Source organism: Calonectris borealis, chromosome 1, assembly GCF_964195595.1.
Source record: "Calonectris borealis chromosome 1, bCalBor7.hap1.2, whole genome shotgun sequence".
In the NCBI taxonomy this organism is placed as follows: domain Eukaryota; kingdom Metazoa; phylum Chordata; class Aves; order Procellariiformes; family Procellariidae; genus Calonectris; species Calonectris borealis.
In genome coordinates, this window is record NC_134312.1 from 220093942 (window position 1) to 220161974 (window position 68033).

A 68033-nucleotide genomic window follows, 5' to 3' on the forward strand; every position below is an offset into this window, starting at 1 on the left:
ACGGCTGCATATGGCCAGGTACAAGGACTCAGGCACAGGACCAGAGAGAAAGAGCCCCGTGGAGCTGGGCAGGAGCAGCCCCATGGAGCCCAACAGAAGCAGCTCCAGGGGCCAGGCTGGAGCAGCCCCATGGAGATGGACAGTAGCATCTCCCTGGGGCTCAAAAGGAGCAGCCCCATGTAGTCGGACAGGAGGAGCCCAGTGGGGCAGGCAGGAGCATGCCCACACGACGGGACAGGAGCATCCCCGCTGCTCCAGGCCGGAGCACCCCGGCTGCCCACGGGCAGGGCGCGTGGCCGGGCGGCCCCGGGGCCGTGCAGGGCAGGACGAGCTGACCCTCTCGGGCTGGACTGATGGCAAGAATTTCAGTGCTGGAGGTCACAAAGCTGGGCTGGGATTTGAGCTGGAAGGCAGCTTTAAGTAAAACGACAGGTGGTGCTGTGGAAGATGAAGGAAAAGTGTAGCCAGTGTGTTTCGGCCTTAATATTACTCTGAAATTCCAAGCGGCGTGAACTTTCTACTCTTCCAAAGAATCATTTGCTTCCTGTGCCAGCATCTTCTGCCAGGGGCAGGGAAAGGGCCGTGAGCACCGCGGCCAGTGGCCACCAACAGCTCTTCCCATCTGCTCGGGGCATCCACGGTGACCAGGGCCCAGAGGCCACTGGGCTTGCCAGGGGTGCTCCTGGGAGTCACCATGGGCCTTGGGGGGACCAGCCCTCGCCCCAGCCAGCTCTGCCCGGCTCTGGCGCTGCCTGAAGGCCTGGTGGAGACGCCACTGCCGGCCCCACTACTTTGAGACCGAGGAATGATCGGGCATGGAGGGCAAGGAGGCCCCGCGGCAAGAAGGGCTTAAACTGCCTGGAGGACTTCTTTCGGGGTCAGCAGAAGAAAGTAGCTTCTGCATCTCTCTTTCCTCCTGCGTCTCTGCTTCTTCCTGCTGTGTGATCCCCCAGCCCGAAGCAGTCTGGAGCATCCTGTTATGAGAGGATCCAGTCCCGAAAGCAAAATCCGTGTGTCACCTTCCTCCATGTCTTGTTGACTGCAGGGAGTTGGACTTCTTCCTCAAGGTCTGCCTCACCTTGAGATCGGTCTTCTCGCACCCCTTAGCCCGCCTGCCCCACCAAGTAGGACATGCACTGGTACAAGGCACAGCTGCTCTCCTGCGATGCAGTGGCGTGGCCAAAGGATGCCCTCTTCTCTCCCCCTTTCATCTTGCCCCTTTGGCAATGGGATCAGCGCATCCTCTGACAGGAGGATGTCCTCTCCTTCAGTGTCCTTGGCCTCACTCCAGGCAGAGGTCCAAGCCCAACGGGTACTCCTGACTCAAGAGTCCTTTTTTTCACCTTCACCTCCTCCTGCCTCAAGGAGCTGTCAGAGACTATTTTCTTCTCCGTCCCAGGATGAAGTCTCTCCAGGAAGTCTCATTGTCAGACAATTCTAGGGCTTCTGCCAGGCTCTGCCAGGAAGTGGTGAACGAGCTCCAAGTGCCACCGCAGTCTGTGCCAAGTCCTCCTCTTGGTGACAGACTCGGCAACTGCCTCTCCATCTTCACTTGCCTCTCTTCAGGCCTTTTGTCTGCTAAGAAGGCTGGTTAACGTGCAAACGCCTTGGAAATGCCAGCGGGCTGGGAAGTGAGCTTTGTATCAGCGGCTTTATGTTCAGGTGGAGGCTGACACTGCCCATATGGTCCTCTACAGCAACAAAGCCCACGGGCGGTGTAACCTAGGGCAGGTCCGTTTGCTGCCTGCTTGCATTGCAAAAGTATTAAATGCCTTAGCAGAGGAAAAGCAAAGAGAGGGGTAGAGCGGCAGAGGGAGGGGGGGACTTGGAGAACGAGAGAGGGAGAGGTACAGGGAAGAGAAAAAACGACAGCAGTGAGAGAAAGAGAAGGGTGGGGCAGGAAGGGACCGGGATGCAGAAGAAGGGCGTCACGGCCCCAGGAGTCCAGGACTCGCCGCAGTTCCCGCTCTTGGAGCTGCTGGGAGCATTTGGCAGTTGGGACACGTCTTTCTCTGTCTCCCTCTCTCCTCCGCCCCTTCCTCCTGTGTAGCTCTGGTCACTGGACTGTCATCCCCCTCAGGGAACAGACTGGTGGCTCACAGCTCTTACAGGATGAGGCTTCCCAGCGACAGAGCCTCACACGCGCACACCCCTCATGGCCGCACCGCGCTTTTGGTTACACACACAGACCCTGCGGTGCACGCTGGGGATCGGATCTGCCGAGGACCACGCTAAGAGAGATCCTTCCCCACCCGTGGAGGCAGGCTGCCTCCTCTCTGCAGCTGGAGGCAGCTGCCGGCCGGACCCCCTTTATTTGACTCTCCAGCTGCTTTACCTTCTTCTGGCCTCTCCAGCTTCAGCTGCGGCAGCTCCTGCCCACAGCCAGTACGCGTCCAGCTGTCCCTTTTCGCCCACGCTGCGAGGAGAATGAGGCCAAAGGCGACCCACACAACCCGGAGGCAGATGCAGTCAACAGCGTCCCTAGAGAGGAACCAACAACCGCGTCTTCAGCGCTGCCTCTGGGAGAGGGAAAGAACAAGCAGCCGTTACCCACAGTGACGACTGCAGCTCTCCTCAGGCAGGAACCCCTCCTTCTGCAGGCGCTGCTGGAGACACCGCTCCTTCCCCGAGCTGATGCTCGCGGCACCTGCATTTAGGGAGAACACGGCACGTCCAAGGGCCAGCTTGCTGCCGTGAGGACAGGGTTTGGGGGCAGTCTGTGGCTACGGGACAGGCTTCAGGGGAGGTGCTGGAGCTGGGGGCAGCTGCAGGGGGTGAGCAGGGCTGCAGGAGTTTCGCCGAGCCGGGGAGGCACCCGGCGCCTTCTCCAGGGGGTGGGAAGGCCTGCAGGTGCCCGCAGGGGTAGAGGCAGCCATCTCCTGCGCCTCTTCCTGCTTCCTCTCCACCAGCACCCAGAAAAAGGCCAGGGAGCAGGACAGAGGGGAATAACGGGAGAGCGAGCCGGGCAGGGGGATGTAGCGAGAAACAACGGGCCAGGCAGTGGTATGGAGACAGAGGGACAAGAAGTTAGGGGGAGGACGGAGGGCAGAGAGAATGAGAGAAAAGGGACAGGGAGCAGGGCAGAGATGGAGAAAGAAACATCAGCGACAGAGAGAGGAGGAGAGTGACAGGACCGAGGCAGAGAGATGGAGAAAGAAAGCAAAAACCCGTGATGGGTAGCAGGCCAGAGGGACAAGGGAAGAGAGGAGGAAGGACAGAGGGATACAGAAAACAGCTGAGGGACAGGGAGCCGGAGAGCGGGATACTGCGAAAGAGAGAGGACCGGGGAGCAGGACGCTGGGATTGAGAGCCAACGAGAGCAACAGAGAGGACGACAGAGAGGTGGAGCACAAGAGAAAACAGGGACGGAGAGCGGGACAGAGACGTGAAGCAATAAATAACAGGGCCAGGGAGCAGGACAGAGGAAGAGAGAGAGAGGGGGCCGGGTAAGAGAACTGATAATTGGAGAAAGAAAAGGAAGGGAACAGCACGGAGGGTCACAGGGGAAAAGAGGGATGGCAGAATGAGAAAAATGAGACGAGGGAGAAGGACTGAGGAGCAGAGAGAAAACGGTACAGGGAAAAGGACAGAGATGGAGAAAACAAAGAAAGCCTGGAGGCAGAACAAAGGGAGAGGTTGACAAGGACCGGGAGCAGGACAAAGGGATGGAGGGGGAGTGACAGACAGCAGGATAGAAGGAGAGAGAGAAAAAGCAAGAAGAGCAAGAGAAGGAGAATGACAGAAGGATGTCGGAAGACCGGGGCACGTAAAAGGCGGGGCTGGGGGACACACACATCAGAAGGGTAGAAAGAAAAAGAGAGGGATGGGGAGCAAGATGTGATAGAGAGAGGAGGGAGAGAGGGAGCGGGGTGCAAGGATACAGAAAAGCAGAGGTACAGGGACGAGGACAGAATGACAGAGAGAGAAAAGGGAGGATGGGGAGCAGGAGAGAAAGATAGAGAACAAAAACTAGCGATGGGCAGAAGAACAGAAGTCCAGAGAATTCAAAAATACTTCTAGGGAGCAGGAGTGAGGACAGAGCCAGACGAAAAAATCAACAGTGAGAAGGACGGGTAACACACAGCGGGGCACTGGGGGGGCGAGAGGGAGGGAACACAGAGCAGGACAGAGGGGGAGAGAGAGAAGGGAAAAAAGAGAGACAGGAAGAAAAGCAGAGTAACCAGGAGAGCAAAAATAGCAGAAAGGGAACTGGACAGAGATGGGCAGCAGGACGGAGAGATGGAAAAAGAAAAAACGGGGACGAGGACAGGGACAGAGGGATAGAGAGGCAAAGAGAAAGACGGGAACCAGGACAGTGGGATATAAACAGAGAGGCACAGGGAGCGGGACACAAGATTACAGAGAGGTTGGTCCAGGGAAGTGGGAAGAATGACAGAGAGAAAAAGAGGGGGTGGGGGAGCAGGTTAGAGACCTGGAGAAAGCAAAAATGCTGCTGGGGAGCAGGACAGGAGGATAGAGCCGAAAGGGATGAAGGGGAAGCAGGGCAGTGGGATGCAGACAGCAAAAATAATGATAGGCAACAGGACAGAGGGACTGACAGAGAAGTAAGGGACGGGGAGCAGGACAGAGGAATGGAAGGAAAAAAAATAGCGAGGAGCAACAGGACCAAGGGATGCAGAGAAAAAGACGGAGGGAAAAGGAAGGAGGGAAAGAGAGAAAAGGATGGGGATAGAGCACGGGACACAGAGAGCAAAAGCAGGACAAGGCACAGGACAGAGGGACTGGGGACGGCGGGACCAGATGCAGATGAAGACAAAGGGACGGAAAATGAAAAAAACCAATGACGGGCTGCTGGAGAGAGACGGAGCAAGAAAAAGTAGGGCCAGAGGAGGGAAGAGAGAAAGGAGAAAAGGGACGGCTGGCTGGGCAGGGGGATGTAACTAGAAACACGGAGACGGGCAGCGGGACAGAGGGATAAAGGCAGAATAACCAGGGAGAGGAGGCAGGACAGATGGACAGTGAGACCAAAAAAGGGGCAGGGAGCAGGACTGAAAGATGGAGAAAGAAGCATTAGGGGCAGGGGGATAGAAAGAGGAAAACACAGGTTGGAGGAAGGACAGAGGGACAGAGAGAGAAAGAGAGTGACAGAACCCAGACAGAGTGGAAGCAAGAAAAAACCAGCGACAAGCAGCAAGCCAGAGGCGGGGGGGCGGGGGGACAGGAGGAAGGAGAGAGGGACAGAGAAAACAAGCGAGGCACAGGGAGCAGGGAAACGGGATACGGAGAAAAGGAGAGGGATGGGGAGAACGACACTGGGACAGAGAGCAAGCAGGAGCAACAGGGAGAATGACAGGGAGATGGAGCCAGAGGAAAAACAGGGACCAAAAGCAGGACAGAGAAATGGAAAAGGAAAATGAGGGACGGGGAGCAGGACAGAGGGGTGGAGAGACAACGAGGGACGCAAGGATAACAACAGAGAAAGAGGGAGGGAGAGAGGGAGGGAGGGAAGGGGAGCAGCGCAGCGGGATGGAGAAAGAAAGAGAGGGATGGGTAGCGGGGCAGAGAGCTGGAGAAAGAAAAGACAGTGACGGGGAGCAGGACAGAGGGCTCGAAAGAGAAAACTAAGGCAAGGGAGAAGACCGAGGAGCAGGGAGAGAGAGAAAGGTCAAAAGAAAAGGTCAGAGAGGTAGAGAAATCAAGAAGAATAGGGACGAGGAGCCCTGCAGAGAGATGGAGCAAGAAAACGTAGGGTCAGTGAGCAGGACAGAGGGATAGAGAGATGGCGGCGGGGGGAGGAGAGGAAGAAACAGAGGGACAAAGACGGTGACAGGGCGCAGGACATACAAACAGAGAGGAAAAAAGGACAGGGAACGGGACAAAGGGATTGAGAAAGAAAGAAAGAAAGGGTCAGATCTGTACAAAGAGACCAAGAAGGAAAAGAAAACCAGCAGTGGGCTAGAGGACAGAGACAGAGGACGGGAAAAAAGGGCCAGGGAGCAGGACAGAATAGGAGAGAAAGGAAAAAAGGGAGAGCCGGCTGGACAGGGAGGTACAGCAAGAAGCGACTGGACAGGCAGCAGGACAGAGAAATAAAGACAGAAAAAACGGGGACAGGAAGCAGGACAGAGGGACAGTGAGAGCAAACAAGGGGCAGGGAGCTGGGCAGAGGTGGAGAAAGAAGCAGGAGGCAGACGGGGCAGAAGGACAGGAAGAGAAAAAAGAAAGGCAGGAAGAAGGGTGGGGGAGAGAGGGGAAAAAGGAGGACAAGGAGCAGGACACAGATTGTCAGAGAAAGACAGGGACAGGGAGCAAGACAAGGTGATACAGAGAGAGAAAAGAGGGAGAGGGAGGCAGGACAAAGTGGAAGGCAGGCAAAAATAAGAGACAGGGAGCGGGACAGAGACGGAGGGGAAAAAGCCTACGATGGGCAGCAGGAGAGAGAGATGGAGAAGGACAAAACAGCAGCGGGCTGCAGGACAGAAATGGAGTGAGAAAAAAACAGTGACAGGGAGCAGGACAGAGTGACAGAGAAGAAAAAAACCAAAGAGGGAACAGGGCAGAGAAACGGGGGGAAAGGCAAGGAGAAGGACAGAAAAACAGCGTGGGGGGGATAGAAAGCAGGACAGAGAGATGGAACAAGAAAGGAAAAAAGGATGGGAGGCAGAGCAAGGGGAAACAGAAACAAGGACAGGGAGCAGGACAAAGGGATGGAAGAGGGAAACATAGTGATGGGCTGCAGGACAGAGGTGGGGAATTAAAAAATAGACACAGGGAGCACGACGGAATGACAGAGAGAGAAAAAAGGGACAGAGAGCAGGACAGCACTAGAGGGAAAAACCAACCGTGATGAGCAGTGGGAGAGAGATGGAGAAGGAAAAAAATACTGAGGAAGAGAGGAAGGCAAAAAAGGGACAGCTAGCTGGACAGGGGGATACAGTTAGAAAGGATGGGAGAAGGAATGGGACAGAGACAGAAAGACAGAAAAGAGAGCGAGAGGAAGCAGGGCGGAGGGACAGCAAGTAAAAAACGGGGCAGGGATCTGCACAGAGATGGAGAAAAAAGCAGCAGGGACAGAGGAGAAGAGACGGAAAGAGCAACAGGGAGCAGGGCAGAAAAAGAAAAATCAGGGCAGCAGCATGATGGAGATGGAGAAGAAAATCTGGGATGGTCACCAGGACAGAGAGGAATATGAATACGGGCAGGGAGCGTGACAAAGGGATATAGCAAGAAACAAGAGGACAGACAGCAAGACAGAGAGACAGACAAGAAGAAGAATAATGAGAGAGAGAGAAAGAGACCGTGAGAAGCACAGGGGGGCGGAGGAAAAAAGAGAGGTATTAGGAGCCCTGCAGAGAGACGGAGAACGAAAAAAGCAGGAAAAAGGGGGCAGGGAGCAGCACAGAGGGTCAGAGAGAGCAAGAGATGAACGGGAAGAAGGACGGGACGGTGAGACACAGAATGAAAAAACCAGCAACAGCGAGCGAAGCAAAGGCAGAGAGAGAGAAAGAGACGGGGGGAGAGAGGGGAAGGCAGGGGCACGGCGCGGCACGTGCAGGCGCAGGGGGGCAGAGAACGTGAGGGAAGGAGCCAGAGAAATTGAGGGGGGAAAAGACGGGTGCAGCTCAGGACAAGAGATGGAACAGGGAGACACGGCGATGGGCTGCAGGACAGAGACCGAGAAGGGAAAAGAAGAGGGGGAGGGAGCCGGGCACAAGAGTCGAGAGGAGCGGTACGGGGGCGGGAAATACAAAATCCCGCAAGGGCCTGGAAAAGAGAGGGGGACGGCGGAGGGGCAGGGAGGGCCCAGGACGCACCAGCGGGCAGACGGGACCCGCGGGCCCGGGACTCGCCCCCACCGCAGCTCCCGCTCCCGGCGCTGCCAGCAGGCTTCGACAGCCTTTGACTCCAGCCGCTTCTTTCTCCCCCTCTCCCCCTTTCCGCCGCGGTAACTCCAGCCGCTCGGCCGCCTCCACCGGAGCACACACGGGGCGGTCGCACAGCTCTGCCGAGACGAGGCTTCCCGGAGCAGGAGCCTCGCTCGCTCCTGCACTGCGCGGCCGCACCGCGCTGCCGGGGGCGCGCACAGGCCCTGCGGTCCGTGCTGGCAGCCTGGCCCGCTGCGGGCTACGAAGAGGGAGCCTTCCTCGCCCGGGGAGGCAGGCTGGCTCTGCCTGCAGCAGGAGGCAGCTGCCGGCCGGAGGGCGTTGCATCGCCTCTCCTTTACCCTTCGCTCCAGCTGCAGCCGCGGCAGCTCCTGCCCACAGCAGCACCACCGCTGCTCAAGGAGCAGCTGGAAGCCCGCAGGAAACCACACGACACCGGCCACAAAACTACGCGGGCGCCGCGGCGGCAGCAAGGACTCCGCCGCGCCGGGCGCGCCCGAGAGCCATGCGGCTGCCCGGCAGCCGAGTCCGCAACAACGACACCTCCCGCCAGGCCCGGGCCAACGCAGCCGGGCCGCCCGGCAGCCGGGTGCCGGAAGACTGCACTTCCCGGCGTGCTCCGGGGAGCCAGCATGGCGACCGGCGGCTCGGCTACACCTCCCGCCAGGCACGGGCCGCCACGGCGCGGCCCCTCCGCCCGGCTCCCGGCGGCCCGCGGCGCCCCTGTGCGGGGCCGGCGCTGCAGCTCCGCGCTTTGCGCGCCCAGCGCCCGCCGGCGCCGCGCGCGGGAGGGGGCCGCGGCGTTTCCTTACCGGGAGGCAGCGACGGGCGCGGCGGAACCAGCGCGCAGGCACCGCGGGGCGGCGCTGCGGCTACGGGCGGGCGGCGGCGCGGAGCGGGGCGGCGCCACCGCGCATGCGCGGCTCCCGAGCCGCAGTCCCGGGCGGAGGCCGCCGCGCGGCGGAGCGGTTTTTTAACCGTTGGGCGGTTGGGGGCTGCGCGGCGCTCAGAGCTCGGCCCTGACGGGCCCGGGCAGCTGCTCTGAGTGCGAGCGCCCTCCCCCGCACGGCCTCCGCTCTCTCGCCACCCCCGACGGCTCTTTTGTCCGGGGGGAAAGGGGCGGTGTTCCGGCCCCGGCTGGAGCGCACCCTTCCTGGAGGTGGCCGCCAGAGGCAGGTGGAGGCCTGCACACCTCCGGCACCGTCCTACGGGGCTTCTGCTGGGCCAGAGCCACGGGCGTGTGTGCGAGGCCCAGCGTGGGCAGGGGCTGGCTTCTGCTGCTTTCCCCCGAGAGGGAGAGCTCTGCCCCGTGCGGGTTTCACGCTGAGAGGTGACTGCTTGTCCCTTGCTGCAGGGCAACAAGCCGTGGATCTCCCTGCCCCATGGAAAGGGCATCCGCCCCACCATGGCTGAAGAGAGAGACAAGGGACCGGCGGCCAAGCAGAGCAGCGGGTGAACTCCGGCTCGGGCCGGCAGTGGCCCTTTCAGTACAGGAACTGAACGGTTGCGTCACTGCTGGGGAGCATCCCAGGCTGGGGGGAGCCGTGCCGGGCCAGTGCGAAGCCACGCTCTGCTCTCCGGAAGGGCCTGCTGACCTGGGGAGACTGCTGGCCATCTGCGCAACTGCCAGAGCCATCCTCCAGAAGGGCTTCCTCTGCGCCGCTGGGCCCAGGGGAGGCCGTGCCTGGGCACCCGGTGCGGGCTGGGGCTGCCGGGGCGCAGGCAGACACGGGCAGGATGGAGGCGCCGGCTGGTCGGGAGCTGGAGCGCCGGAGGCTCGGGCAGAGGCCGAGGGCGCGGGCTGTGCTCGGCCCGGAGAAGAGGGAGCACAGGGGCTCTGCAGCTCTGCCTGCCGTAATGGGCTTTGCCTGCACCCGTCTTTCTGCTGAGATGGACCAGACACAGACGAACACTGGGGGAAACGCGTCCTCTTTTATTGGCCTCAGGAAGCGTCCACGGCCGAGTCGGGGCTGGCAGCACGATGTCGTCAGGGCAGCTGAACGCCTGGGACTCCGTCCATGAACCATCCCTCGCGTGCCTCCACGTGCCGCTCCCTCTGGACGCTGCGGAGGCTGAGGGGCAGCTGCTGTCTGCGGGGACGCGCCTGGCGCTGGCAGCGGGGCGCTGCTACTCTTGCTGTCCCGCGATGCAGGTACAGCGGAAAGCCCTGCGCAGAGCCCTGAGGGCCCTCCTGAAGAGGGAGGGCCGTCGCCGTTGAGCCGGGAGGTGCGGGAGGGCGGCGATGCCTGTGGGGGAAGGAGAGCTGTAGGCGAGGGGCTGGGTAGGTGACGGGCACGCTCCTGCCTGCCCCCCACCACCGAGGGCTTTCCCCAGGGAGGGGTGGCCGGGGCACAGCCAGCCCCCGTGCGTGCAGTGCTGCCGGCCTGGCCTGGGTGTCGCTCACCGGGATGGCCGGGCCAGGCCTGCGCTTGCCGGGGCGGTGCTTGTCTCGGGGACGTACCTGGGTCATCCTCGGGCATGTCCCTGCAGCCGGAGGAGGGCTGTGCGTCTCCTCTGTGCTCGGGGGCCACCTGCATGGGGAGAGCAAGAGCACAGGCATGGGATGGAGGGGATGTCAGCGCGATGACACGGAGAGCACCAGGCATCTCCCTGCCGCACACACCCTGGGCGCTGCGCCTGCCCCCGGCGCCTCGGGACGCCCGGTGCTGGCCATGCGCGCCTGGCTCACCTGGTGCTGAAGGTCCCGAGCCAAGGGAGAAGCCGCTGCGTCTCCTTCGCTGTCCGCTGCTGGGGCACGGTGGGGTGTGCCAGCGTCTGCCGGAGGGTTTTCAAGCACTGGAGAAGCCCCTTCTTCCTCGTGCACTGCCGAGGAGACGGTGGCTGCGCTGGCCTCTCCTCGACGGTCTCCAGACATGGGAGAAGCCATGCTTTCTCCATCCTCGCCTGCCGCTGGGACGAGAGGGGCTGGGCTGGCCTCTCCCTGAGGCTCTCCAGCCAAGGGAGACTGGGTGTCCTGAGGTGCTGCAGGTGTTCCTGCTGCTGTCGCCGCATGCGTGCTTTGGGTCAGGTCCTGTTCTGCCAGCTGCTGGCGGGGTCCCTGGGTCACAGCCACAGCCCTGCGCACGACCTCTCTCACAATGCACCAGGCTGCGTCCTCCAGAGCCGCGGCGCTGGCTGTGGGGCTGTGCGGGGCAGGTGCCTGGCTCTCCGCCTGCGCCGCTGTGGCCTGCTCGGCGAAGGCAGGAGAAGCCGGTGCCTTTGCCTCCTCTTGTGCCGCGGGAGCCAGAGGCGCGCGGTGCCCCTCTTCCTCAGGGGCTCCGGCCAGGCCAGAAGCTGCCGGCCCGGCGTCCAGGAGCCCCGCCGGGGCAGGAGACGCGCTCTGCAGGCCGCCGGCTGCCTCTCCTGCTGCCTCTGGGCCCGCGCTGCTGGGCCAGCCGGGCCCCTCCTGGGCACCAGCGTGAGGGTCCTGGAAGAGCTCCGGGACCGAGGCGTTGACCCAGATGTCAGAGATGGTGACGTCTTCCCCTTGGGACAGCTCTTTGTCGCTGTCTTCTTCCAACTCTTCCTCCTTGGCCAAGGCCCCTGGGTCCTCCTATAAAACATTAACAACAAAAGGAGAGCTAAAGAGAATCTCCGTCCTGTATGGGACACGGGGGGAAAGGTAGTGACAAAGGAGGAGGAAAAGGCTGAGGTACTTAATGCCGTCTTTGCCTCGGTCTTTAATAGTAAGACCAACTGCTCTCGGGGTACCCAGCCCGCTGAGCTGGAAGACAGGGACGCAGAGCAGAACGAAGCCCCCATAATCCAAGGGGAAATGGTTGGTGACCTGCTACACCACTTGGACACACACAAGTCTATGGGGCAGGATGGGATCCACCCAAGGGTACTGAGGGAGCTGGCGGGAGTGCTCACCGAGCCACTTGCCGTCATTTCTCGGCAGTCCTGGCTAAGCGGGGAGGTCCCGCTTGACTGGAGGTTACCAAATGTGACACCCATCTACCAGAAGGGCCGGAAGGAGGATCGGGGAACTACAGCCCTCTCAGTCTGGCCTCGGGGTGCCGGGGAAGGTTGTGGAGCAGATCATCTTGAGTGCCATCACGCGGCACGTACGGGACAAGCAGGGGATCAGGCCCAGTCAGCATGGTGGTGCTTGGGGCCATGGTTTAGTGGTGGACTTGGCAGTGCTAGGTTAACAGTTGGACTTGATGGTCTTAAAGGTCTTTCCCAACCTAAGCGATTCTCTGATTCTATGGTTCTATCTGAGAGGAGAGAGGGGGATTTGTCAAGGTAGCCGGGCTCCCACCGGCAAATGCCTGCCGGGGACCTGCCAGCAGCGGCTGCTGGGACAGGGATGCAGGAGGAGATGGGGCTGCAGCTGTGCGGCGCAGGGGCTGGCCCCAGGCAGAGGGAGGCTCATCCCCCGGTCCCGTCCCGTCCCTCGCCATCCCATTCCGTCCTTGGCACTCACCTGCCTGGCTCCAACGTTGAGCCGCCATGACCGCGTCAGGTAGAAACGCTGCTCCTTGCCCTCCTCCCGGCCGTCCTGCTGCTGCTGCAGGGTGGCTTTCCTGGGCTGGGCCAGGCTGCGCCCGGTGCGGGCCAGGCAGCTGCTCTCCAGCTCCTCCAGAGACTCCATCTGGACGGACAGTGCCACGTCCCGCTGTGCCACCGGCCGCTGGCTGGCTGCCCGGCTCCCAGTGGAAACCCTGCCCAGGGCCTCAGCCACAATGCACCGGGCTGCGTCCTCCAGAGCCGCGGCGCTGGCTGTGGGGCTGTGCGGGGCAGGTGCCTGGCTCTCCGCCTGCGCCGCTGTGGCCTGCTCGGCGAAGGCAGGAGAAGCCGGTGCCTTTGCCTCCTCTTGTGCCGCGGGAGCCAGAGGCGCGCGGTGCCCCTCTTCCTCAGGGGCTCCGGCCAGGCCAGAAGCTGCCGGCCCGGCGTCCAGGAGCCCCGCCGGGGCAGGAGACGCGCTCTGCAGGCCGCCGGCTGCCTCTCCTGCTGCCTCTGGGCCCGCGCTGCTGGGCCAGCTGGGCCCCTCCTGGGCACCAGCGTGAGGGTCCTGGAAGAGCTCCGGGACCGAGGCGTTGACCCAGATGTCGGAGATGGTGACGTCTTCCCCTTGGGACAGCTCTTTGTCGCTGTCTTCTTCCAACTCTTCCTCCTTGGCCAAGGCCCCTGGCTCCTCCTATAAAACATTAACAACAAAAGGAGAGCTAAAGAGAATCTCCGTCCTGTATGGGACACGGGGGGAAAGGTAGTGACAAAGGAGGAGGAAAAGGCTGAGGTACTTAATGCCGTCTTTGCCTCGGTCTTTAATAGTAAGACCAACTGCTCTCGGGGTACCCAGCCCGCTGAGCTGGAAGACAGGGACGTGGAGCAGAATGAAGCCCCCATAATCCAAGGGGAAATGGTTGGTGACCTGCTACACCACTTGGACACACACAAGTCTATGGGGCAGGATGGGATCCACCCAAGGGTACTGAGGGAGCTGGCGGGAGTGCTCACCGAGCCACTTGCCGTCATTTCTCGGCAGTCCTGGCTAAGCGGGGAGGTCCCGCTTGACTGGAGGTTACCAAATGTGACACCCATCTACCAGAAGGGCCGGAAGGAGGATCCGGGGAACTACAGGCCTCTCAGTCTGGCCTCGGGGTGCCGGGGAAGGTTGTGGAGCAGATCATCTTGAGTGCCATCACGCGGCACGTACGGGGCAACCAGGGGATCAGGCCCAGTCAGCATGGTGGTGCTTGGGGCCATGGTTTAGTGGTGGACTTGGCAGTGCTAGGTTAACAGTTGGACTTGATGGTCTTAAAGGTCTTTCCCAACCTAAGCGATTCTCTGATTCTATGGTTCTATCTGAGAGGAGAGAGGGGGATTTGTCAAGGTAGCCGGGCTCCCACCGGCAAATGCCTGCCGGGGACCTGCCAGCAGCGGCTGCTGGGACAGGGATGCGGGAGGAGATGGGGCTGCAGCTGTGCGGCGCAGGGGCTGGCCCCAGGCAGAGGGAGGCTCATCCCCCGGTCCCGTCCCGTCCCTCGCCACCCCATTCCGTCCTTGGCACTCACCTGCCTGGCTCCAACGTTGAGCCGCCATGACCGCGTCAGGGAGAAACGCTGCTCCTTGCCCTCCTCCCGGCCCTCCTGCTGCTGCTGCAGGGTGGCTTTCCTGGGCTGGGCCAGGCTGCGCCCGGTGCGGGCCAGGCAGCTGCTCTCCAGCTCCTCCACAGGCTCCAACTGGACGGACAGTGCCACGTCCCGCTGTGCCACCGGCCGCTGGCTGGCTGCCCGGCTCCCGGTGGAAACCCTGCCCAGGGCCTCAGCCACAATGCACCGGGCTGCGTCCTCCAGAGCCGCGGCGCTGGCTGTGGGGCTGTGCGGGGCAGGAGCGTGGCGCTCTGCCCGCGTTGCTGTGGCCTGCTCGGCGAAGGCAGGAGAAGCCGGTGCCTTTGCCTCATTTATTCTTGCCCTCATCACCACAGCCTTGCCCTGTGCCCGGTCCCGCTGTGCCGTCGGCTGCTGGCCGGGTCCCCGGCTCCCAGTCAAAACCTTGTCCAGGGCCTCACTCACGAGGCATCGGGCTGTGTCCTTCACAGCTGCAGCACAGGCTGCAGGCTTGTGCGGGGCCGGCGTCCATCTTTTCACCCTCAGGGCTGTGCCCTGGTCACCGCGGATGCCCCCAGCAGACGGCACAAGCTGTCGGTGGCCGCTGGCTGCGGTGCTGATGGTCCTTTCCCTGCCCCTGGCAGAAGATGCGGGGGGTGGTGCTGGCACAAAAACCAGCTTGCCGCAGGTTCTGGCAGCTCCTGGTGGCCAAGCTGCGGGTGCGTGCGCGGGTGCCGCTGCCTGCCTGGGGAGAGGCGGCAAGGCTGGCAGACGGGCCGTCTCCTCCCGCGTCGTCACCCTGCTGCAGGGCAGTGCCACCCTGTGCGCCAGGCTGTCCGTCTGCAAGAGAGGCCGAGGAGAGAGGCGGCGTGACTGTGGCCCAGCACCCCGGCTGGAGGAGCTCCTGCGGCCGGGCTGCCCTGCCAGCCCCAGGGCAGCGCTCGGCCCCGCAGGCGGCTGCCAGCCCGCTCCCAGAGCCGGCTGGGAAGAGGGCTGGTCCCCCCGCGGCCCACGGCGACTCCCGGGAGCACTCCCGGCACGCCCGGGCTGCCTGCCGGGCACAGCACGGGGGGCTCAGCTTGCCACGGGGGCCGTGCACGCCTGTCCCCTCCTGCACCTCCCGCCTGCCCGTCGGCAGCTCCTGGGCTCGGGAAGATGTTCAGCCCCGTCTCCCTCGGGCTCCCTACCTGTGCGCGGCGGCTCCCGGCGGTCTGCGAGCTCTCCGGGCAGGGGAGCCGTGGCAGCCTGTCCCCATGGAGGGACGAGGCCCGGCTCTGGCTGCCCTGCGGCGCTGCCTGTAGCTGCCTGCGGCCCACCTGCAGGCAGGAGGAGGAGGAGGAGGCGCGGGATGGAGGCGGCTGCCCTGGCACCGCGGCCCCCACAGTGCCGGCAAGCCCGGCCCCGGCACCAAGGCAGCTCCGTGCGGCCCCGTCCCACCCCCGGCCTCTCCGTCCTGCCCCGTCCCTCACCTGGCGCCTCTTCTGCAGGCTCGGCAGCCCGTGGGCGGGCTGGGCGTGCTCCTTCGCCTCCTCATCCATGGGCATCTTCGGCATTACCTGCCGCCGACCTGCCATGGGCACCCAGGGGAGATGCTGCCTCCTGAGGGAGGTGCTCTCCTGGGAGTGGGCACCCCAGGGCTCTCGCGCCTTAAATACCCCCACTGGCACCGCGGGGACCCCCGTCACAATGGCCTCTGGGCACGGTGAGGGCCCCCATCACAAAGCCCTGGCGGTCGCTGTGGAGATGCCCACGCCAGAGTTTTTGGTCCGTTGTTTCGAATCCGGTTTAGCAATTGGCTCAGGTCATCCTGTTGTAACAGTTTTCGGACTAATGTAAGATTCATTCCAATGGGGGTAGGTGGTGAATCTTGGTGACGTGTATAGCTTGACTGTAGCGATGATGGGTTGTACCAGGAGCTGAATAGTTGAAGTAGCGTCCCATAATCTTAGCAAAATTACAAATGCAGATATTTGAGTGGTTAGAAGTCTCCACAGCGGTGGTGTCTGTAAATGTAGAATCACAAGGAGTTCTCATGCAAACACATCCATTTCCACCATATATAAGCACAGTTTCAGGGGTTTCATCAGGATGTATTTCAAAATGACAAACATTTTGTCTAGTATCAAGGCAAATGTCTTGGGCCTTAATGGTATTGCCTTCATCCGGTTGTTAAATCCCTGTTGTTCCCGTAGAATACATGCATCAACACCAATAGTTTGCCATTTGTTCCCTTTCTTTGTTTTTGGGCCCATACTCCATACTGTGGGTAAATTTCAGGCTTTTTGTGGGTAGATCCCTTGACTGCACGGTGCCCTACCGTTATTTCTTCCCCTGGTGTGGCTCGAAGTGATAGTATTTGAAGAATGTTATTGTAATTGTGAGATACCTTCATTTCCTTCTGGTGTAGTGTCTCCCACCTCCACCCATCTTTCGGATATGCCTCGTTCCCACGTGTAACTGAAATAGCAAGGTTCAGGTTTGTCTTATCTGTCGGTAGGGTTCCCACACTTCCAGCATCATTTAGTAGGTCTTTTTGGTCTGTCCGGGCCACTTTGGAAGAGGTTACAATAAGCACCATGCTCTGCAAAACCCCATTCTGCTGTACTAGGATCATGGGTGTGTACTGGTCCTAGGGATTGATCCGCTTTTAATTGCTGTCTTGGAGTTCTGACGAGCTCTTCATGTTCTGACTTCCATTCCCATGATTTTCCTTTTCCTCAAAGTGAATATAGTGAGCGAGCACTGGTAGAAAATCCAGGTACGGGTTTTCTCCAACATCCTAAACCAACGCCAGGTTCGGCTTCTCAAAACATCAAAACCTAAGATATTTTCATTGTGATCTTTAATTGCAAAGCGAGCAGATGAGATACGCTTCTGGCCCAGGAGCCGTAAATTAACTTTTGCAGCTTGGCACATAACACTTGCTCCGTTCACTCCAGTGATTTTAAGTCTTTGCCGTCCAGGTCGTACACCCAGCTTCTCGGCATCTTGTTGTGTTGGTGTGGAAATCGGTGCTCCCGTATCGATTAGAAATTTTACCAATTGTTGTCGAGGACCAACCGGAATTAAAATATACTTTGCTTTAATGATGGGTCTAGCCTCATATTCAGAGGAATCTGAGGGGAACAAGGGGTCATCATTGCCCTCATCAAAGTCATCAGGATCACTGCAGATACCACCATCCCATTCCTCAGGGGACACAATTAATTTCCTAAGTGTACAATGTCAGGGGGATTGGGAGCCCGCAGAAGCACTACCTCGACCTTTTCTTCCAACTTTTGTGATTTCTCCTTTTCTTCCGGTAGCTTTTTGCAGCTGCTCGATTTTCAAGGACAGTATTAATTCAGCTTCCTTTCTGCCTTCTACTTCTTCTTGCAGGTCTTGCTCCCTTCTATTGTTATTCTTCCTATACTGATGAGCAGCTTCTGAACAGGTGCCTAACATTTTGCAAGTAATTCCTTTTCCATCTTTTATATAGCCCCTAGCTACTTTTAGTTGTTCTTCCACAGCTTCCCAATGATGCCCATTATTACGAGCCCATTCTTCTGAGAATTTGGGACTTGGATTTATTCCATGGTTTTTTAAGTAATCAGTGATACTTGCCATCCTGCCGACTACGCCGATTTGTCGCGAATGAGTGGTTTAGAGGCCGCTTAAAGAATCACCATCCAAGGTATTGGCAGAAAGTGATTTTAACAGAGATTTACAAAGGTGCGACCTAACAGCATTCGAGGGCAAGGTTCACTCTGTTACTTATGTCCTGGCTCCGGCTGGGACAGAGTGAACTTTCTTCCCGGTAGCGTGGGGGGTGTGCTGTGTTTTGGGTTTGCTGTGAGAGGGGCGTTGATGGCCCATTGATGTTTTGGTTGTTGCTGGGCGGTGCTTGCACCGGGGACGTTTTGGGTTTTTTTCCGGCCTCCCATGCCCTGCCACGTGCAGGGGAAGCTGTGGGGGGGAGCATAGCCGGGGTGGTTGGCCCAGCTGGCCAATGGGGTATTCTATACCATGTGACGTCATGCTCAGTATAAAAAACAGGGGGTGGGGGAGGGTGGGGGGGTGGGGGGGTGTTCGCGCCCGTTCGTGACACGCGGTCAGCGGTCGGTGAGCAGTTGCATTGTGCATTGCCTGCTTTGTATATTCTGCTATTGTTGTTGTTATCATTGTTGTTATTATTGTTCTACTTTGTTTTATTCCAGTTATTAAACTGTTTTTATCTCAACCCACGAGTTTTCCTACTTGTGCCCTCCCGATTCTCTCCCCCATCCCACCGGAGCAGGGGGGTGAGCGAGCGGCTGCGGGGGGTTTAGCTGCTGGCTGGGGTTAAACCACGACAACTTATTACACAGATGAAACATATAAAGGAAAATCAGCTAAGGGTTTATATCTTAGGGACTATATGTGTTTAGCAGCACTTAATCATCAACTACTCATTAACAAACTTGAGTAGCACTTAACCATTAACTAATTCAGTATTTACGAAATAAGTGTTAGTAGAGGCTACTATAATCACAACTTTTACAGATTACGCTTACTATTAGTCCACACACCCAGACAGACAGGAAAAAAGTCTGTTAAAAATTCCCCTCGATTTCAGTGAAGAAATACTCACGTCGAATGTCTGGGCATTTCTTTCTCAACGGGCGAAGGGCTGAGCTTCGAGGAGAGAAGGGGTTCAGGCCAGGTCCCGTCGTCGGCGACGCTCCTCCGAACATCGCAGAGCAGAGAGGTGGCGAGCTCCGAGAGGCTCCCACTCCGAGGGAGATGCTGGGCGCAGCCGCTGCGGTCCCGGCGAGCTCCAAGGCCTCCCTTAGGACCAGCGGTTAGAGGTTCGCAAGGTGGTTGGCTGTAGCCTGCCGTGAATTGCCCCCCGGGCCGCAGTCCCAGGTGGTGATTGCTAAAAATTCTGCAGGTTTCGGTGTTGTTCTGCTGGGCACCTGGGCCGGGCAGCGGGAGCACGTTCCCAGCCTCAGCCATGCAGAGTTTCTGACCCGCTCAAGGAGGGCTCAGCCGCCGGGCGCGGTACAGCAAGGCCGGGGGTTCAGGGGAATTTCTGAGATCAACGAGCGGCCCAGGAGCGCGGGGGGGAACGCACCACCACGCACGGGGCCAAGGCAGCAGCTGGTGGCACCGGGGGAGGCAGCCCGCAGACAGGCCCCCGGCCTCACTGCTGAGCAGAAGGGAACCCCAAAACCTCCTCACGGCGGTGCAGGATCCCACCAAACCGGCTGGGTACAGCGCCCGCTCCCACCCTGAGCAGCACCGGTGCCGCCGTGCCCCCGGCACCCTTCCCTCCCCGCTCCCTGGCTGCTCCCCGGCCGCTGCTTGGAGGACCCACGGGGGTGGCGGGGGGCAGCACTCCCCGTGAGCAGGGACCCCTCTCAAGGTTACCCCTCGAGGCTGGGAGACCCCGGACCTGACGCCAGGCACCAGCGGGTTGGTAAGTGACATTTTTTGCATGCGTGTAACATTTAAGATGCGTATAGGAAGCTTACACGATGATCTTTGCATCCCATCCTAACTTTGCGTGGAGTAAATTACTAGAGCGCTGACCACCGATCCACCTGTGCGTATTATCTGTGCACCTTGTCTCGGATCTGACACCCCCTGTTTTGGTTTTAGTACTCGATTTTTGCTCAGCAAAAATTCCTCACATCGCGATGCCTGTATTGTCCTGGGGGTAAAGCGGGCTGCTCTTCAGCACCCAGAGATGTTCTTTTTCATTTGTTAATCTCTGACTCAGCTGCAACACTCTTCTGTGGGGATAGGTGCCCCAGTGCAAAACATCCCGAGGGTGCGTGTTTGGAAGGGGAATGCCATCCTGCTGCAGCGCAGCAAACAGAAAGGAGACATTCACACTTAGTCGTATAGCCTGGAGCTTCTGTCTTCACATTGGCCTGGGGATCATAAACGACAGCCCGGTTGTTTACGGGTGGGAGCTGAACAGTGCCTTCCACCTGAAATCACGTACTCCCGGTGCTGCCATCTGCTCGGGCAGCTCCGGGCTGCGGGTGTCCCTGCGGAGCACAGCGAGGCTGCGTGCCGTGAGCTCGCCTGCCCTCCGGGCACGGACGTCTGCCCGCAGGGCAGGGTCCTCTGGGCCGGAGCAGTGGGGTCTCCAGGTGCCTGGGCTTTCCTTGGGACTGCATTGCTGTGGGTAACGGTCCCTCCCACCTCTCCCAACGTCTGTCACGTTTCTTCTACGTAGGCACACGTTAGTCCCTCTGACACAGCAGCTATGGAAATTCCCGGATCCATGCTGTTTTGGGTGAACCTCATTGCACGGGAAGTCATCTGCTGTTTCGCTTAGCCGCTGTGATGAAGCAGCATTGTCCTTACGCCTGCCGACGAGCAGAAACTGTTATTAATTCCTGTGAAATGAATGCCAGGCTGTAACTGCATTAGAATATTTTAATTAGAATATTTTAATTTTTAATATTTTAAATATTAGACTATTTTAATCTAATGCAGTTATTAAAATAACTTTTAGTTATTAAAACTAAATATTTAGTTATTAGTTTTAGTAATTAAAATAACATTAGAATATTTTAAATTTAATATTATCTGCCTGGATAATATAACCTGCGGTCACTCTGGGTTTGCCCATTTTTGTGACTGTAAAAGATTCTTACCTACTCGCTCTGATACTTAAATTCACCCCAAGCCATCTCTAACTGCTTCAGCAACAGGTTTTGCATGCAACGATACATTTCACTCAGAAAACAAATGATACAACTATGGGAGAAAACTGTGAAAACCGGTGTCCAAATGCAAATGCACGACTGCGTATGTGAAAAGAGTTGGTCAGTTTGCCCAGTCATTCCAGCAAGTACCACATAACTCATCTTCAGCTAGGTAGCAAAGCATACATTGCAAATACTCATCTGCAGCACAACCCGTGGGCAGTTGTTGTTAAAAAGACATTTTCCCATGATCACGGGTATTCAGCGAGCAGACAGACCAGAGTCAGGGAGTTGCTCGATACACGCCGGTTGCTCTAATAGGTACGACCAGGTATGCACATGTGCACAATTTGATAACAGGCTGAAATGGTGGTGCCGTGATTGGAGGGCTATTTTCTGTTTCAGTATCGCCAGAGGGTTTCTTCGGGTCATTGAGAGCTGTAACTTGTGAACGTTCAAATGAAATTTAGTTTTTCTTGAAAAGGAGGAAATTTAACTTCCAGATGAAAAACTTCCACTGGCTGTGGAGGGTCTGCTCAGGGTCTGGGAAGAGCAACTGAACTTGGAAGGGACTTTTAGGATATGAGGTACTGGAAATGAGAGTGGGATTATCGGCTCTTCTTCTGCTGTGCCTATGAATAAAAACCTGTATGTTTTCTGCGCTTCTAGAAGCCTGAAGCTTCCTTTTAGATTTCATGCTGTTGAGCAAAAGAGAGCGTAGAAGATTATAAATGCAGAAAGCTCAATTGTGTGAAGGAGAGTCCTGTTCGCTTACTGATACGTAAGAAGTTCATATTAGGGATTTATATCTTAGCCATGCTGGTTTGGTTTTATTTTATATCCTGTTCTCCTACAAAAATTGCTTTCAGCTCTTCTGTGTGGCGCTGGGTCCCCTATTTTCAGGTATCGCTGCCTGTAAAATCAAATTAAAAATCTAAAAAAGATTCTCTATTTGTCATTTAAGCTGACAGAATGGCGTCAGACTGCTGATGTGTATACCCAGGGAAATCTTCTGTGGGCCAGGTCTTTCCCAGACCAGTATCACAAATTGGGAGTAATGGTGATTTCTGGTTTATATCAACGTCCCTCTTGCAGGTTTAGCTCATAGTTCTTATTCTGCTGACTCGGGTGTTAGTCTCAAGCTGGGGGCTTGTGGTTAATCCTTGTTTCCAGCCGTGTCATATGGACCAAAATGGCTTTGCTGAAGCAGAGCTTTGGGCCACCCTGGCACGTTCCCAGCGCTGGGGCAGGACCTCCAGGTCTCCCCGGGAAAGGTGCCGGTGGAGAGGGCTTCTGCAGCGCCCGCCACGTAGGAGCGGCCCCGCCTGGGGAACCGGGGGGATGCTCTGCTCCTTGTAATTCCACCTACGCCGTCCTGAATGAATTGGGCTGATGGGAAACCTGGAGGGTCAGAAACGGGAATGTTTTTACAAAATGGGTACCTGCTCCTCGGGGGGGGCAATGTCCTGTCGCTCAGTGCCAGCAGCACTGACTAATCGCTGTGTGGATTCCCTCCAATTATTAGAGTCCTCAATCCCACCGTGCTTTCCGAGGCAGTGTTTAGAAATGCGTTTAAACGCATTTGCTGTCGTCAGTTCTGCTAAGCGCTCTTCCGGCTGCCTTATATGAAAGCAAGAGCAACTCCGGTCGTTTTGCTGCGTTTTGCCTGTGGTAAAGGCCCCTACTTTTAGCAGGTGAAGCTTTTCATTCGGCTGTTGTAGGAACAGTGTGAAAAAGGTGTTAGTTGCCAGCTGACCAGCCTTGCTGAGAGGAGAGAGGAGGTCAAGGTGAAACGAAAGGGAACAACCCGCAGTGCGAATCCTTGCAGCTGCATCTTCCACACCCCCAGTGCTCAATGACAGCCAGGGCCTGGGAAGGGATTTTGTTTCGTAGCTGTTGCTGGACTGCAGATCTGTAATTCAAACAGGGGGAGGTGGCTGTAGGTCTCCATCAGCGTCGTGAGAGCAGGGTTCGTACCAGGTCTGGCCAAAGACCCTCCCGGGCTGAACCCCGCTTGGGCAGCAGCCCGCAGCAGATGCTGACGGAAGAGTATGAGGACAGAGATGGAGAACAGTGATGCTTCGCTGGTAGACAGTCCCAGCACCCATATATCCATAGCTCAGGGGCTTCTGGAGTCGGGTGATATTTTGCCTGTAAAAGTTCTTGACGGGTTACTCTTCAGTGAATTACCGAATTGCCTTTTGAACCTACTTGTCTTTTTAACGAAAGTGGTCATTGTCCAAATCCTCTCTGACCCCATTCTGCTTTGACATACACCTCCCACATGGACACAGACACAGATACGAAAGGTTCATCTCCTCAGTGGGATGTGGTTCTTGCCATCCAAGGGATTCTCCAGCATCAAGGCAAAGCGGATCAGTTGAAATTGTCCCTGTCCCCTATGTAAGTCACGTATGCTTTTGAACAAGCCGTCCTTTAGGAGATGACCCTTGTGCTGGGCTGAGGGGATGCTAGCTTCTGGGTGAGCAGAAGTGGCTCCCAAGGGAGAGGGTGAGCAGAAAGGTCATTGCCTTTATCTGGGCGCGGGTGGGGACAGAGCGAGTGCTGACCTTCCGAATGCAAGGTCAGAAGCGCCTCACTTGGGGCACAGCAGCGGCTCACCCAGGGCGGGGGGCACGCCGGCACAGCTTGCTCCAGGGCGCACAGCACGTCAGGTCCTGGATGGTGCTGCTTGCTCCCGCTGTGGAAGCTTTTGGGCAGGGGCCCAACCTGCTCTTCTAAGGGATGGAGGTGCTGCATCGCTGCCCTGGCAGGCTCTTCTGGACCGCTCGCCCGTGTCCCCAGGGGAGGGATGGCTGGGGTATGCGCTCCACATCGTTCCTTTTCCCCTCCAGCCGTGATGTTTTGCTGCTCAAGCTGTGGAACAAAGTAGGTTCTGCTCAGGCCCAAAACCAGTAGAGCTGGAAGACCGCAGCGGGCGGTAACCCCCGCGGAGGATCTTGCCTGGGTGCCAGAGCTGCCAGGGGGTCGTGTCGCTGCGGTCCGCGTTGTTTGATGTCTTCCTCGAAAGTCCACGAGAGGTTCCTGAGTCAGCCCTTCTGAGAAGTGCACTGAGTTTACACCTCCCGGAGCTCGGTGCCCAAGTACTTTGAAGCTGGGCAGGCGAGAGGCCTCTGCAGGGCTGGTGATGCTCAGAGCGCCTGAGACTCACCTCGCTTCCACGGAGTTTCGATTGCTAATTGTCTCCTAAGTATTCCAACTCGTTTGTAAATCACGCTGCATAGCAACAACAATTGCTATGCATTAGGAATATCAGACACCTCTGGAATCAATTTGTTTTCCCCTCTTGCCATAGCGGCAGACATTCTGTCGGAATTCTTTAGGTAGAGAGAAATCCGGAGACCTTTGCAGAGAGGGAGCCCAGAAGGAGCCCCGCGGGGAGCCCAGCCTCCCTGCCAGCCGCCCCTCCCCTCCCGTCTCCTCCGGCCCCGCTGCAGACAGGTCCCCCAGGTCCCGGCGAGCGTTACTTGGCTCGGATGCAAACAGCCCCTCAGCTACTGCCCCATCCCTACCCTCTCCGTCTCCACACTCGAGCACATCGCCTGTCCACTGCTAATGGCCGCCTGTCATCTGGCTCGGCTTTGGACCTCTTCCAGTCCGGCAGCCTTCAGTGCCTGCCTCCTCCGCATTCTCTATGGCTTCTGCTTTTCCCTGGGGGTCTTTGGTCACACCTCAGCCCTCCTGGTTTTTAGAGCGATGTCTAATAAAACAGGTTGGGAAGAAAGTGTGTCTCTGATACTGTTAATGTAATCATAACCAGCATTAACCCTGTGTATAGCCCTCGCCCAGAACTGGGTTAAAAGAATTTGGCAAAATTGACTCAAATAATTCAAGGAAAAACAGAGGACCCATCCGCCTTTTATGAACGGTTATGTGAGGCAGCTAGGAAATGGACAGACTTAGATCCTGAGAGTGATAGAATAGAACAATATTTACTCCTTTGTTTGTAGGGCAAGCTGCTCCAGATATTCAAAAGAAGTTGCAGAAAGTGGACGAAATTACAGGAATGACTCTATTATAATAATAGGGAAGAGGAGGAAAAGAAAAATCAGGAAAAAGAAAAAATAAAAGACAGGAAACAAAAAGCTGCTATTCTAGCAGCTGCTTTTGTAAATGCCCAAGGATCAGCTGGAGGAAGAGGTAGAAGATATTTGAGAGGAAAAGGCAGAGGAGGTAGAGCTATGTTTAAACAATAATTAGAATTTAATCCATGTGCTGTATGTAAGAAACAGGGACACTGGCAGAGCGAGTGTCCAGAGAACAAAGAAGCGGTCGTGACTCAGTCACAGCAGATACCACCTGAAGCTGCTTTACTTATGATGGGAGGAGATTTGAATGATGGGGACCAGAGGTAGAAAATGATATTTTCCCAGCTGAGCCCCTGGTTCCAGTAAAGCTGGGAAATGAAGTGGTCGATTTTTTAGTAGGTACTGGAGCAAAATATTCTGTTATAAATACATGTAAAGGACCAATGAGTGAATTTAATGTATCTATTGTTGGGGTCACGGGAAAGAAGGAGATAAGGCCTTTTTTGAAACCTTTAAAATGTAAAATTGGAGGAAAAACACTGATGCATGAATTTTTATATATACCGGAATGCACCATGCCTCTCTTAGGACGGGATTTATTGAATAAATTGGGAGCACAAATTAACTTTAAAAAAGGAAGAATCCAAGTTCATTTTCCTGAAGCTAATGCCTGGCAAGCCCAAGTTTATTTATTACAGACAAACACAGAAGAATCTGAAGAAATTCCAGAAGAGATTAAAGATGCAGTTTACCCTTTTGTTTGGGCAACAGAGAAACCAGGAAGAGCGAAAAATGTGGAACCGGTAAAAGTTGAATTGAAAACAGGAGCTCGACCGGTAAGGAAGAAACAATATCCTATTAGTATAGAAGCCAGAAACGATTTGGAACCAATAATAAATAATTTTCTTAAATATGGACTTTTAAAAGAATGTCAATCTGATTATAATGCTCCTATCCTTCCAGTGGAAAAAAAAAAAGCCACATAACCAAGGATATAGGCTGGTTCAAGATCTAAGAGCAATAAACCAGTTAGTGGTGGACATTCATCCAGTAGTCCCTAATCCATATATGCTGCTAACAACTATCAATGAGTCAAATGCATATTTCTCTGTTATAGATTTGAAAGATGCGTTCTTTTGTATACCTCTGGAAGAAAACGGTCAAAAGATTTTTGGTTTTGAATGGGAAGATCCGTCGACTGGGAGGAGGACTCAGCTCTGCTGGACCGTGCTGCCACAAGGGTTTAAAAATAGCCCAACCATCTTTGGAGCAGCTCTGAGGAACTGGAACACTGGTCCGGTAAGGAAGATCAAATCACCCTCCTTCAGAGGGTTGATGACATCCTATTGGGAGCAGATACTACTGAGATCTGCAAGGAAAAGACTGTCAGCCTCCTCAACTTTTTGGGAATGGCTGGGTACAGGGAGTCAGGAAAGAAAGCACAAATTGCAAAACAAACTGTAATTTATTTGGGGTTTGAGAGTTCCCAAGGAGAGTGAAGATGGGGAAATGGTAGGAAAAAAGCCATTTGCAGGATGGCACCCCCTCCATCCAAAAGGGAGTTGAGAGGGCTTCTAGGAATGGCTGGATGGTGTCGCCTCTGGATTCCAAATTATGGTTTGATGGCAAAACCATTGTATGAGGCAACCAAAGGCCCTGAAGGATTCTTAGAACAATTTTAAATCCTGCCTCTTTAATGCCAAGTGAAAAAGAGAGTGATCTTAACCATGCAAGTCATTGAACAGGTATATGCCAGCAGGCCAGATCTGAAAAGTGTCCCTCTCCAAACTCGGGATGAAGAATTAGTTTTGTAAAAAGAGAAAGGAGGGCTGGCTATGCCGTGGTAACTTTAACTGAAGATCAAGAAATAAAAGCATTACCTCCAAATACATCCGCCCAGAAGGCAGAAATTATAACCCTGACAAAAGCCTTAAATTTGGCTCAAGGTAAAAGAGTCAACATCTATACAGATTCTAAATATGCTTTTGGAGTTGTGCATGCTCATGGAGCAATATGGAAGGAGCGAGGACTTTTCTCTGCCAGTGGTACCCTTATAAAATATGGAACAAAGATTTTAAATTCGTTGGAAGCAGTACAGAAACCTAAAGAAGTTGCAGTGATTCATTCTAAGGCTCATCGAAAAAGGGACTCAAAAGTAATACAAGGAAATCAGAAAGCAAATGAAGCTGCTAAATGTGTAGCATTAAATACTATGATTTATGTTTTAATTCCATCAAAAGAAATTCAGGTGGAATCCCCAAATTATAGTGAGAAAGCAAATAAATTAGCTATGCTATTACATTGTAAGAAGAATGATCAAGCATGGTGGATAACTTCACATGGACAATGCATAGTAACCCCTGACATTATGAAGAAATTAATGGTCAAAACCCATGCTGAAACAGATATGGGAGCAGAGGCAATGGTGGAATCAGTAAAACGATGTGCGATAGGAACTAAAATGTTATTGATTGCTGAAAGTCTGAGTAATAAATGTGAGATTTGTCTTAGAAACAATCCGAAAATACAAATCCGACCCCCTCCTGGAGAGGTAAAGAAAAGCATAACTCCCGGTGAATATTGGCAAATCGATTTTTCAGAGTTACCGCGATGTAACCAATACCGATATCTATTGGGATTGGTAGACACCTTCTCTGGATGGCCGGAAGCTTTCCCGTGTCGAAGCAACAAGGCAAAAGAAGTTGTGAAACATTTGTTGAAAGAAATAATTTCAAGGTTTGGAGTCCCTTTAGGAATGTCCTCTGATAGAGGCCCACATTTTGTAGCGGAGGTTATTAAAAATGTGAGGAACCAAATATGAAGGAAACAAATTCCTAAAATATATCCAGAAGCTCAGTGGAAATAGATTGAAGCTTTACTATTTGCCTTGTTAAGAATTAGGGTGACCCCGAGAGTTAGAGAAAAAGTAAGTTTATTTGAAATTTTGTATGGTAAACCTTATGATGTTAATCTAACAGGAAGATCTAAACAAATGCATGTAATAGGAGAAAAATGTTACACCAGAAAAAACAAACAAACAAACAAATCCTAAACTGTGGACATCTGTATTTAAGGAACCATGGAAGTTAACTTTACGGCGTGTTCAATGAGATACTGGAGATGCTGCTAAATTAGTGTAACAATTTGATTTTTGAACAAAATTAGAGAAAGAGGGAAGATGTGGAATGTGTTGTTGTTAATCATAACGACCAGTCAGATTGATTCTCCATTTTTGTTACCAAAATGGGATAGAAATCGAAATATCTGGGAGCTTTGAGCCCGAGAAGTAACCAACATGTCTTCCTTTTGTATTGCAGCCGAGAATTCTGTGGGAGGGATGTATAGTTCTTGTTTGGTAGGAGTACCAACCCCATTGGAATTGATGAAGAATTACACCATGTGTCAAAGTTTTGACATTAATTAACTTATCCTAGCATTTCTAGTTTAGGAAAACCAACTAGATTCAAGGAGAGAGGGATGTTAAGAGTCAAGGTGCGAGGAATGCTTCCAGCTGGGCATTGTGTTAAATTTATCAATGGCATTTCTAAATGTGAAAACTTAACACGTTTACGACCTCCTTTGAGATGTAACTCCACTCAACTTCAGAGCTACCGGAGGTCCGTGTTCAACAGGAGGACAGCTCCGCTGCTGACAGACAGAAGGACTTAGAACATGGTGGACGAACTAAGAGGAGTGTACATCAGATATCAGAGGATGGTGACTCGCCAGTCACTTTATACAGTTGGAGTGAGATGTCAGCTGCAGCTATCCTAGCGCCCGGAGTTGGAGTAGCTATGAATTCTCACACCATAAAACGGATTACCTGGGCTTTAGTAAAAGATAGCAGTTATACCTCCCACGCACTTTCGGCTATTGGTATGGACATGACACAAATAAGAGAAGCCACACTTGAAAACAGGGCTGCGATTGACTATTTACTTTTAAGACATAATCACGGCTGTGCAGAATTTAAAGGAATGTGTTGTTTTAATTTCAGTGATAATTCACAGTTAGTGGAGAAGAAAATCCAACAATTAAGAGATTTGGCATATGGGTTTAAAGAAAGGGAAGGATTAGATTTTTCTTGGTTGTTCTTGTGGCTTCCAAATTTAAATTGGCTTAGACAATTATTTTTGTTTGTGGTATTGATCGTTATTTTAGTTATGATTACATGTTGTATGATTCAATTTGTATCTTTTTGTAAAAAATAAGTATTATGAGACTCATGATGCCTAATATCGTAAGTCTCAAAGGGGGGAATTGTTAATGTTAATCATCATCAACATTAATCCTCAAAGTGTTCTTGTCCTGTGTATAGCCCTCGCCCAGAACTGGGTTAAAAGACCAGTTCATAAGAAACCAGAATGATGAAGCTAGTGAGTGGGTGTTTGATTGGAGGAGATCAAGATGTATATGTTTTAATTTAAGAACACTAGGGTGATAGATCGTTTAGTTTGTTGTGGATTCTATATTGCTCGCTTCTGTCATTTTAAACAATGCAGATTTGTTGCTTAGAAGTTAGATAACTAACAGGGGTGTGTTTGTAATTGTGTGGATGATAAACTGTGTGTTTTAGAGGTCGTGATAATTAATTTTAGCTATGGAAACTATAAACAGACGTGGTCCAAGCACGGCTCAGGGACAAATTGCGACCCTATAAGGTAAAGAGGAAATAAGTTCATGAAGAGTTCACCACCCTGCCGACCACCAGAGACCCCCCGAGACCCCCAAGGAGACTCTAAAGGCTTTAGTGTTTAAGATGATGCAATATTATAATTAGTTCTTGGAAATGTAATGAATATGTAAAAGAGAAATTTAAAATATGTATGAGAAGCATGGATCTAAACAGAAAGGTGACTAGACCGGGTGTGCTTGATTTGTGGCAAGTCCACCGAGCACCCAGGCCTGAATGAAACAATTTCTCTCCTGAGCGTGTGGAATTGGTTACTTGCACGCCGGGCACGAATCCGCTTTTCGGACAACAATACAATCATTAGTGACGCAGAATAGGTGCGTTTTGAAAAATCTCAACAGCTCATTTAATTGCCTGAGTGGTAGAGGAGGTCTTTGAAAACTCTGGCTTGCAACATCTCGCATGCAACCTGTTTTTTGTTCAGAATCGGAGCTGCTTCACAGTGGCAGTTCAGTGATGAACTCCCAGTTCCCAATTTATCGCACCCTTTTGGGGCACTCTGCCTTCTCCGCGCCTCTAGCTCAGCTGTTGGGCTGGCCGGAGCCACCACCCCGCCTGAGGTGGGCTCTCAACCATTGCCGCTGCAGCCAATATTACTCTTAGTTCTTAGGGCTGCATGAAATGCTTGGGGTGGAAGAAAAGTCACAAGGCAAAAAAAAAAAAATCCGAGCACTGTTGGTTCGATCATCCCCATAGTCCAGGTTCCTATAATCTCTTACTTGAAGAAGAATAATGCCATTTTTAGATCGCATCTTATTGACTCCATCTGTATTTGGCAATCTAGGAAACAAAAACTATTTGAAATAATCTGTTATTAGACATGTGAGTGCTCAAATTACAGGTGAGCTTTGGAAAACAAATTAATCTTCTGACTACGAGCTAGGAATCTCCACTGTGGGCTTGGAGGCTCCAGCAGGACCCCAGGGCTGTGCTCCTCTGTGCTGCGTTTCCACTGCCGTGGGACGTTCCTGCTCGCTTACCCAGTCTGCGATGGGAAAGCCTGCTATCTCCTTGCAAAATAACATGTAATACTTTTTGCATTGGAAATGTCCGGGCAGAGGAGCCGGAACACTGAAGCAGCAAGTTGACATCTGGCAAACTAACCGAGGAAAATACCTTGCGGCAGACAAATACCACTGTTTCTCCGTACCGCTGTTTCATATATCCATCCATCCTCTCTGTATGTACATGCATGTGAAGCCTTGGACAGTTGCAAATTATGTAAAAAAAGTGTAAGAGAGTTATAAGCTTAACGACGAATTGCCATTCTCTTATCAAGGATGTAGCTCTTCTGTTCCTCCCAAACCTTCCTGGAATACATCATCCTTAGTCCCTGAGATAAGCAGTGTCAAGACGACCTGAACATATAGAAAAGGCTGTATTTCAAAGACTGTTTTAATAAGACTTGAACGGTTGCCAGGGTTGTCCCCGATAAAGCAGCAAACCTGTGCCCTAAAACTGAACTTTGCTTCAAAGCGAGGAGGGGGCACTTCCCCAAACGACCACCGATGACACCAGAGACCCCCGCGCAAGCGCGGAAGGGCTGGGAAGAATGCCAGGGAAGATAAGAAGTAACGCTTACATAATCTCACGAATATATATTAGTTAGGCATGGCTTTAGGCGTGGTTTTGCTCATTTTGTGCTGTAAAGGAGAGCCTGGCGTTTGTGGCGGTGTGCTTGATTTGTGGAAAATATCCACCCTGCACCCTGCACAGAATAAAGCAATGTCTCCTCTCTAAACATGCTTGGTTAGTGTGTTTCGAGGGCTTAAAATCGACAACACATGCATAGTGTCTCTGTGTGTGTGACCCTGAGCTTCGGTATAGTGCTACTGAACGTGTGAATATCAGCAAGGCGGGGGGGAAAACCCCTGAAGAGAACCTTTTTCTTCCGTATCGAAGATAACCAGAAAATAAAACGCGGTGCTCTCCTTCCTGAACAAATCACAGGAGGCAGTTACAGGGATTTACCAGAACTGCACTTGGTGGTGGCATTTTCTCTGTCTTCCCTCCTCTCTCCCAGCGTTTTGAGAAGCTGTGGATGCGTGCAAGGAGACAGTTCCCCACTCCATGTGTGACTGAAGTTGCACTGGGCATGTACTTTTCCTCTGCGATGCAGTCAGGTTTGACACTCAGACCCTTCCCGGACTGGGTTTTCTGGCATTCAAAACACTTTCTTCTAATGTGGAAAGAAGAAGAAAAGAATCTTAAAAACTTGAAAATGCCACCCCATGACCAGCTCTGCCTTGTCCTCGGGTGGGCTTGACGCCCTGCGTAGACCTGACTCTGGAGGGAGGCGACAGTGGAGGGCCAGCGCTGTCTGCCCCAAAACTAGCCTAAAATCGGACCCAGGTTAGGGAGGACCTGGTGACAGGGCGGTCTGGTGGTCGCCTGCAGGCAGGTGCAGTTTCAGCAGGTGAAAGCATCTCCACGTCCTGCCTCAGGGATTTCTTCCCAATCCCTTCTCTCCTGGTGAAAGGTGTTGGGGTGAAGAGTAAGAGTGATGCATAACATTTTTGGTGATCGATTCGCCTACGAGGCGGGAGGGACAAGCACCCATGCCCAGCGCAAGGGAACTCTTGGAGGAGCCCTGCGGGTGCTGGGAGAACCTCGTGCCTGCAGCGGTGCCCTCCCCGCCCCTCTTGGGCACGGCTCTGGTGGCACCAGTACCTGCTGCTGGAGGAGGGCTGTGCTCGGGTCTGCCTTGTCACCGGAGAGACAAACGCTGCTGCTGAGGGATTTCCACACAGATGAACAGAATAGGAAGGGGTTTTCCCCCAGAGAGAAGCGAAGGCGATGCTGCAGGAGGAAACCTGTGACCAGCCGCGGCAGTGCTGTGTACGGGCAAGGTTCTCTGCGGGCGGTGCAGCTTGCTCAGATCAAGACAGCGAGAGACGATGTCGCTGCTGGCTTCATTTTTTATTCTAGCTGTTAATACAGAAATGTTCCACCTTGATAATGGGCTGTACTTATTTTGCTCTTACTGCTTTTGGCTGTCATTAACCCTTTGTGTTCTGAGCAGAACTGCAGTCAAACGTGGGGGGGTTTGTTGTGCCAAGGCATTTGCTTCTGTTTCTGTGCTGCACAGGTGCATCTCATTTTCTGCAGAGAAAAATTGCAGCACCACCTGCTGTAAATGAAATTATTGTAAGATTCATTTTATTTTTTTTAATTGAAGTGTGCCATTTATAAATAGCTTGTCTGAATGGCATTTACTGCTGTTCTCTTTCCTAACAGCAGCAGGCTTCCAATCACTGGAAACTCGTGGCTATTAAAATGTAGTAAATTGGTTTGCAAGCTAAAAACTCTCATTCGTTTCTAAAGAATTGATTGCCATAGGGGCTGGCTGAATTGTGAAATGGAGAGGGAAAGGAAAGTTTTTCATCTCCTAATATCGCGAGTACATTGGCAACCTGGACTGTGGTGACGGCGTTTGTCGTGGGTTGTGCCCTGCTTTGAAAACACCCTCTGTAACTGTTACGTCTGTGTTTTACCCGGAGATAGGACGGGGAAGGAAAAAGCGGAAAACTTAGCACGCTCCTGGTCGAACCCGGCGCTGACAGCTTTCTGCAGAGAGGCACGGCTGCTGGGCACTGCTAGCAGGTTCTTCGCTCTGCAATGGTTTTGCTCGGAAACGTGCAGGCAGATTGGCCCTCGCTTGCTTAGTCCACTGCTCCTGCAGCCGTGTCCGCTGTCCTGGAGGGCTGCAGCCCCTAAGGACGGGCCCTGGCGCGGGCGCTGGGCGTCCTGCGTCTCCCCCCTCCTGAGAAGGGCTCTCTCATTTAGGAAGATCATCCTTCTGCTTTAAAATGAGCGGTGAAGCCAAAGATTATGATGCCAATAGCTGTTTAATGCCTTTGAGAGCTGGACGGAAATATTGTTTGGAAGGCTGTAGGGGACAGAGGTCCGAGGTGGGGCTAAAATTGTCCACGTCCTTTCCCCCACACCTTTTAGGGCTGCCCTCCCCCCCATCGCCTGGCCGGTGCTGAACGTCACCCTGAGGTCCCAGCGATGGAGGCCTGCCCCATGGATGCTCTCCATCACTCAGCCGTAGCAGATTTTCTCATTTGCTTCTAAGTTTGGGTTTTTCCCCCCGGGTGCTGTGGATGAGTAACGGGGTCTGGCACAGCCTCCCAAAGGCTGTGGCGGGGGGAGAAAAGGCCACGTCTCCTGTGCTGCTCTGTGTTGCAAGGGAAGGGGGATATTTAAAGTGGAGAGGAGCTGCCATGTCCGTGCTCGGTGCCGTCAGCTTACAGAGCTCCCCAGGGAGACATCGTGCGAGAAAGCCAAAAACTACGGCAGCCTCCTGTCGGTGCGTATCAGCGTGTAGCCAGGGTAACTTGGATCCTGCAGGCTTTATGGTGGCTTTATAGTTCCAAGGGCTCCCCGCTCTAAGGCTCTGCATTAGAAATCATGATCTAGGAGGAGAAATCAAGCTCTTAACAGATTACTGTGGCAAAACGTATGATACTTGGCTTTCTTGGAAGCAGCCAGCTTCAGTCTCTGCCAAGTGTAGTGTCATTACTGTAATGAGCTGTAATGAGCAATGTGTACAGCCGCTTGCTCACTCCCCCCTCGCCCCAGTGGGATGGGGGAGAGAACTGAAAAAAAAAAAGTAAAATTCGTGGACTGAGATAAAGACAGTTTAATAGAACAGAAAAGGAAGGGAAAATGATAACAATAACAATAGTGATAGAATATACAAAACGCGTGATGCACAATGCAATTGCTCACCATCCGCCAAGCAATGCCCAAAACAGCGATTGCTACTTCCTGGATCACGCCTCCCATTCCTATACTGAGCATGATGTCACATTGTATGGATCGCTCTGCTGGCCACCTGGGCCAGCTGTCCCGGATATGCTCCCTCCCAGCCCCTTGTGCACTTGGCAGAGCACAGGAAGCTGAAAAAGTCCTTGACTAGCAAGGTACTTAGCAACAACGAAAACATCAGTGTGTTAGCAACATCCTTCTCCTACTAAACCCAAAACACAGCACTAGGACGAAATTTAATTCTATCCCAGCCGAAGCCAGGACACCACCCCCCCGCCTCTCCTTCCTTGCCTATCCCTTCTGAAGAGTTTATAGCCATCCATTGCAGCACTCCAGTTGTGTCAGCCTGCAATTGCTTCTGCAATTACGTCATAGTTTTCAATGGCTTCCAGCTCCTCCTGTTTGGTGCCCATGCTGCCTGCATTGGCACAGATGCACTTCAGTTGGGCCACTGATCCTGCAACCTTTTTGAGGGGAGAAGCCCTAATTCCAATGTGACTGCTTTCAGGACCCCAGGAAGTCCAGCAAAGGCAACCGCCAAGCAGCGGCCCGGGGATGGGCTGACGCCCCGCAGGAGGTGGGGCCGGGGCCGGCTGGCTGGAGAGCAGCAGCGGCTGCGGGAAAGGCCCTGGGGCCAAGGTGGGCAGGGGTGGGCAGCGTGCCCGGGCAGCCAGGGCAGTCCCGCAGCCCAGGCTGTGCTAGCAAGGGCGCGGGCGGCACCGCGGGGAAGGGCTTCCTCTGCGCCGCTGGGCCCAGGGGAGGCCGTGCCTGGGCACCCGGTGCGGGCTGGGGCTGCCGGGGCGCAGGCAGACACGGGCAGGATGGAGGCGCCGGCTGGTCGGGAGCTGGGGCGCCGGAGGCTCGGGCAGAGGCCGAGGGCGCGGGCTCTGCTCGGCCTGGAGAAGAGGGAGCACAGGGGCTCTGCAGCTCTGCCTGCCGTAATGGGCTTTGCCTGCACCCGTCTTTCTGCTGAGATGGACCAGACACAGACGAACACTGGGGGAAACGCGTCCTCTTTTATTGGCCTCAGGAAGCGTCCACGGCCGAGTCGGGGCTGGCAGCACGATGTCGTCAGGGCAGCTGAACGCCTGGGGCTCCGTCCATGAACTCATCCCTTCTTGTGCCCTGTGCCCGGTCCCGCTGTGCCGTCGGCTGCTGGCCGGGTCCCCGGCTCCCAGTCAAAACCTTGTCCAGGGCCTCACTCACGAGGCATCGGGCTGTGTCCTTCACAGCTGCAGCACAGGCTGCAGGCTTGTGCGGGGCCGGCGTCCATCTTTTCACCCTCAGGGCTGTGCCCTGGTCACCGCGGATGCCCCCAGCAGATGGCACAAGCTGTCGGTGGCCGCTGGCTGCGGTGCTGATGGTCCTTTCCCTGCCCCTGGCAGAAGATGCGGGGGGTGGTGCTGGCACAAAAACCAGCTTGCCGCAGGTTCTGGCAGCTCCTGGTGGCCAAGCTGCGGGTGCGTGCGCGGGTGCCGCTGCCTGCCTGGGGAGAGGCGGCAAGGCTGGCAGACGGGCCGTCTCCTCCCGCGTCGTCACCCTGCTGCAGGGCAGTGCCACCCTGTGCGCCAGGCTGTCCGTCTGCAAGAGAGGCCGAGGAGAGAGGCGGCGTGACTGTGGCCCAGCACCCCGGCTGGAGGAGCTCCTGCGGCCGGGCTGCCCTGCCAGCCCCAGGGCAGCGCTCGGCCCCGCAGGCGGCTGCCAGCCCGCTCCCAGAGCCGGCTGGGAAGAGGGCTGGTCCCCCCGCGGCCCACGGCGACTCCCGGGAGCACTCCCGGCACGCCCGGGCTGCCTGCCGGGCACAGCACGGGGGGCTCAGCTTGCCACGGGGGCCGTGCACGCCTGTCCCCTCCTGCACCTCCCGCCTGCCCGTCGGCAGCTCCTGGGCTCGGGAAGATGTTCAGCCCCGTCTCCCTCGGGCTCCCTACCTGTGCGCGGCGGCTCCCGGCGGTCTGCGAGCTCTCCGGGCAGGGGAGCCGTGGCAGCCTGTCCCCATGGAGGGACGAGGCCCGGCTCTGGCTGCCCTGCGGCGCTGCCTGTAGCTGCCTGCGGCCCACCTGCAGGCAGGAGGAGGAGGAGGAGGCGCGGGATGGAGGCGGCTGCCCTGGCACCGCGGCCCCCACAGTGCCGGCAAGCCCGGCCCCGGCACCAAGGCAGCTCCGTGCGGCCCCGTCCCACCCCCGGCCTCTCCGTCCTGCCCCGTCCCTCACCTGGCGCCTCTTCTGCAGGCTCGGCAGCCCGTGGGCGGGCTGGGCGTGCTCCTTCGCCTCCTCATCCATGGGCATCTTCGGCATTACCTGCCGCCGACCTGCCATGGGCACCCAGGGGAGATGCTGCCTCCTGAGGGAGGTGCTCTCCTGGGAGTGGGCACCCCAGGGCTCTCGCGCCTTAAATACCCCCACTGGCACCGCGGGGACCCCCGTCACAATGGCCTCTGGGCACGGTGAGGGCCCCCATCACAAAGCCCTGGCGGTCGCTGTGGAGATGCCCACGCCAGAGTTTTTGGTCCGTTGTTTCGAATCCGGTTTAGCAATTGGCTCAGGTCATCCTGTTGTAACAGTTTTCGGACTAATGTAAGATTCATTCCAATGGGGGTAGGTGGTGAATCTTGGTGACGTGTATAGCTTGACTGTAGCGATGATGGGTTGTACCAGGAGCTGAATAGTTGAAGTAGCGTCCCATAATCTTAGCAAAATTACAAATGCAGATATTTGAGTGGTTAGAAGTCTCCACAGCGGTGGTGTCTGTAAATGTAGAATCACAAGGAGTTCTCATGCAAACACATCCATTTCCACCATATATAAGCACAGTTTCAGGGGTTTCATCAGGATGTATTTCAAAATGACAAACATTTTGTCTAGTATCAAGGCAAATGTCTTGGGCCTTAATGGTATTGCCTTCATCCGGTTGTTAAATCCCTGTTGTTCCCGTAGAATACATGCATCAACACCAATAGTTTGCCATTTGTTCCCTTTCTTTGTTTTTGGGCCCATACTCCATACTGTGGGTAAATTTCAGGCTTTTTGTGGGTAGATCCCTTGACTGCACGGTACCCTACCGTTATTTCTTCCCCTGGTGTGGCTCGAAGTGATAGTATTTGAAGAATGTTATTGTAATTGTGAGATACCTTCATTTCCTTCTGGTGTAGTGTCTCCCACCTCCACCCATCTTTCGGATATGCCTCGTTCCCACGTGTAACTGAAATAGCAAGGTTCAGGTTTGTCTTATCTGTCGGTAGGGTTCCCACACTTCCAGCATCATTTAGTAGGTCTTTTTGGTCTGTCCGGGCCACTTTGGAAGAGGTTACAATAAGCACCATGCTCTGCAAAACCCCATTCTGCTGTACTAGGATCATGGGTGTGTACTGGTCCTAGTGATTGATCCGCTTTTAATTGCTGTCTTGGAGTTCTGACGAGCTCTTCATGTTCTGAATTCCATTCCCATGATTTTCCTTTTCCTCAAAGTGAATATAGTGAGCGAGCACTGGTAGAAAATCCAGGTACGGGTTTTCTCCAACATCCTAAACCAACGCCAGGTTCGGCTTCTCAAAACATCAAAACCTAAGATATTTTCATTGTCATCTTTAATTGCAAAGCGAGCAGATGAGATACGCTTCTGGCCCAGGAGCCGTAAATTAAACTTTTGCAGCTTGGCACATAACACTTGCTCCGTTCACTCCAGAGGAATCTGAGGGGAACAAGGGGTCATCGTTGCCCTCATCAAAGTCATCAGGATCACTGCAGATACCACCATCCCATTCCTCAGGGGACACAATTAATTTCCTAAGTGTACAATGTCAGGGGGATTGGGAGCCCACAGAAGCACTACCTCAACCTTTTCTTCCAACTTTTCTGATTTCTCCTTTTCTTCCGGTAGCTTTTTGCAGCTGCTCGATTTTCAAGGACAGTATTAATTCAGCTTCCTTTCTGCCTTCTACTTCTTCTTGCAGGTCTTGCTCCCTTCTATTGTTATTCTTCCTATACTGATGAGCAGCTTCTGAACAGGTGCCTAACATTTTGCAAGTAATTCCTTTTCCATCTTTTATATAGCCCCTAGCTACTTTTAGTTGTTCTTCCACAGCTTCCCAATGATGCCCATTATTACGAGCCCATTCTTCTGAGAATTTGGGACTTGGATTTATTCCATGGTTTTTTAAGTAATCAGTGATACTTGCCATCCTGCCGACTACGCCGATTTGTCGCGAATGAGTGGTTTAGAGGCCGCTTAAAGAATCACCATCCAAGGTATTGGCAGAAAGTGATTTTAACAGAGATTTACAAAGGTGCGACCTAACAGCATTCGAGGGCAAGGTTCACTCTATTACTTATGTCCTGGCTCCGGCTGGGACAGAGTGAACTTTCTTCCCGGTAGCGTGGGGGGTGTGCTGTGTTTTGGGTTTGCTGTGAGAGGGGCGTTGATGGCCCATTGATGTTTTGGTTGTTGCTGGGCGGTGCTTGCACCGGGGACGTTTTGGGTTTTTTTCCGGCCTCCCATGCCCTGCCACGTGCAGGGGAAGCTGTGGGGGGGGAGCATAGCCGGGGTGGTTGGCCCAGCTGGCCAATGGGGTATTCTATACCATGTGACGTCATGCTCAGCATAAAAAACAGGGGGTGGGGGAGGGTGGGGGGGTGGGGGGGTGTTCGCGCCCGTTTGTGACACGCGGTCAGCGGTCGGTGAGCAGTTGCATTGTGCATTGCCTGCTTTGTATATTCTGCTATTGTTGTTGTTATCATTGTTGTTATTATTGTTCTACTTTGTTTTATTCCAGTTATTAAACTGTTTTTATCTCAACCCACGAGTTTTCCTACTTGTGCCCTCCCGATTCTCTCCCCCATCCCACCGGAGCAGGGGGGTGAGCGAGCGGCTGCGGGGGGTTTAGCTGCTGGCTGGGGTTAAACCACGACAACTTATTACACAGATGAAACATATAAAGGAAAATCAGCTAAGGGTTTATATCTTAGGGACTATATGTGTTTAGCAGCACTTAATCATCAACTACTCATTAACAAACTTGAGTAGCACTTAACCATTAACTAATTCAGTATTTACGAAATAAGTGTTAGTAGAGGCTACTATAATCACAACTTTTACAGATTACGCTTACTATTAGTCCACACACCCAGACAGACAGGGGGGAAAAAAAAAAGTACAGAAGGTATACCTGTTAAAAATTCCCCTCGATTTCAGTGAAGAAATACTCACGTCGAATGTCTGGGCATTTCTTTCTCAACGGGCGAAGGGCTGAGCTTCGAGGAGAGAAGGGGTTCAGCCCAGGTCCCGTCGTCGGCGACGCTCCTCCGAACATCGCAGAGCAGAGAGGTGGCGAGCTCCGAGAGGCTCCCACTCCGAGGGAGATGCTGGGCGCAGCCGCTGCGGTCCCGGCGAGCTCCAAGGCCTCCCTTAGGACCAGCGGTTAGAGGTTCGCAAGGTGGTTGGCTGTAGCCTGCCGTGAATTGCCCCCCGGGCCGCAGTCCCAGGTGGTGACTGCTAAAAATTCTGCAGGTTTCGGTGTTGTTCTGCTGGGCACCTGGGCCGGGCAGCGGGAGCACGTTCCCAGCCTCAGCCACGCAGAGTTTCTGACCCGCTCAAGGAGGGCTCAGCCGCCGGGCGCGGTACAGCAAGGCCGGGGGTTCAGGGGAATTTCTGAGATCAACGAGCGGCCCAGGAGCGCGGGGGGGAACGCACCACCACGCACGGGGCCAAGGCAGCAGCTGGTGGCACCGGGGGAGGCAGCCCGCAGACAGGCCCCCGGCCTCACTGCTGAGCAGAAGGGAACCCCAAAACCTCCTCACGGCGGTGCAGGATCCCACCAAACCGGCTGGGTACAGCGCCCGCTCCCACCCTGAGCAGCACCGGTGCCGCCGTGCCCCCGGCACCCTTCCCTCCCCGCTCCCTGGCTGCTCCCCGGCCGCTGCTTGGAGGACCCACGGGGGTGGCGGGGGGCAGCACTCCCCGTGAGCAGGGACCCCTCTCAAGGTTACCCCTCGAGGCTGGGAGACCCCGGACCTGACGCCAGGCACCAGCGGGTTGGTAAGTGACATTTTTTGCATGCGTGTAACATTTAAGATGCGTATAGGAAGCTTACACGATGATCTTTGCATCCCATCCTAACTTTGCGTGGAGTAAATTACTAGAGCGTTGACCACCGATCCACCTGTGCTTATTAAATATTTTAATACCTACATTTACTGATCAGACCTCAATAAACTAATGACCGGATCAGCTCTGGCCGAGTGACCTCTGACTCTTCTCCTGCGACAGTGACGGCGGCTTGGCCGTGCTGACCCTCGAGGCCGGGGGAGCAGGCGCTGCCCCCGTGCTGCCCGAGAGCCTGTGCCAGGGGGGCCGGACCCACCGCCCCCATCGCTGCCACTCAACCCACGTACCGGCCGTCGGAGGCATCGGGGCTCGTGTCCGTTGGGAGCAGGGTCCCCCCCGAGCAAGGGGCCGTGTCAGCCAGTGGGGAGGGGGACAGCAGCTGAACGTGGGGGGACACCCACGGGTGATGGAGGGGCAGGGGGATGGGAGCCGGACGCGCTGGGGGCGCTGGGGCGGGGGACACGGAGGGGCCCTCGGGCTCGCTGGGATGGCGCACAGACGCTGGCAGGAGGAATTGCCGTAGTGGGGGAGTGCGAGCGGGTGAGCAGCATCGCCCCTGGCTGGGGGCGGACATGGACACGGCTGCATATGGCCAGGTACAAGGACTCAGGCACAGGACCAGAGAGAAAGAGCCCCGTGGAGCTGGGCAGGAGCAGCCCCATGGAGCCCAACAGAAGCAGCTCCAGGGGCCAGGCTGGAGCAGCCCCATGGAGATGGACAGTAGCATCTCCCTGGGGCTCAAAAGGAGCAGCCCCATGTAGTCGGACAGGAGGAGCCCAGTGGGGCAGGCAGGAGCATGCCCACACGACGGGACAGGAGCATCCCCGCTGCTCCAGGCCGGAGCACCCCGGCTGCCCACGGGCAGGGCGCGTGGCCGGGCGGCCCCGGGGCCCTGCAGGGCAGGACGAGCTGACCCTCTCGGGCTGGACTGATGGCAAGAATTTCAGTGCTGGAGGTCACAAAGCTGGGCTGGGATTTGAGCTGGAAGGCAGCTTTAAGTAAAACGACAGGTGGTGCTGTGGAAGATGAAGGAAAAGTGTAGCCAGTGTGTTTCGGCCTTAATATTACTCTGAAATTCCAAGCGGCGTGAACTTTCTACTCTTCCAAAGAATCATTTGCTTCCTGTGCCAGCATCTTCTGCCAGGGGCAGGGAAAGGGCCGTGAGCACCGCGGCCAGTGGCCACCAACAGCTCTTCCCATCTGCTCGGGGCATCCACGGTGACCAGGGCCCAGAGGCCACTGGGCTTGCCAGGGGTGCTCCTGGGAGTCACCATGGGCCTTGGGGGGACCAGCCCTCGCCCCAGCCAGCTCTGCCCGGCTCTGGCGCTGCCTGAAGGCCTGGTGGAGACGCCACTGCCGGCCCCACTACTTTGAGACCGAGGAATGATCGGGCATGGAGGGCAAGGAGGCCCCGCGGCAAGAAGGGCTTAAACTGCCTGGAGGACTTCTTTCAGGGTCAGCAGAAGAAAGTAGCTTCTGCATCTCTCTTTCCTCCTGCGTCTCTGCTTCTTCCTGCTGTGTGATCCCCCAGCCCGAAGCAGTCTGGAGCATCCTGTTATGAGAGGATCCAGTCCCGAAAGCAAAATCCGTGTGTCACCTTCCTCCATGTCTTGTTGACTGCAGGGAGTTGGACTTCTTCCTCAAGGTCTGCCTCACCTTGAGATCGGTCTTCTCGCACCCCTTAGCCCGCCTGCCCCACCAAGTAGGACATGCACTGGTACAAGGCACAGCTGCTCTCCTGCGATGCAGTGGCGTGGCCAAAGGATGCCCTCTTCTCTCCCCCTTTCATCTTGCCCCTTTGGCAATGGGATCAGCGCATCCTCTGACAGGAGGATGTCCTCTCCTTCAGTGTCCTTGGCCTCACTCCAGGCAGAGGTCCAAGCCCAAGGGGTACTCCTGACTCAAGAGTCCTTTTTTTCACCTTCACCTCCTCCTGCCTCAAGGAGCTGTCAGAGACTATTTTCTTCTCCGTCCCAGGATGAAGTCTCTCCAGGAAGTCTCATTGTCAGACAATTCTAGGGCTTCTGCCAGGCTCTGCCAGGAAGTGGTGAACGAGCTCCAAGTGCCACCGCAGTCTGTGCCAAGTCCTCCTCTTGGTGACAGACTCGGCAACTGCCTCTCCATCTTCACTTGCCTCTCTTCAGGCCTTTTGTCTGCTAAGAAGGCTGGTTAACGTGCAAACGCCTTGGAAATGCCAGCGGGCTGGGAAGTGAGCTTTGTATCAGCGGCTTTATGTTCAGGTGGAGGCTGACACTGCCCATATGGTCCTCTACAGCAACAAAGCCCACGGGCGGTGTAACCTAGGGCAGGTCCGTTTGCTGCCTGCTTGCATTGCAAAAGTATTAAATGCCTTAGCAGAGGAAAAGCAAAGAGAGGGGTAGAGCGGCAGAGGGAGGGGGGGACTTGGAGAACGAGAGAGGGAGAGGTACAGGGAAGAGAAAAAACGACAGCAGTGAGAGAAAGAGAAGGGTGGGGCAGGAAGGGACCAGGATGCAGAAGAAGGGCGTCACGGCCCCAGGAGTCCAGGACTCGCCGCAGTTCCCGCTCTTGGAGCTGCTGGGAGCATTTGGCAGTTGGGACACGTCTTTCTCTGTCTCCCTCTCTCCCCCGCCCCTTCCTCCTGTGTAGCTCTGGTCACTGGACTGTCATCCCCCTCAGGGAACAGACTGGTGGCTCACAGCTCTTACAGGATGAGGCTTCCCAGCGACAGAGCCTCACACGCGCACACACCTCATGGCCGCACCGCGCTTTTGGTTACACACACAGACCCTGGGTGCACGCTGGGGATCGGATCTGCCGAGGACCACGCTAAGAGAGATCCTTCCCCACCCGTGGAGGCAGGCTGCCTCCTCTCTGCAGCTGGAGGCAGCTGCCGGCCGGACCCCCTTTATTTGACTCTCCAGCTGCTTTACCTTCTTCTGGCCTCTCCAGCTTCAGCTGCGGCAGCTCCTGCCCACAGCCAGTACGCGTCCAGCTGTCCCTTTTCGCCCACGCTGCGAGGAGAATGAGGCCAAAGGCGACCCACACAACCCGGAGGCAGATGCAGTCAACAGCGTCCCTAGAGAGGAACCAACAACCGCGTCTTCAGCGCTGCCTCTGGGAGAGGGAAAGAACAAGCAGCCGTTACCCACAGTGACGACTGCAGCTCTCCTCAGGCAGGAACCCCTCCTTCTGCAGGCGCTGCTGGAGACACCGCTCCTTCCCCGAGCTGATGCTCGCGGCACCTGCATTTAGGGAGAACACGGCACGTCCAAGGGCCAGCTTGCTGCCGTGAGGACAGGGTTTGGGGGCAGTCTGTGGCTACGGGACAGGCTTCAGGGGAGGTGCTGGAGCTGGGGGCAGCTGCAGGGGGTGAGCAGGGCTGCAGGAGTTTCGCCGAGCCGGGGAGGCACCCGGCGCCTTCTCCAGGGGGTGGGAAGGCCTGCAGGTGCCCGCAGGGGTAGAGGCAGCCATCTCCTGCGCCTCTTCCTGCTTCCTCTCCACCAGCACCCAGAAAAAGCCCAGGGAGCAGGACAGAGGGGAATAACGGGAGAGCGAGCCGGGCAGGGGGATGTAGCGAGAAACAACGGGCCAGGCAGTGGTATGGAGACAGAGGGACAAGAAGTTAGGGGGAGGACGGAGGGCAGAGAGAATGAGAGAAAAGGGACAGGGAGCAGGGCAGAGATGGAGAAAGAAACATCAGCGACAGAGAGAGGAGGAGAGTGACAGGACCGAGGCAGAGAGATGGAGAAAGAAAGCAAAAACCAGTGATGGGTAGCAGGCCAGAGGGACAAGGGAAGAGAGGAGGAAGGACAGAGGGATACAGAAAACAGCTGAGGGACAGGGGGCCGGAGAGCGGGATACTGCGAAAGAGAGAGGAACGGGGAGCAGGACGCTGGGATTGAGAGCCAACGAGAGCAACAGAGAGGACGACAGAGAGGTGGAGCACAAGAGAAAACAGGGACGGAGAGCGGGACAGAGACGTGAAGCAATAAATAACAGGGCCAGGGAGCAGGACAGAGGAAGAGAGAGAGAGGGCCGGGTAAGAGAACTGATAATTGGAGAAAGAAAAGGAAGGGAACAGCACGGAGGGTCACAGGGGAAAAGAGGGATGGCAGAATGAGAAAAATGAGACGAGGGAGAAGGACTGAGGAGCAGAGAGAAAACGGTACAGGGAAAAGGACAGAGATGGAGAAAACAAAGCCTGGAGGCAGAACAAAGGGAGAGGTTGACAAGGACCGGGAGCAGGACAAAGGGATGGAGGGGGAGTGACAGACAGCAGGATAGAAGGAGAGAGAGAAAAAGAGCAAGAAGAGCAAGAGAAGGAGAATGACAGAAGGATGTCGGAAGACCGGGGCACGTAAAAGGCGGGGCTGGGGGACACACACATCAGAAGGGTAGAAAGAAAAAGAGAGGGATGGGGAGCAAGATGTGATAGAGAGAGGAGGGAGAGAGGGAGCGGGGTGCAAGGATACAGAAAAGCAGAGGTACAGGGACGAGGACAGAATGACAGAGAGAGAAAAGGGAGGGTGGGGAGCAGGAGAGAAAGATAGAGAACAAAAACTAGCGATGGGCAGAAGAACAGAAGTCCAGAGAATTCAAAAATACTTCTAGGGAGCAGGAGTGAGGACAGAGCCAGACGAAAAAATCAACAGTGAGAAGGACGGGTAACACACAGCGGGGCACTGGGGGGGCGAGAGGGAGGGAACACAGAGCAGGACAGAGGGGGAGAGAGAGAAGGAAAAAAAGAGAGACAGGAAGAAAAGCAGAGTAACCAGGAGAGCAAAAATAGCAGAAAGGGAACTGGACAGAGATGGGCAGCAGGACGGAGAGATGGAAAAAGAAAAAACGGGGACGAGGACAGGGACAGAGGGATAGAGAGGCAAAGAGAAAGACGGGAACCAGGACAGTGGGATATAAACAGAGAGGCACAGGGAGCGGGACACAAGATTACAGAGAGGTTGGTCCAGGGAAGTGGGAAGAATGACAGAGAGAAAAAGAGGGGGTGGGGGAGCAGGTTAGAGACCTGGAGAAAGCAAAAATGCTGCTGGGGAGCAGGACAGGAGGATAGAGCCGAAAGGGATGAAGGGGAAGCAGGGCAGTGGGATGCAGACAGCAAAAATAATGATAGGCAACAGGACAGAGGGACTGACAGAGAAGTAAGGGACGGGGAGCAGGACAGAGGAATGGAAGGAAAAAAAATAGCGAGGAGCAACAGGACCAAGGGATGCAGAGAAAAAGACGGAGGGAAAAGGAAGGAGGGAAAGAGAGAAAAGGATGGGGATAGAGCACGGGACACAGAGAGCAAAAGCAGGACAAGGCACAGGACAGAGGGACTGGGGACGGCGGGACCAGATGCAGATGAAGACAAAGGGACGGAAAATGAAAAAAACCAATGACGGGCTGCTGGAGAGAGACGGAGCAAGAAAAAGTAGGGCCAGAGGAGGGAAGAGAGAAAGGAGAAAAGGGACGGCTGGCTGGGCAGGGGGATGTAACTAGAAACACGGAGACGGGCAGCGGGACAGAGGGATAAAGGCAGAATAACCAGGGAGAGGAAGCAGGACAGATGGACAGTGAGACCAAAAAAGGGGCAGGGAGCAGGACTGAAAGATGGAGAAAGAAGCATTAGGGGCAGGGGGATAGAAAGAGGAAAACACAGGTTGGAGGAAGGACAGAGGGACAGAGAGAGAAAGAGAGTGACAGAACCCAGACAGAGTGGAAGCAAGAAAAAACCAGCGACAAGCAGCAAGCCAGAGGCGGGGGGGCGGGGGGACAGGAGGAAGGAGAGAGGGACAGAGAAAACAAGCGAGGCACAGGGAGCAGGGAAACGGGATACGGAGAAAAGGAGAGGGATGGGGAGAACGACACTGGGACAGAGAGCAAGCAGGAGCAACAGGGAGAATGACAGGGAGATGGAGCCAGAGGAAAAACAGGGACCAAAAGCAGGACAGAGAAATGGAAAAGGAAAATGAGGGACGGGGAGCAGGACAGAGGGGTGGAGAGACAACGAGGGACGCAAGGATAACAACAGAGAAAGAGGGAGGGAGAGAGGGAGGGAGGGAAGGGGAGCAGCGCAGCGGGATGGAGAAAGAAAGAGAGGGATGGGTAGCGGGGCAGAGAGCTGGAGAAAGAAAAGACAGTGACGGGGAGCAGGACAGAGGGCTCGAAAGAGAAAACTAAGGCAAGGGAGAAGACCGAGGAGCAGGGAGAAAGGTCAAAAGAAAAGGTCAGAGAGGTAGAGAAATCAAGAAGAATAGGGACGAGGAGCCCTGCAGAGAGATGGAGCAAGAAAACGTAGGGTCGGTGAGCAGGACAGAGGGATAGAGAGATGGCGGCGGGGGGAGGAGAGGAAGAAACAGAGGGACAAAGATGGTGACAGGGCGCAGGACATACAAACAGAGAGGAAAAAAGGACAGGGAACGGGACAAAGGGATTGAGAAAGAAAGAAAGAAAGGGTCAGGTCTGTACAAAGAGACCAAGAAGGAAAAGAAAACCAGCAATGGGCTAGAGGACAGAGACAGAGGACGGGAAAAAAGGGCCAGGGAGCAGGACAGAATAGGAGAGAAAGGAAAAAAGGGAGAGCCGGCTGGACAGGGAGGTACAGCAAGAAGCGACTGGACAGGCAGCAGGACAGAGAAATAAAGACAGAAAAAACGGGGACAGGAAGCAGGACAGAGGGACAGTGAGAGCAAACAAGGGGCAGGGAGCTGGGCAGAGGTGGAGAAAGAAGCAGGAGGCAGACGGGGCAGAAGGACAGGAAGAGAAAAAAGAAAGGCAGGAAGAAGGGTGGGGGAGAGAGGGGAAAAAGGAGGACAAGGAGCAGGACACAGATTGTCAGAGAAAGACAGGGACAGGGAGCAAGACAAGGTGATACAGAGAGAGAAAAGAGGGACAGGGAGGCAGGACAAAGTGGAAGGCAGGCAAAAATAAGAGACAGGGAGCGGGACAGAGACGGAGGGGAAAAAGCCTACGATGGGCAGCAGGAGAGAGAGATGGAGAAGGACAAAACAGCAGCGGGCTGCAGGACAGAAATGGAGTGAGAAAGAACAGTGACAGGGAGCAGGACAGGGTGACAGAGAAGAAAAAAACCAAAGAGGGAACAGGGCAGAGAAACGGGGGGAAAGGCAAGGAGAAGGACAGAAAAACAGCGTGGGGGGGATAGAAAGCAGGACAGAGAGATGGAACAAGAAAGGAAAAAAGGATGGGAGGCAGAGCAAGGGGAAACAGAAACAAGGACAGGGAGCAGGGCAAAGGGATGGAAGAGGGAAACATAGTGATGGGCTGCAGGACAGAGGTGGGGAATTAAAAAATAGACACAGGGAGCACGACGGAATGACAGAGAGAGAAAAAAGGGACAGAGAGCAGGACAGCACTAGAGGGAAAAACCAACCGTGATGAGCAGTGGGAGAGAGATGGAGAAGGAAAAAAATACTGAGGAAGAGAGGAAGGCAAAAAAGGGACAGCTAGCTGGACAGGGGGATACAGTTAGAAAGGATGGGAGAAGGAATGGGACAGAGACAGAAAGACAGAAAAGAGAGCGAGAGGAAGCAGGGCGGAGGGACAGCAAGGAAAAAACGGGGCAGGGATCTGCACAGAGATGGAGAAAAAAGCAGCAGGGACAGAGGAGAAGAGACGGAAAGAGCAACAGGGAGCAGGGCAGAAAAAGAAAAATCAGGGCAGCAGCATGATGGAGATGGAGAAGAAAATCTGGGATGGTCACCAGGACAGGGAGGAATATGAATACGGGCAGGGAGCGTGACAAAGGGATATAGCAAGAAACAAGAGGACAGACAGCAAGACAGAGAGACAGACAAGAAGAATAATAATGAGAGAGAGAGACAGAGACCGTGAGAAGCACAGGGGGGCGGAGGAAAAAAGAGAGGTATTAGGAGCCCTGCAGAGAGACGGAGAACGAAAAAAGCAGGAAAAAGGGGGCAGGGAGCAGCACAGAGGGTCAGAGAGAGCAAGAGATGAACGGGAAGAAGGACGGGACGGTGAGACACAGAATGAAAAAACCAGCAACAGCGAGCGAAGCAAAGGCAGAGAGAGAGAAAGAGACGGGGGGAGAGAGGGGAAGGCAGGGGCACGGCGCGGCACGTGCAGGCGCAGGGGGGCAGAGAACGTGAGGGAAGGAGCCAGAGAAATTGAGGGGGGAAAAGACGGGTGCAGCTCAGGACAAGAGATGGAACAGGGAGACACGGCGATGGGCTGCAGGACAGAGACCGAGAAGGGAAAAGAAGAGGGGGAGGGAGCCGGGCACAAGAGTAGAGAGGAGCGGTACGGGGGCGGGAAATACAAAATCCCGCAAGGGCCTGGAAAAGCGAGGGGGACGGCGGAGGGGCAGGGAGGGCCCAGGACGCACCAGAGGGCAGACGGGCCCCGCGGGCCCGGGACTCGCCCCCACCGCAGCTCCCGCTCCCGGCGCTGCCAGCAGGCTTCGACAGCCTTTGACTCCAGCCGCTTCTTTCTCCCCCTCTCCCCCTTCCGCCGCGGTAACTCCAGCCGCTCGGCCGCCTCCACCGGAGCACACACGGGGCGGTCTCACAGCTCTGCCGAGACGAGGCTTCCCGGAGCAGGAGCCTCGCTCGCTCCTGCACTGCGCGGCCGCACCGCGCTGCCGGGGGCGCGCACAGGCCCTGCGGTCCGTGCTGGCAGCCTGGCCCGCTGCGGGCTACGAAGAGGGAGCCTTCCTCGCCCGGGGAGGCAGGCTGGCTCTGCCTGCAGCAGGAGGCAGCTGCCGGCCGGAGGGCGTTGCATCGCCTCTCCTTTACCCTTCGCTCCAGCTGCAGCCGCGGCAGCTCCTGCCCACAGCAGCACCACCGCTGCTCAAGGAGCAGCTGGAAGCCCGCAGGAAACCACACGACACCGGCCACAAAACTACGCGGGCGCCGCGGCGGCAGCAAGGACTCCGCCGCGCCGGGCGCGCCCGAGAGCCATGCGGCCGCCCGGCAGCCGAGTCCGCAACAACGACACCTCCCGCCAGGCCCGGGCCAACGCAGCCGGGCCGCCCGGCAGCCGGGTGCCGGAAGACTGCACTTCCCGGCGTGCTCCGGGGAGCCAGCATGGCGACCGGCGGCTCGGCTACACCTCCCGCCAGGCACGGGCCGCCACGGCGCGGCCCCTCCGCCCGGCTCCCGGCGGCCCGCGGCGCCCCTGTGCGGGGCCGGCGCTGCAGCTCCGCGCTTTGCGCGCCCAGCGCCCGCCGGCGCCGCGCGCGGGAGGGGGCCGCGGCGCTTCCTTACCGGGAGGCAGCGACGGGCGCGGCGGAACCAGCGCGCAGGCACCGCGGGGCGGCGCTGCGGCTACGGGCGGGCGGCGGCGCGGAGCGGGGCGGCGCCACCGCGCATGCGCGGCTCCCGAGCCGCAGTCCCGGGCGGAGGCCGCCGCGGAGCGGTTTTTTAACCGTTGGGCGGTTGGGGGCTGCGCGGCGCTCAGAGCTCGGCCCTGACGGGCCCGGGCAGCTGCTCTGAGTGCGAGCGCCCTCCCCCGCACGGCCTCCGCTCTCTCGCCACCCCCGACGGCTCTTTTGTCCGGGGGGAAAGGGGCGGTGTTCCGGCCCCGGCTGGAGCGCACCCTTCCTGGAGGTGGCCGCCAGAGGCAGGTGGAGGCCTGCACACCTCCGGCACCGTCCTCCGGGGCTTCTGCTGGGCCAGAGCCACGGGCGTGTGTGCGAGGCCCAGCGTGGGCAGGGGCTGGCTTCTGCTGCTTTCCCCCGAGAGGGAGAGCTCTGCCCCGTGCGGGTTTCACGCTGAGAGGTGACTGCTTGTCCCTTGCTGCAGGGCAACAAGCCGTGGATCTCCCTGCCCCATGGAAAGGGCATCCGCCCCACCATGGCTGAAGAGAGAGACAAGGGACCGGCGGCCAAGCAGAGCAGCGGGTGAACTCCGGCTCGGGCCGGCAGTGGCCCTTTCAGTACAGGAACTGAACGGTTGCGTCACTGCTGGGGAGCATCCCAGGCTGGGGGGAGCCGTGCCGGGCCAGTGCGAAGCCACGCTCTGCTCTCCGGAAGGGCCTGCTGACCTGGGGAGACTGCTGGCCATCTGCGCAACTGCCAGAGCCATCCTCCAGAAGGGCTTCCTCTGCGCCGCTGGGCCCAGGGGAGGCCGTGCCTGGGCACCCGGTGCGGGCTGGGGCTGCCGGGGCGCAGGCAGACACGGGCAGGATGGAGGCGCCGGCTGGTCGGGAGCTGGAGCGCCGGAGGCTCGGGCAGAGGCCGAGGGCGCGGGCTGTGCTCGGCCCGGAGAAGAGGGAGCACAGGGGCTCTGCAGCTCTGCCTGCCGTAATGGGCTTTGCCTGCACCCGTCTTCCTGCTGAGATGGACCAGACACAGACGAACACTGGGGGAAACGCGTCCTCTTTTATTGGCCTCAGGAAGCGTCCACGGCCGAGTCGGGGCTGGCAGCACGATGTCGTCAGGGCAGCTGAACGCCTGGGACTCCGTCCATGAACCATCCCTCGCGTGCCTCCACGTGCCGCTCCCTCTGGACGCTGCGGAGGCTGAGGGGCAGCTGCTGTCTGCGGGGACGCGCCTGGCGCTGGCAGCGGGGCGCTGCTACTCTTGCTGTCCCGCGATGCAGGTACAGCGGAAAGCCCTGCGCAGAGCCCTGAGGGCCCTCCTGAAGAGGGAGGGCCGTCGCCGTTGAGCCGGGAGGTGCGGGAGGGCGGCGATGCCTGTGGGGGAAGGAGAGCTGTAGGCGAGGGGCTGGGTAGGTGACGGGCACGCTCCTGCCTGCCCCCCACCACCGAGGGCTTTCCCCAGGGAGGGGTGGCCGGGGCACAGCCAGCCCCCGTGCGTGCAGTGCTGCCCGCCTGGCCTGGGTGTCGCTCACCGGGATGGCCGGGCCAGGCCTGCGCTTGCCGGGGCGGTGCTTGTCTCGGGGACGTACCTGGGTCATCCTCGGGCATGTCCCTGCAGCCGGAGGAGGGCTGTGCGTCTCCTCTGTGCTCGGGGGCCACCTGCATGGGGAGAGCAAGAGCACAGGCATGGGATGGAGGGGATGTCAGCGCGATGACACGGAGAGCACCAGGCATCTCCCTGCCGCACACACCCTGGGCGCTGCGCCTGCCCCCGGCGCCTCGGGACGCCCGGTGCTGGCCATGCGCGCCTGGCTCACCTGGTGCTGAAGGTCCCGAGCCAAGGGAGAAGCCGCTGCGTCTCCTTCGCTGTCCGCTGCTGGGGCACGGTGGGGTGTGCCAGCATCTGCCGGAGGGTTTTCAAGCACTGGAGAAGCCCCTTCTTCCTCGTGCACTGCCGAGGAGACGGTGGCTGCGCTGGCCTCTCCTCGACGGTCTCCAGACATGGGAGAAGCCATGCTTTCTCCATCCTCGCCTGCCGCTGGGACGAGAGGGGCTGGGCTGGCCTCTCCCTGAGGCTCTCCAGCCAAGGGAGACTGGGTGTCCTGAGGTGCTGCAGGTGTTCCTGCTGCTGTCGCCGCATGCGTGCTTTGGGTCAGGTCCTGTTCTGCCAGCTGCTGGCGGGGTCCCTGGGTCACAGCCACAGCCCTGCGCACGACCTCTCTCACAATGCACCAGGCTGCGTCCTCCAGAGCCGCGGCGCTGGCTGTGGGGCTGTGCGGGGCAGGTGCCTGGCTCTCCGCCTGCGCCGCTGTGGCCTGCTCGGCGAAGGCAGGAGAAGCCGGTGCCTTTGCCTCCTCTTGTGCCGCGGGAGCCAGAGGCGCGCGGTGCCCCTCTTCCTCAGGGGCTCCGGCCAGGCCAGAAGCTGCCGGCCCGGCGTCCAGGAGCCCCGCCGGGGCAGGAGACGCGCTCTGCAGGCCGCCGGCTGCCTCTCCTGCTGCCTCTGGGCCCGCGCTGCTGGGCCAGCCGGGCCCCTCCTGGGCACCAGCGTGAGGGTCCTGGAAGAGCTCCGGGACCGAGGCGTTGACCCAGATGTCGGAGATGGTGACGTCTTCCCCTTGGGACAGCTCTTTGTCGCTGTCTTCTTCCAACTCTTCCTCCTTGGCCAAGGCCCCTGGGTCCTCCTATAAAACATTAACAACAAAAGGAGAGCTAAAGAGAATCTCCGTCCTGTATGGGACACGGGGGGAAAGGTAGTGACAAAGGAGGAGGAAAAGGCTGAGGTACTTAATGCCGTCTTTGCCTCGGTCTTTAATAGTAAGACCAACTGCTCTCGGGGTACCCAGCCCGCTGAGCTGGAAGACAGGGACGCAGAGCAGAACGAAGCCCCCATAATCCAAGGGGAAATGGTTGGTGACCTGCTACACCACTTGGACACACACAAGTCTATGGGGCAGGATGGGATCCACCCAAGGGTACTGAGGGAGCTGGCGGGAGTGCTCACCGAGCCACTTGCCGTCATTTCTCGGCAGTCCTGGCTAAGCGGGGAGGTCCCGGTTGACTGGAGGTTACCAAATGTGACACCCATCTACCAGAAGGGCCGGAAGGAGGATCGGGGAACTACAGCCCTCTCAGTCTGACCTCGGGGTGCCGGGGAAGGTTGTGGAGCAGATCATCTTGAGTGCCATCACGCGGCACGTACGGGACAAGCAGGGGATCAGGCCCAGTCAGCATGGTGGTGCTTGGGGCCATGGTTTAGTGGTGGACTTGGCAGTGCTAGGTTAACAGTTGGACTTGATGGTCTTAAAGGTCTTTCCCAACCTAAGCGATTCTCTGATTCTATGGTTCTATCTGAGAGGAGAGAGGGGGATTTGTCAAGGTAGCCGGGCTCCCACCGGCAAATGCCTGCCGGGGACCTGCCAGCAGCGGCTGCTGGGACAGGGATGCGGGAGGAGATGGGGCTGCAGCTGTGCGGCGCAGGGGCTGGCCCCAGGCAGAGGGAGGCTCATCCCCCGGTCCCGTCCCGTCCCTCGCCATCCCATTCCGTCCTTGGCACTCACCTGCCTGGCTCCAACGTTGAGCCGCCATGACCGCGTCAGGTAGAAACGCTGCTCCTTGCCCTCCTCCCGGCCGTCCTGCTGCTGCTGCAGGGTGGCTTTCCTGGGCTGGGCCAGGCTGCGCCCGGTGCGGGCCAGGCAGCTGCTCTCCAGCTCCTCCAGAGACTCCATCTGGACGGACAGTGCCACGTCCCGCTGGCTGGCTGCCCGGCTCCCGGTGGAAACCCTGCCCAGGGCCTCAGCCACAATGCACCGGGCTGCGTCCTCCAGAGCCGCGGCGCTGGCTGTGGGGCTGTGCGGGGCAGGTGCCTGGCTCTCCGCCTGCGCCGCTGTGGCCTGCTCGGCGAAGGCAGGAGAAGCCGGTGCCTTTGCCTCCTCTTGTGCCGCGGGAGCCAGAGGCGCGCGGTGCCCCTCTTCCTCAGGGGCTCCGGCCAGGCCAGAAGCTGCCGGCCCGGCGTCCAGGAGCCCCGCCGGGGCAGGAGACGCGCTCTGCAGGCCGCCGGCTGCCTCTCCTGCTGCCTCTGGGCCCGCGCTGCTGGGCCAGCCGGGCCCCTCCTGGGCACCAGCGTGAGGGTCCTGGAAGAGCTCCGGGACCGAGGCGTTGACCCAGATGTCGGAGATGGTGACGTCTTCCCCTTGGGACAGCTCTTTGTTGCTGTCTTCTTCCAACTCTTCCTCCTTGGCTAAGGCCCCTGGCTCCTCCTATAAAACATTAACAACAAAAGGAGAGCTAAAGAGAATCTCCGTCCTGTATGGGACACGGGGGAAAGGTAGTGACAAAGGAGGAGGAAAAGGCTGAGGTACTTAATGCCGTCTTTGCCTCGGTCTTTAATAGTAAGACCAACTGCTCTCGGGGTACCCAGCCCGCTGAGCTGGAAGACAGGGACGTGGAGCAGAATGAAGCCCCCATAATCCAAGGGGAAATGGTTGGTGACCTGCTACACCACTTGGACACACACAAGTCTATGGGGCAGGATGGGATCCACCCAAGGGTACTGAGGGAGCTGGCGGGAGTGCTCACCGAGCCACTTGCCGTCATTTCTCGGCAGTCCTGGCTAAGCGGGGAGGTCCCGCTTGACTGGAGGTTACCAAATGTGACACCCATCTACCAGAAGGGCCGGAAGGAGGATCAGGGAACTACAGGCCTCTCAGTCTGACCTCGGGGTGCCGGGGAAGGTTGTGGAGCCGTTCATCTTGAGTGCCATCACGCGGCACGTACGGGGCAACCAGGGGATCAGGCCCAGTCAGCATGGTGGTGCTTGGGGCCATGGTTTAGTGGTGGACTTGGCAGTGCTAGGTTAACAGTTGGACTTGATGGTCTTAAAGGTCTTTCCCAACCTAAGCGATTCTCTGATTCTATGGTTCTATCTGAGAGGAGAGAGGGGGATTTGTCAAGGTAGCCGGGCTCCCACCGGCAAATGCCTGCCGGGGACCTGCCAGCAGCGGCTGCTGGGACAGGGATGCGGGAGGAGATGGGGCTGCAGCTGTGCGGCGCAGGGGCTGGCCCCAGGCAGAGGGAGGCTCATCCCCCGGTCCCGTCCCGTCCCTCGCCACCCCATTCCGTCCTTGGCACTCACCTGCCTGGCTCCAACGTTGAGCCGCCATGACCGCGTCAGGGAGAAACGCTGCTCCTTGCCCTCCTCCCGGCCGTCCTGCTGCTGCTGCAGGGTGGCTTTCCTGGGCTGGGCCAGGCTGCGCCCGGTGCGGGCCAGGCAGCTGCTCTCCAGCTCCTCCACAGGCTCCAACTGGACGGACAGTGCCACGTCCCGCTGTGCCACCGGCCGCTGGCTGGCTGCCCGGCTCCTGGTGGAAACCCTGCCCAGGGCCTCAGCCACAATGCACCGGGCTGCGTCCTCCAGAGCCGCGGCGCTGGCTGTGGGGCTGTGCGGGGCAGGAGCGTGGCGCTCTGCCCGCGTTGCTGTGGCCTGCTCGGCGAAGGCAGGAGAAGCCGGTGCCTTTGCCTCATTTATTCTTGCCCTCATCACCACAGCCTTGCCCTGTGCCCGGTCCCGCTGTGCCGTCGGCTGCTGGCCGGGTCCCCGGCTCCCAGTCAAAACCTTGTCCAGGGCCTCACTCACGAGGCATCGGGCTGTGTCCTTCACAGCTGCAGCACAGGCTGCAGGCTTGTGCGGGGCCGGCGTCCATCTTTTCACCCTCAGGGCTGTGCCCTGGTCACCGCGGATGCCCCCAGCAGACGGCACAAGCTGTCGGTGGCCGCTGGCTGCGGTGCTGATGGTCCTTTCCCTGCCCCTGGCAGAAGATGCGGGGGGTGGTGCTGGCACAAAAACCAGCTTGCCGCAGGTTCTGGCAGCTCCTGGTGGCCAAGCTGCGGGTGCGTGCGCGGGTGCCGCTGCCTGCCTGGGGAGAGGCGGCAAGGCTGGCAGACGGGCCGTCTCCTCCCGCGTCGTCACCCTGCTGCAGGGCAGTGCCACCCTGCGCGCCAGGCTGTCCGTCTGCAAGAGAGGCCGAGGAGAGAGGCGGCGTGACTGTGGCCCAGCACCCCGGCTGGAGGAGCTCCTGCGGCCGGGCTGCCCTGCCAGCCCCAGGGCAGCGCTCGGCCCCGCAGGCGGCTGCCAGCCCGCTCCCAGAGCCGGCTGGGAAGAGGGCTGGTCCCCCCGCGGCCCACGGCGACTCCCGGGAGCACTCCCGGCACGCCCGGGCTGCCTGCCGGGCACAGCACGGGGGGCTCAGCTTGCCACGGGGGCCGTGCACGCCTGTCCCCTCCTGCACCTCCCGCCTGCCCGTCGGCAGCTCCTGGGCTCGGGAAGATGTTCAGCCCCGTCTCCCTCGGGCTCCCTACCTGTGCGCGGCGGCTCCCGGCGGTCTGCGAGCTCTCCGGGCAGGGGAGCCGTGGCAGCCTGTCCCCATGGAGGGACGAGGCCCGGCTCTGGCTGCCCTGCGGCGCTGCCTGTAGCTGCCTGCGGCCCACCTGCAGGCAGGAGGAGGAGGAGGAGGCGCGGGATGGAGGCGGCTGCCCTGGCACCGCGGCCCCCACAGTGCCGGCAAGCCCGGCCCCGGCACCAAGGCAGCTCCGTGCGGCCCCGTCCCACCCCCGGCCTCTCCGTCCTGCCCCGTCCCTCACCTGGCGCCTCTTCTGCAGGCTCGGCAGCCCGTGGGCGGGCTGGGCGTGCTCCTTCGCCTCCTCATCCATGGGCATCTTCGGCATTACCTGCCGCCGACCTGCCATGGGCACCCAGGGGAGATGCTGCCTCCTGAGGGAGGTGCTCTCCTGGGAGTGGGCACCCCAGGGCTCTCGCGCCTTAAATACCCCCACTGGCACCGCGGGGACCCCCGTCACAATGGCCTCTGGGCACGGTGAGGGCCCCCATCACAAAGCCCTGGCGGTCGCTGTGGAGATGCCCACGCCAGAGTTTTTGGTCCGTTGTTTCGAATCCGGTTTAGCAATTGGCTCAGGTCATCCTGTTGTAACAGTTTTCGGACTAATGTAAGATTCATTCCAATGGGGGTAGGTGGTGAATCTTGGTAACGTGTATAGCTTGACTGTAGCGATGATGGGTTGTACCAGGAGCTGAATAGTTGAAGTAGCGTCCCATAATCTTAGCAAAATTACAAATGCAGATATTTGAGTGGTTAGAAGTCTCCACAGCGGTGGTGTCTGTAAATGTAGAATCACAAGGAGTTCTCATGCAAACACGTCCATTTCCACCATATATAAGCACAGTTTCAGGGGTTTCATCAGGATGTATTTCAAAATGACAAACATTTTGTCTAGTATCAAGGCAAATGTCTTGGGCCTTAATGGTATTGCCTTCATCCGGTTGTTAAATCCCTGTTGTTCCCGTAGAATACATGCATCAACACCAATAGTTTGCCATTTGTTCCCTTTCTTTGTTTTTGGGCCCATACTCCATACTGTGGGTAAATTTCAGGCTTTTTGTGGGTAGATCCCTTGACTGCACGGTGCCCTACCGTTATTTCTTCCCCTGGTGTGGCTCGAAGTGATAGTATTTGAAGAATGTTATTGTAATTGTGAGATACCTTCATTTCCTTCTGGTGTAGTGTCTCCCACCTCCACCCATCTTTCGGATATGCCTCGTTCCCACGTGTAACTGAAATAGCAAGGTTCAGGTTTGTCTTATCTGTCGGTAGGGTTCCCACACTTCCAGCATCATTTAGTAGGTCTTTTTGGTCTGTCCGGGCCACTTTGGAAGAGGTTACAATAAGCACCATGCTCTGCAAAACCCCATTCTGCTGTACTAGGATCATGGGTGTGTACTGGTCCTAGTGATTGATCCGCTTTTAATTGCTGTCTTGGAGTTCTGACGAGCTCTTCATGTTCTGAATTCCATTCCCATGATTTTCCTTTTCCTCAAAGTGAATATAGTGAGCGAGCACTGGTAGAAAATCCAGGTACAGGTTTTCTCCAACATCCTAAACCAACGCCAGGTTCGGCTTCTCAAAACATCAAAACCTAAGATATTTTCATTGTGATCTTTAATTGCAAAGCGAGCAGATGAGAGACGCTTCTGGCCCAGGAGCCGTAAATTAACTTTTGCAGCTTGGCACATAACACTTGCTCCGTTCACTCCAGTGATTTTAAGTCTTTGCCGTCCAGGTCGTACACCCAGCTTCTCGGCATCTTGTTGTGTTGGTGTGGAAATTGGTGCTCCCGTATCGATTAGAAATTTTACCAATTGTTGTCGAGGACCAACCGGAATTAAAATATACTTTGCTTTAATGATGGGTCTAGCCTCATATTCAGAGGAATCTGAGGGGAACAAGGGGTCATCATTGCCCTCATCAAAGTCATCAGGATCACTGCAGATACCACCATCCCATTCCTCAGGGGACACAATTAATTTCCTAAGTGTACAATGTCAGGGGGATTGGGAGCCCGCAGAAGCACTACCTCGACCTTTTCTTCCAACTTTTGTGATTTCTCCTTTTCTTCCGGTAGCTTTTTGCAGCTGCTCGATTTTCAAGGACAGTATTAATTCAGCTTCCTTTCTGCCTTCTACTTCTTCTTGCAGGTCTTGCTCCCTTCTATTGTTATTCTTCCTATACTGATGAGCAGCTTCTGAACAGGTGCCTAACATTTTGCAAGTAATTCCTTTTCCATCTTTTATATAGCCCCTAGCTACTTTTAGTTGTTCTTCCACAGCTTCCCAATGATGCCCATTATTACGAGCCCATTCTTCTGAGAATTTGGGACTTGGATTTATTCCATGGTTTTTTAAGTAATCAGTGATACTTGCCATCCTGCCGACTACGCCGATTTGTCGCGAATGAGTGGTTTAGAGGCCGCTTAAAGAATCACCATCCAAGGTATTGGCAGAAAGTGATTTTAACAGAGATTTACAAAGGTGCGACCTAACAGCATTCGAGGGCAAGGTTCACTCTGTTACTTATGTCCTGGCTCCGGCTGGGACAGAGTGAACTTCCTTCCCGGTAGCGTGGGGGGTGTGCTGTGTTTTGGGTTTGCTGTGAGAGGGGCGTTGATGGCCCATTGATGTTTTGGTTGTTGCTGGGCGGTGCTTGCACCGGGGACGTTTTGGGTTTTTTTCCGGCCTCCCATGCCCTGCCACGTGCAGGGGAAGCTGTGGGGGGGAGCATAGCCGGGGTGGTTGGCCCAGCTGGCCAATGGGGTATTCTATACCATGTGACGTCATGCTCAGTATAAAAAACAGGGGGTGGGGGAGGGTGGGGGGGTGGGGGGGTGTTCGCGCCCGTTCGTGACACGCGGTCAGCGGTCGGTGAGCAGTTGCATTGTGCATTGCCTGCTTTGTATATTCTGCTATTGTTGTTGTTATCATTGTTGTTATTATTGTTCTACTTTGTTTTATTCCAGTTATTAAACTGTTTTTATCTCAACCCACGAGTTTTCCTACTTGTGCCCTCCCGATTCTCTCCCCCATCCCACCGGAGCAGGGGGGTGAGCGAGCGGCTGCGGGGGGTTTAGCTGCTGGCTGGGGTTAAACCACGACAACTTATTACACAGATGAAACATATAAAGGAAAATCAGCTAAGGGTTTATATCTTAGGGACTATATGTGTTTAGCAGCACTTAATCATCAACTACTCATTAACAAACTTGAGTAGCACTTAACCATTAACTAATTCAGTATTTACGAAATAAGTGTTAGTAGAGGCTACTATAATCACAACTTTTACAGATTACGCTTACTATTAGTCCACACACCCAGACAGACAGGGGGGAAAAAAAAAAGTACAGAAGGTATACCTGTTAAAAATTCCCCTCGATTTCAGTGAAGAAATACTCACGTCGAATGTCTGGGCATTTCTTTCTCAACGGGCGAAGGGCTGAGCTTCGAGGAGAGAAGGGGTTCAGCCCAGGTCCCGTCGTCGGCGACGCTCCTCCGAACATCGCAGAGCAGAGAGGTGGCGAGCTCCGAGAGGCTCCCACTCCGAGGGAGATGCTGGGCGCAGCCGCTGCGGTCCCGGCGAGCTCCAAGGCCTCCCTTAGGACCAGCGGTTAGAGGTTCGCAAGGTGGTTGGCTGTAGCCTGCCGTGAATTGCCCCCCGGGCCGCAGTCCCAGGTGGTGATTGCTAAAAATTCTGCAGGTTTCGGTGTTGTTCTGCTGGGCACCTGGGCCGGGCAGCGGGAGCACGTTCCCAGCCTCAGCCACGCAGAGTTTCTGACCCGCTCAAGGAGGGCTCAGCCGCCGGGCGCGGTACAGCAAGGCCGGGGGTTCAGGGGAATTTCTGAGATCAACGAGCGGCCCAGGAGCGCGGGGGGAACGCACCACCACGCACGGGGCCAAGGCAGCAGCTGGTGGCACCGGGGGAGGCAGCCCGCAGACAGGCCCCCGGCCTCACTGCTGAGCAGAAGGGAACCCCAAAACCTCCTCACGGCGGTGCAGGATCCCACCAAACCGGCTGGGTACAGCGCCCGCTCCCACCCTGAGCAGCACCGGTGCCGCCGTGCCCCCGGCACCCTTCCCTCCCCGCTCCCTGGCTGCTCCCCGGCCGCTGCTTGGAGGACCCACGGGGGTGGCGGGGGGCAGCACTCCCCGTGAGCAGGGACCCCTCTCAAGGTTACCCCTCGAGGCTGGGAGACCCCGGACCTGACGCCAGGCACCAGCGGGTTGGTAAGTGACATTTTTTGCATGCGTGTAACATTTAAGATGCGTATAGGAAGCTTACACGATGATCTTTGCATCCCATCCTAACTTTGCGTGGAGTAAATTACTAGAGCGTTGACCACCGATCCACCTGTGCGTATTATCTGTGCACCTTGTCTCGGATCTGACACCCCCTGTTTTGGTTTTAGTACTCGATTTTTGCTCAGCAAAAATTCCTCACATCGCGATGCCTGTATTGTCCTGGGGGTAAAGCGGGCTGCTCTTCAGCACCCAGAGATGTTCTTTTTCATTTGTTAATCTCTGACTCAGCTGCAACACTCTTCTGTGGGGATAGGTGCCCCAGTGCAAAACATCCCGAGGGTGCGTGTTTGGAAGGGGAATGCCATCCTGCTGCAGCGCAGCAAACAGAAAGGAGACATTCACACTTAGTCGTACAGCCTGGAGCTTCTGTCTTCACATTGGCCTGGGGATCATAAACGACAGCCCGGTTGTTTACGGGTGGGAGCTGAACAGTGCCTTCCACCTGAAATCACGTACTCCCGGTGCTGCCATCTGCTCGGGCAGCTCCGGGCTGCGGGTGTCCCTGCGGAGCACAGCGAGGCTGCGTGCCGTGAGCTCGCCTGCCCTCCGGGCACGGACGTCTGCCCGCAGGGCAGGGTCCTCTGGGCCGGAGCAGTGGGGTCTCCAGGTGCCTGGGCTTTCCTTGGGACTGCATTGCTGTGGGTAACGGTCCCTCCCACCTCTCCCAACGTCTGTCACGTTTCTTCTACGTAGGCACACGTTAGTCCCTCTGACACAGCAGCTATGGAAATTCCCGGATCCATGCTGTTTTGGGTGAACCTCATTGCACGGGAAGTCATCTGCTGTTTCGCTTAGCCGCTGTGATGAAGCAGCATTGTCCTTACGCCTGCCGACGAGCAGAAACTGTTATTAATTCCTGTGAAATGAATGCCAGGCTGTAACTGCATTAGAATATTTTAATCCGTCTGCCTGGATAATATAATCTGCGGTCACTCTGGGTTTGCCCATTTTTGTGACTGTAAAAGATTCTTACCTACTCGCTCTGATACTTAAATTCACCCCAAGCCATCTCTAACTGCTTCAGCAACAGGTTTTGCATGCAACGATACATTTCACTCAGAAAACAAATGATACAACTATGGGAGAAAACTGTGAAAACCGGTGTCCAAATGCAAATGCACGACTGCGTATGTGAAAAGAGTTGGTCAGTTTGCCCAGTCATTCCAGCAAGTACCACATAACTCATCTTCAGCTAGGTAGCAACGCATACATTACAAATACTCATCTGCAGCACAACCCGTGGGCAGTTGTTGTTAAAAAGACATTTTCCCATGATCACGGGTATTCAGCGAGCAGACAGACCAGAGTCAGGGAGTTGCTCGATACGCGCCGGTTGCTCTAATAGGTACGACCAGGTATGCACATGTGCACAATTTGATAACAGGCTGAAATGGTGGTGCCGTGATTGGAGGGCTATTTTCTGTTTCAGTATCGCCAGAGGGTTTCTTCGGGTCATTGAGAGCTGTAACTTGTGAACGTTCAAATGAAATTTAATTTTTCTTGAAAAGGAGGAAATTTAACTTCCAGATGAAAAACTTCCACTGGCTGTGGAGGGTCTGCTCAGGGTCTGGGAAGAGCAACTGAACTTGGAAGGGACTTTTAGGATATGAGGTACTGGAAATGAGAGTGGGATTATCGGCTCTTCTTCTGCTGTGCCTATGAATAAAAACCTGTATGTTTTCTGCGCTTCTAGAAGCCTGAAGCTTCCTTTTAGATTTCATGCTGTTGAGCAAAAGAGAGCGTAGAAGATTATAAATGCAGAAAGCTCAATTGTGTGAAGGAGAGTCCTGTTCGCTTACTGATACGTAAGAAGTTCATATTAGGGATTTATATCTTAGCCATGCTGGTTTGGTTTTATTTTATATCCTGTTCTCCTACAAAAATTGCTTTCAGCTCTTCTGTGTGGCGCTGGGTCCCCTATTTTCAGGTATCGCTGCCTGTAAAATCAAATTAAAAATCCAAAAAAGATTCTCTATTTGTCATTTAAGCTGACAGAATGGCGTCAGACTGCTGATGTGTATACCCAGGGAAATCTTCTGTGGGCCAGGTCTTTCCCAGACCAGTATCACAAATTGGGAGTAATGGTGATTTCTGGTTTATATCAACGTCCCTCTTGCAGGTTTAGCTCATAGTTCTTATTCTGCTGACTCGGGTGTTAGTCTCAAGCTGGGGGCTTGTGGTTAATCCTTGTTTCCAGCCGTGTCATATGGACCAAAATGGCTTTGCTGAAGCAGAGCTTTGGGCCACCCTGGCACGTTCCCAGCGCTGGGGCAGGACCTCCAGGTCTCCCCGGGAAAGGTGCCGGTGGAGAGGGCTTCTGCAGCGCCCGCCACGTAGGAGCGGCCCCGCCTGGGGAACCGGGGGGATGCTCTGCTCCTTGCAATTCCACCTACGCCGTCCTGAATGAATTGGGCTGATGGGAAACCTGGAGGGTCAGAAACGGGAATGTTTTTACAAAATGGGTACCTGCTCCTCGGGGGGGGCAATGTCCTGTCGCTCAGTGCCAGCAGCACTGACTAATCGCTGTGTGGATTCCCTCCAATTATTAGAGTCCTCAATCCCACCGTGCTTTCCGAGGCAGTGTTTAGAAATGCGTTTAAACGCATTTGCTGTCGTCAGTTCTGCTAAGCGCTCTTCCGGCTGCCTTATATGAAAGCAAGAGCAACTCCGGTCGTTTTGCTGCGTTTTGCCTGTGGTAAAGGCCCCTACTTTTAGCAGGTGAAGCTTTTCATTCGGCTGTTGTAGGAACAGTGTGAAAAAGGTGTTAGTTGCCAGCTGACCAGCCTTGCTGAGAGGAGAGAGGAGGTCAAGGTGAAACGAAAGGGAACAACCCGCAGTGCGAATCCTTGCAGCTGCATCTTCCACACCCCCAGTGCTCAATGACAGCCAGGGCCTGGGAAGGGATTTTGTTTCGTAGCTGTTGCTGGACTGCAGATCTGTAATTCAAACAGGGGGAGGTGGCTGTAGGTCTCCATCAGCGTCGTGAGAGCAGGGTTCGTACCAGGTCTGGCCAAAGACCCTCCCGGGCTGAACCCCGCTTGGGCAGCAGCCCGCAGCAGATGCTGACGGAAGAGTATGAGGACAGAGATGGAGAACAGTGATGCTTCGCTGGTAGACAGTCCCAGCACCCATATATCCATAGCTCAGGGGCTTCTGGAGTCGGGTGATATTTTGCCTGTAAAAGTTCTTGACGGGTTACTCTTCAGTGAATTACCGAATTGCCTTTTGAACCTACCTGTCTTTTTAACAAAAGTGGTCATTGTCCAAATCCTCTCTGACCACATTCTGCTTTGACATACACCTCCCACATGGACACAGACACAGATACGAAAGGTTCATCTCCTCAGTGGGATGTGGTTCTTGCCATCCAAGGGATTCTCCAGCATCAAGGCAAAGCGGATCAGTTGAAATTGTCCCTGTCCCCTATGTAAGTCACGTATGCTTTTGAACAAGCCGTCCTTTAGGAGATGACCCTTGTGCTGGGCTGAGGGGATGCTAGCTTCTGGGTGAGCAGAAGTGGCTCCCAAGGGAGAGGGTGAGCAGAAAGGTCATTGCCTTTATCTGGGCGCGGGTGGGGACAGAGCGAGTGCTGACCTTCCGAATGCAAGGTCAGAAGCGCCTCACTTGGGGCACAGCAGCGGCTCACCCAGGGCGGGGGGCACGCCGGCACAGCTTGCTCCAGGGCGCACAGCACGTCAGGTCCTGGATGGTGCTGCTTGCTCCCGCTGTGGAAGCTTTTGGGCAGGGGCCCAACCTGCTCTTCTAAGGGATGGAGGTGCTGCATCGCTGCCCTGGCAGGCTCTTCTGGACCGCTCGCCCGTGTCCCCAGGGGAGGGATGGCTGGGGTATGCGCTCCACATCGTTCCTTTTCCCCTCCAGCCGTGATGTTTTGCTGCTCAAGCTGTGGAACAAAGTAGGTTCTGCTCAGGCCCAAAACCAGTAGAGCTGGAAGACCGCAGCGGGCGGTAACCCCCGCGGAGGATCTTGCCTGGGTGCCAGAGCTGCCAGGGGGTCGTGTCGCTGCGGTCCGCGTTGTTTGATGTCTTCCTCGAAAGTCCACGAGAGGTTCCTGAGTCAGCCCTTCTGAGAAGTGCACTGAGTTTACACCTCCCGGAGCTCGGTGCCCAAGTACTTTGAAGCTGGGCAGGCGAGAGGCCTCTGCAGGGCTGGTGATGCTCAGAGCGCCTGAGACTCACCTCGCTTCCACGGAGTTTCGATTGCTAATTGTCTCCTAAGTATTCCAACTCGTTTGTAAATCACGCTGCATAGCAACAACAATTGCTATGCATTAGGAATATCAGACACCTCTGGAATCAATTTGTTTTCCCCTCTTGCCATAGCGGCAGACATTCTGTCGGAATTCTTTAGGTAGAGAGAAATCCGGAGACCTTTGCAGAGAGGGAGCCCAGAAGGAGCCCCGCGGGGAGCCCAGCCTCCCTGCCAGCCGCCCCTCCCCTCCCGTCTCCTCCGGCCCCGCTGCAGACAGGTCCCCCAGGTCCCGGCGAGCGTTACTTGGCTCGGATGCAAACAGCCCCTCAGCTACTGCCCCATCCCTACCCTCTCCGTCTCCACACTCGAGCACATCGCCTGTCCACTGCTAATGGCCGCCTGTCATCTGGCTCGGCTTTGGACCTCTTCCAGCCCGGCAGCCTTCAGTGCCTGCCTCCTCCGCATTCTCTATGGCTTCTGCTTTTCCCTGGGGGTCTTTGGTCACACCTCAGCCCTCCTGGTTTTTAGAGCGATGTCTAATAAAACAGGTTGGGAAGAAAGTGTGTCTCTGATACTGTTAATGTAATCATAACCAGCATTAACCCTGTGTATAGCCCTCGCCCAGAACTGGGTTAAAAGACCAGTTAATAAGAAACCAGAATGATGAAGCTAGTGAGTGGGTGTTTGATTGGAGGAGATCAAGATGTATATGTTTTAATTTAAGAACACTAGGGTGATAGATCGTTTAGTTTGTTGTGGATTCTATATTGCTCGCTTCTGTCATTTTAAACAATGCAGATTTGTTGCTTAGAAGTTAGATAACTAACAGGGGTGTGTTTGTAATTGTGTGGAGTAGTAATTCATGATAAACTGTGTGTTTTAGAGGTAGTGATAATTAATTTTAGCTATGGAAACTATAAACAGACGTGGTCCAAGCACGGCTCAGGGACAAATTGCGACCCTATAAGGTAAAGAGGAAATAAGTTCATGAAGAGTTCACCACCCTGCCGACCACCAGAGACCCCCCGAGACCCCCAAGGAGACTCTAAAGGCTTTAGTGTTTAAGATGATGCAATATTATAATTAGTTCTCGGAAATGTAATGAATATGTAAAAGAGAAATTTAAAATATGTATGAGAAGCATGGATCTAAACAGAAAGGTGACTAGACCGGGTGTGCTTGATTTGTGGCAAGTCCACCGAGCACCCAGGCCTGAATGAAACAATTTCTCTCCTGAGCGTGTGGAATTGGTTACTTGCACGCCGGGCACGAATCCGCTTTTCGGACGACAGTTTTTGGCGACCCATGTGGGACTGCTGTGAAGCCTTGCCCGCATCGACTCGCCGGCTCTCGGAGGGGAGACCCTGCTCTCTGGACTCCAGCGGCACCGACCTTTTGATCGGGGACTCCGTGAGTATCCTCCCCGACCAGAGCAGGTGAGCGACTCAACGGTGCAACGCTAAGGGAAAAGAGAGATTGTGCTGGGGTATAAACTGTGAAGGAATTGTGGCCACAGGTAAAGAGGTATCTTCACATGCGTTTGACAGTGACGACTGGAGTATATGAAGTTGTGGTAAAGAACGTTCTTTTTTGGTAAAGATACGGGAGCTCAACCATCAAAAGTAACACCTTGTTCCCCCTTAGGATGCATCATTAAACATTGGGGAAAATTTGGGGGAGATCCTTTGAGAAAGGATAAATTAATTGAATGTTGTACTAGATGGTGGCCAATGTATAAATTAGAAGATGAGGAAAAATGGCCAGAATTGGGAACCTTGCAATATAATACTATTTTACAATTAATGTTATTTTGTAGAAGACAAAGAAAATAGGATGAGGTACCTTATGTAGATTTGTTTTTTTTTCTTTGAGAAATGATCATGAAATTTGGAAAAAATGTAAACTTTTAGATTCAGATTCTAATGTGATGATGATAATGATGGAAAACAAGGAACCAAAAGTGCATCGTTGTTCTGCTTGTAGCATAGGAAAATGATGTTTAAAACTAGGAGAAGAAGATACACCAATGTTAGTACCACCAAATGAAAATGAAACTTCTGAAACCGAAGCAAGAGGAAGCAATACTTTCAGTCCGATAGCTGGCAGGACTAGAACCCAGCAAGGGTCTGTATTGTTAGCACCCCTTCGCCAGGCAGTGGGCCCAAGGGGGGAGCCAGTATTTGTGAAAGTACCGTTTACAACTTCTGATTTAATGAATTGGAAGGAGTTAGCAGGATCATATAGAAAGAATTCTGAAAAGGTGTATAGATCTTTTCAAACAATTATTGAAAATCATAATCCAAATTGGCAAGATATTAAAATTCTTTTGAATAATTTGTTTACTCCTGAAGAAAAGAGGGTAATATTAGAAAAAGCACATATAGAAAATGAGAGAATAAATGCAAGAGAAGGTCCTGCTCATTTTATGCCAACTCAAGACCCAAATTGTAATCCTAATAGTAATGACGGGAAATTGATGATTAAACAGTATCAACAATTAATTTTGTATGGAGTAAAGAATGGAATACCCTGCCCAAAGAATTTGGCAAAATTGACTCAAATAATTCAAGGAAAAACAGAGGACCCATCCGCCTTTTATGAACGGTTATGTGAGGCAGCTAGGAAATGGACAGACTTAGATCCTGAGAGTGATAGAATAGAACAATATTTACTCCTTTGTTTGTAGGGCAAGCTGCTCCAGATATTCAAAAGAAGTTGCAGAAAGTGGACGAAATTACAGGAATGACTCTATTATAATAATAGGGAAGAGGAGGAAAAGAAAAATCAGGAAAAAGAAAAAATAAAAGACAGGAAACAAAAAGCTGCTATTCTAGCAGCTGCTTTTGTAAATGCCCAAGGATCAGCTGGAGGAAGAGGTAGAAGATATTTGAGAGGAAAAGGCAGAGGAGGTAGAGCTATGTTTAAACAATAATTAGAATTTAATCCATGTGCTGTATGTAAGAAACAGGGACACTGGCAGAGCGAGTGTCCAGAGAACAAAGAAGCGGTCGTGACTCAGTCACAGCAGATACCACCTGAAGCTGCTTTACTTATGATGGGAGGAGATTTGAATGATGGGGACCAGAGGTAGAAAATGATATTTTCCCAGCTGAGCCCCTGGTTCCAGTAAAGCTGGGAAATGAAGTGGTCGATTTTTTAGTAGGTACTGGAGCAAAATATTCTGTTATAAATACATGTAAAGGACCAATGAGTAAATTTAATGTATCTATTGTTGGGGTCACGGGAAAGAAGGAGATAAGGCCTTTTTTGAAACCTTTAAAATGTAAAATTGGAGGAAAAACACTGATGCATGAATTTTTATATATACCGGAATGCACCATGCCTCTCTTAGGACGGGATTTATTGAATAAATTGGGAGCACAAATTAACTTTAAAAAAGGAAGAATCCAAGTTCATTTTCCTGAAGCTAATGCCTGGCAAGCCCAAGTTTATTTATTACAGACAAACACAGAAGAATCTGAAGAAATTCCAGAAGAGATTAAAGATGCAGTTTACCCTTTTGTTTGGGCAACAGAGAAACCAGGAAGAGCGAAAAATGTGGAACCGGTAAAAGTTGAATTGAAAACAGGAGCTCGACCGGTAAGGAAGAAACAATATCCTATTAGTATAGAAGCCAGAAACGATTTGGAACCAA

The 68033-nt window shown here is 55.4% G+C and overlaps 4 protein-coding genes and 1 long non-coding RNA gene across 5 annotated transcripts; all 5 read right to left on the reverse strand.

The window, feature by feature from the left end:
• Positions 1 to 9667: 9667 nt before the first annotated feature.
• LOC142080147 (uncharacterized) lies at positions 9668 to 13325 on the reverse strand. The gene is made up of 6 exons (XM_075145111.1): positions 13308 to 13325; positions 12880 to 12987; positions 12274 to 12357; positions 10534 to 11397; positions 10306 to 10375; positions 9668 to 10090 (listed from the first exon to the last, which is right to left on the reverse strand). Exons 1-6 carry the CDS (start codon positions 13323 to 13325, stop codon positions 9972 to 9974), a joined length of 1263 nt encoding a protein of 420 aa, XP_075001212.1. The 3' UTR covers positions 9668 to 9971.
• Positions 13326 to 13651: 326 nt separating this feature from the next.
• On the reverse strand, positions 13652 to 16151 carry LOC142080193 (uncharacterized). The gene is made up of 4 exons (XM_075145249.1): positions 15370 to 16151; positions 15088 to 15216; positions 14130 to 14740; positions 13652 to 13655 (listed from the first exon to the last, which is right to left on the reverse strand). Exons 1-4 carry the CDS (start codon positions 15472 to 15474, stop codon positions 13652 to 13654), a joined length of 849 nt encoding a protein of 282 aa, XP_075001350.1. The 5' UTR covers positions 15475 to 16151.
• Positions 16152 to 34991: 18840 nt separating this feature from the next.
• On the reverse strand, positions 34992 to 37665 carry LOC142078008 (uncharacterized). Its single transcript, XM_075140485.1, has 3 exons — positions 36306 to 37665; positions 36024 to 36152; positions 34992 to 35676 (listed from the first exon to the last, which is right to left on the reverse strand). The coding sequence occupies exons 1-3, from the start codon at positions 36408 to 36410 to the stop codon at positions 35167 to 35169; spliced, it is 744 nt and encodes a 247-aa protein (XP_074996586.1). The 5' UTR covers positions 36411 to 37665; the 3' UTR covers positions 34992 to 35166.
• A 12834-nt stretch (positions 37666 to 50499) lies between these two features.
• LOC142080248 (uncharacterized) lies at positions 50500 to 54063 on the reverse strand. The gene is made up of 6 exons (XM_075145377.1): positions 54046 to 54063; positions 53619 to 53726; positions 53028 to 53111; positions 51288 to 52151; positions 51060 to 51129; positions 50500 to 50844 (listed from the first exon to the last, which is right to left on the reverse strand). The coding sequence occupies exons 1-6, from the start codon at positions 54061 to 54063 to the stop codon at positions 50726 to 50728; spliced, it is 1263 nt and encodes a 420-aa protein (XP_075001478.1). The 3' UTR covers positions 50500 to 50725.
• An 843-nt stretch (positions 54064 to 54906) lies between these two features.
• Positions 54907 to 59647, reverse strand: LOC142078005 (uncharacterized). The gene is made up of 3 exons (XR_012672105.1): positions 59227 to 59647; positions 56107 to 56581; positions 54907 to 55953 (listed from the first exon to the last, which is right to left on the reverse strand). It is a non-coding gene; the product is annotated as an uncharacterized LOC142078005 (long non-coding RNA).
• Positions 59648 to 68033: the final 8386 nt, after the last annotated feature.

Bases quoted from the DNA above. Each gene is read 5' to 3' on its own strand.
- LOC142080193 (XM_075145249.1), bottom strand. From the start codon at position 15,474: ATGGCAGGTCGGCGGCAGGTAATGCCGAAGATGCCCATGGATGAGGAG. The intron at 15,217-15,369 runs GTGAGGGACGGG...TCCTGCCTGCAG, and splicing joins GCCTGCAGAAGAGGCGCCAG to GTGGGCCGCAGGCAGCTACA. The intron at 14,741-15,087 runs GTAGGGAGCCCG...CCTCTCTTGCAG, and splicing joins CCGGGAGCCGCCGCGCACAG to ACGGACAGCCTGGCGCACAG.
- LOC142080248 (XM_075145377.1), bottom strand. The intron at 53,112-53,618 runs GTCCCGGAGCTC...GCCACCCTGCAG, and splicing joins ACATCTGGGTCAACGCCTCG to CAGCAGCAGGACGGCCGGGA. The intron at 51,130-51,287 runs GTGAGCCAGGCG...CTCCCCATGCAG, and splicing joins CTCGGGACCTTCAGCACCAG to GTGGCCCCCGAGCACAGAGG.
- LOC142078008 (XM_075140485.1), bottom strand. From the start codon at position 36,410: ATGGCAGGTCGGCGGCAGGTAATGCCGAAGATGCCCATGGATGAGGAG. The intron at 36,153-36,305 runs GTGAGGGACGGG...TCCTGCCTGCAG, and splicing joins GCCTGCAGAAGAGGCGCCAG to GTGGGCCGCAGGCAGCTACA. The intron at 35,677-36,023 runs GTAGGGAGCCCG...CCTCTCTTGCAG, and splicing joins CCGGGAGCCGCCGCGCACAG to ACGGACAGCCTGGCGCACAG.
- LOC142080147 (XM_075145111.1), bottom strand. The intron at 12,358-12,879 runs GTCCCGGAGCTC...GCCACCCTGCAG, and splicing joins ACATCTGGGTCAACGCCTCG to CAGCAGCAGGACGGCCGGGA. The intron at 11,398-12,273 runs GTGAGTGCCAAG...AATGTTTTATAG, and splicing joins TCAACGTTGGAGCCAGGCAG to GAGGACCCAGGGGCCTTGGC.